At 29.4% G+C, this 72,089-nt stretch overlaps 1 protein-coding gene across 3 annotated transcripts; it reads left to right on the top strand.

Moving 5' to 3' along the window:
* Nucleotides 1-2,485: 2,485 nt before the first annotated feature.
* LOC132739021 (homeobox protein Hox-A5-like) lies at nucleotides 2,486-58,164 on the top strand. Of its 3 annotated transcripts, none has more exons than XM_060726660.1 (5): nucleotides 2,486-2,596; nucleotides 29,862-29,900; nucleotides 30,251-30,997; nucleotides 49,405-49,449; nucleotides 54,353-58,164. In XM_060726660.1, the coding sequence occupies exons 3-5, from the start codon at nucleotides 30,451-30,453 to the stop codon at nucleotides 54,673-54,675; spliced, it is 915 nt and encodes a 304-aa protein (XP_060582643.1). In that variant the 5' UTR covers nucleotides 2,486-2,596; nucleotides 29,862-29,900; nucleotides 30,251-30,450; the 3' UTR covers nucleotides 54,676-58,164. The 3 variants fall into 3 exon arrangements, with proteins under 3 accessions (XP_060582643.1, XP_060582644.1, XP_060582645.1); XM_060726661.1 differs by lacking the exon at nucleotides 2,486-2,596 and adding an exon at nucleotides 2,666-2,777; XM_060726662.1 differs by lacking the exon at nucleotides 2,486-2,596 and adding an exon at nucleotides 19,947-20,087.
* Nucleotides 58,165-72,089: the final 13,925 nt, after the last annotated feature.

Raw genomic sequence — 72,089 nt, forward strand, 5'->3', positions numbered from 1 at the left:
GGATATAGACGGACTGGCAATCTCAGAGAAGTTTGGAAAATAAATGGGTTGTGTTTAGGAACTGATTGTCGTACAATGCATTTGCAAACACTTTGAAATTTTAAACAAATATACTTTATAAAGTATTATTAAAATTCTTATCCCCAAGAGGTATAAAAAAGGAAGATTTTGTCTAATCGATCTATCATCTGCAAATAGAAATCCATGATAATCAGCGATCGTGTATCGGATGGGAATTGAAGAAGAAAGGCAAAGAAAAATGCCGAAAAAAAAGGGGAAAAAATACATTTTGGTTTTGAACTAGATTCAATTGTGAGACAATGAAAATAAGATATATTTCAAAACAATTTGTTTATTTACCATGCATTTATGCATAAATATATATAAATATAATATATATATAAACATATCATAGTTATTTATTGTTTTAATAATATTGTTTTTTTATTCTTTTTGGTAACTATTCAATCCAAACGAATAAACACTTTCTAAACTTGCGGGTTTATAAATTAACAATTGAAATTAAGTTTTTTGAAGTTATTCTTGCAAATCCTATGTAAATCCATCCTAGATTATATATATTTTTTTTCTTTTAAGGGTATATTCAAATTTCTTTTTGTTTCTAATGAAACCTGATCTACATATTAAAGGGTGTGTAGCATTTAATTAATATACAAATTAATCTGAATCTGTCCAATTAAGCAGTTACTTTGTATTTCATGGATCAGCCCCGTGTGAAGTTATTCCAGATATATGGAAAAAAATACTTTACAAAGTGCAGTATTCGTACAGATACGATCGGTGAATCAAATGATTTCAACATCAAAGCTGGATAACAGTTGGGATATGGTAAAATGGGAAAAAATGAAACATGAAAATAATGATGAAATCTCTGAAAGATGCCAACTTATAAGTCCCTTGATGTACGATTGTTTTGTAAACACTAGAGTTAAGGCTAATTATTTGTATGAATAAATGAATGATTTATTTGAAGTAGAATTTAATTAGAAAGCTTTTACTTAATGTTAAATGACATTCAAAAATAAATGACATGAGTAAAAATGATTTATTTTCTGTTTTTTGTTTTGTTTTTTTCTTACATATTGCTCGAAGTAAGTATTTTGCAAGAATTGCAGAAAAGTGCAAATAAAAATAAATAAATAAATAACCACAAAAACACACAAAAACAGAGACAAAAATAGTTTTTATTTTTTATAATTGTTGTACAAGAAATTGTATCAACATCAGGAAAGGTGTTGTCATATCAATATACATGTAGTATCCACAATCGATCTTTTGTGACGTATCTGTTCATCTTTTCACCTGTACATCCCTCATAATCTGAAAAATAAAAATAAATGAAAAAATACAGGTTTTTCATGAAACGAAAACAGTCAAACAAAACTCCTAAAAGAAGAATAAATCATACTCTGCAAACTGGTTGAGTGATATAGTTATGAAATGAAAACTTGAATCTATAGTATAAATATTTCTGCAATATATTTTCTTATATTTCTTGTGTGCCTATGCTTTTATAACAATTAATGAAAAAAAAATGCCTGAAAGATGTTGGATATCAAATGTTTTAGAATGACATCTTTTACAGAGAACATTCCAGCTGTAAAAAACACGAAGAAAAAACGCAAAATAAAAATATAATTATATATATATATTATAATGTGCAAACTCTTATTTTATTTAAATGTTCGTGTAAATATATTTAATAGTTCTTTGCTAATTGTTTAAACTAATTTTTCTGTCTTTTAAATATTTTTTCATCTCTTAAATTCGCTGTTTCATAACCATGTTGTATCATACGCAATTTTTTTTTTTGGACGGCAATGTTCAAAACTCCCCAAAAATAACAATGAATATAGAATAAGTTAAAATATGATATTACAAATAAGAAGAATAGTTTATTATAAAGTGGCTTGATGAAAAAGCATACAATAAAGCTTTAAGAAACGCTAAATTAAAATAAAATGAAACAAAAACAATGTCGACATGCATTGACATTAAACAAAGTGTTGCTGTGTTATTGATGGATATTTTCAGACAAAAAGGAGAGTATCTAATAATGAGAAATAGAAGAAAGTAAAACTAAACAAAACCTAGGGAACAACACTTTTTTGTGTGTATAGCGTTGATTCATTTCACCACTGTTAGCGCCATTCTGAAAGAAAAATAATTAGAATAACTTAAAACCAAGTAAAATAAATCCATGAAACAAAATTGATGTAGTTAATAATTTGTTTAACGGATTTTAATTTAAAAGTAGCGTAAATGCGAACAAAATTATACATTACTATTTGCTTGCAGTAGAAATCCGTTCAAATAATAAGAAATTATCTAACTTTAGTCTAAAGGCGGATCTCTATTTTGTTAAACTCGCCTATTTTCGATATAACGACATCGGTACTACCACGGTGTATAGCGAAAACAGCGCGCCTATTGGTTATAATACTGACGCTTACTGCGTTTTGATTGGACGTTACAAAGTGTTTGAATGATCTAGCTTTTCTCAGGTTAAAGTCAAGCAATATCGCTCCACTCTACAAAATCCAAATATCTTGCAAAGATTTACTGCGGCAATAAGGTAAGATAATCGTTTTCTATTGCTTTCTGAAATTCCAGTTTATTATAAATATAATACAACCTCGTAAAGCACAAACTTGAAAGGGATTAAACTAGTGTTTGTCGGATCACATGTGGTCATTAATTATAGAAGATGAGAAGCCAGTGTGTTTGATCACAAGTTTTACAGAGAAGTTCTTGTGGTAAGTGGAAATGGATAAAAGTATTTAAAAAATATGAATAAATTACGACACGGTCAGCTTTTAGAAAATAATATATTGGATATGTTAACATGCAATCTTTTACATTAGACAATATAAATTTGCTTCCTACAGCGATTGTTATTGTGTCTGAATTATTTTATATTATTATTAATAGCCTGATTTTATTTTAGTTGTTTGTATGTTTTGTATATGTATGATACAATAACCAAGGTATATATATATGTAGGTATAAAAAACATTTGTTATGTAAATATATATATTAATCACAATGTAAGTAATATCATACTATATCATCGGAGATTTTGTAAATAATGCTTTGCTCTTGACTTTTGAATGCTTTGTGATAACACAGTGTACAGGGGGAAAAACGAAAAGAAAAATGAACTTTAAATGAGGTTGACATAGAATCTACGTTGCACACCTGTCCAACTGTGTAAAGTTATATAACTTATCACATTATGGATGCTGAGTCATTACTTTGTATGTACGCTATAGTAAACTAAATGTTTAGATTTCAGACAAATATGTATATGGTATACAAAATAGTATAGTTCATTTTTATTATCTACATATCATTTTTCGTCTGTTTAATGTTTGAGCCAATTTCCTTCAATGAAGTGTGATATAGATCAGACATTAAAACAGCAACAAGCACTTCAAGCTATTTTTTTAAAAAAGAAAAAAAATCACATTTTCTTTTGATTACTACTGGAATATAATAAATTCTTTCACAAACCACGTCATATCGGATGATCAAACAGAAAAGACGAAGCTATAAATCATAAATATAGGAAATATTTCATTGGTAAACTTGAAATCCAATTTATTTTTCTTTACAACCGTTGACTCTTTAGCTGAATCAAAAACTGTCACGGATTTATTTAAAGAGATAGATGACGGATAGGCCTGCAGAACTTTTATTGTTCTATGCTTTTTACATGTTCCAAATGACGTTTTACACTGCAGAGCTGTTATAACTGATGCATGAGAGACACAAAACGCTATAAAACACGCAAACATCGTTTATTTAAAACTAATGAAGATCGATTGAGTGCCAAGGCACACTAGCGCACTATTTTCTGTTTACATAGCAAATATAGTAATTCATTGAACGTAAAAGACTCTTGGCGTAGGGATATCATCGTGTATTTATCTTAATGCTGACGTCTTCTTTTACAATGAAATACTAATATGTGCATTTTTACCATGTATGAATTAAATATCTGAAAATAATGCTCTTCAAAATAATGTGTTGTAGATTTTAAGTAAATGACACTGCATAGTAATACAGTCTTTAATAGTCAAATAAGAACTATGAATCGGGCTGGTAGAAGTTAATAAATATTAACTGGGCTATTTGATCTTGAAAGGAAAATTTTCTATTGGTACTTATTTTATGTTTGCTTTTGAAAGTCTTAATGGTTCTTACGTTGTTTAGTATGTAATTACTTATAAAATCTTCTTTTTATTGACCAGCTCACAAATGCAATAATAAAAATAGTAAATATATCGAATGTTATGGTATTGCCGTTACTTTTCATAGATTACTTTTTTATTTTTATTTCATTACAATTCCAGTACAATGATCAATCTCCTTGACTTAATTCTTATTAATTTTATGTGTGTACATACAAATGATATAATTATATTGTATCTTTGATATGTGCTGCTGTTTAATGAAAATATTACTTCCATCGCAAACATTTATATCTGTTAATATCTTTTCTAAACATTTTGGTAACCTTTTACATACAATTCTCATTGAATTGTTTTTCATGTGTAAATTCTTATTGCGTGGCGAATTACACTATAAATTTTGGCGTTCATTGGGCACCCGTTAAGATTATGAAAATGTTTTTAATGCGCAACATTATTTGGACGTCCCATAGTTTTATGTTCTTTACAGTAAATCACAACGAAAATAGTTGTTATGTTTTTAATAAACATACACAGTGAACATGTTTTAACCGTCTGTTTCAAATATGATGAAAATAAACACATGAACGGAAAATAATCATGTCTTAAATATACGGATATCTGAAGACTTAAGGGTGAATACACTCTGGAAAAAAATAGCTCGGATATTACGAACCTATCAGAACATTGCCAGTGACGGGGTGGTTTTGTTTTTCAAAATGAATAGTACGATTGTTTTCGAATTGTAACATTTATTCATTTGTCCGAATGAATAGTGCCCTTGTATGCCGGTCTGAAATATATAAATCAATGTTAAGTTAAATTGAAGGCCAATTTCATGGAGAAATACATTAAATTTTACGGTCAAAACTGAAGAATAAGTGTCATTTTATTCGAGCGTTCACACCATAGTGTCTAACATTGACCTTGTAATAAAAGGAAGCGATCTTGTGTAACCGGATCATTTAAAATAACGTAATCTTTCCATTCAAACATCATTCACGTGTAAGACATAGTCGTCCGTCTTTGTGATTTATTTCAGATTATGTCTTTTAACAGCATTTAGTTCCATGTAATTGATTTTTTGATATACAGTACCGTCGAACCGAATAAAAATGTATTTATCATCTTTTTCTAATTTTTTACATTATTTTTAGATTTTTTTTAACTTTTTTGTTGGATCATTAATCGATAGACGACCAATAAGCCTGGATCCTTAAAATGACATGGAAAGGAAATTTGTAGTTGATATCTTAATTATATAATGCTTTGTTTTAATAAAGAGACGGTTAAATAGACATATATCTTATTTCATAATATAAAGTACTGTTGATTATTTATTCTTTTAATTTATTTTTTTATTATAAGATATAATCAAATTTGAATTATACATATAAACTATTTCTTATTTATATATTTAAAGTTAATGATCATGCTTGAATTATTCTGTTTAATATCCATAAAAGTAAAAAGTTTATGCGAACTGGTATAAAATCAGTTGCTGCAAAATGTTTTGCTTAGAACTAGTTTACTTCTTTTCTTTTTACGCATTATTTAAATATCTCGGAATTACGATGAGATATTTAGATTAATTTACAAATTTTGTGCGTTACATTTATTCTGAGGCAACAATTATTGTATTTGTTCATTTATTTTTTCTTAAGATCAATTATATATTTAGAATTCTAATTGTAAGAAATTAATTTTATTCCATATTTATTTTTTATTGTTTGAAATAGGTCCTAAAAACAAGTTTAAATAATATATTTCTTCACTTATTTTTAAGCAAGTTCATACATGTAAAAGCAAAAACACCAAAAAATATTCGCGAATCTAGATTTGTTTTAAAAAAAATCTTATGAATCAAGATATTTGTAAATTATTTATCTACAATTCGCACTTTATTCACATTATACACTTTGTTCAAGACATTAACTGATAAAGTATATATCCAAGCACAAACGCGAATTCAAGAATTAAATATAGTACATGGATATATAAAACTAACTTAGGGCTAAACTATGTACAAAGTGGTTTCAATGTCTGCATACAATTTTTTGATTTTAGAAAATTACATATTCAAAGATTTCTGTTTTGCACAAATCGACACAAAAAAGAACAAAAAAGAAAAGAAAGGAAATATGCTGAGATTGACATTACATGAACAATTTAAGAATGGAAACAGTAATTTTAAACAGTGTATCGGCAAATTTGAGGATTTGAAATTAGCTAAGTTTCAGAGTTTTACTAAAGTGTTTCGCCAATATGAAATGATTAAGGCAACATTGAAACTCGTATATGTGCACGTTCATATTATGAAGAATCTATGTTGGACTTTTTTCCGTTTTGATCATTGCTTTTTAAAGTTCTTTATATTCCAACAAAACTTAATTAGAAACAAAGTACATTGCACTATTATAGAATTCATTTATTCTGTTTTCTCCGTCAAGACAACTAATATTAAATATCATATTGCAGTTATAAAATTATGTATTTATTCTTCATAACTGTATAATTCTATTTTGCATATGTAAAAATGCTAAAATATATTTGTTGAGGAAATAAATACAATTTATTTTAATTTGCAATATGTATGACGTGATGAATCAGTTAAAGTGACATTATGCTCATTTTTCTCTCTTTTTAGTATTTCTATATTTCAAAATATTAATTTTTATATTGGTGGTTGACCAAACATTTATAATGGTGATTGATCAATAACTTGTAATAAAAATGTTAAGGACTACCTTTATTTTAAATTGACTTCCCCACTCTTTTTAACAATTGAACGCTTCTGATACACCGAAACGATATTTATAGGAATGTCCGTTGGTCTCGTGGATTATATTATTATTATTATTATTATTATTATTATTATTATTATATTATCTTGACTTTTACCTGTACACTCACCATTTACAATTGTATATGCAAACTCTTACGTACCAACTTTAAATCTTTAATGATCGATTGATACGACAAATATTTAAAAAAAAAACCCATTTTATTAATCTAGAACATTAAAATCGTGTTTTTTTTTATAATCATATATACATAATATTATATTGTTTATATATACCTGAACAAGTATGTCCAATAATTCTAAGAGTTTTCAAGAGCCTTGAATATTACTAAAGGTTTTTATTTTAAGCTTTTCATTAAGTATAGTTACCAACTTATGTTGATCTTAACATCTTTTATTATTCATGCTGATGCTCATACAAAAATATTCACCGTTTTTTTGTTGTTGTTTTGTTGTTGTTTTTTTTGTTGTTGATTTTCCTTTTGAAAATTTTTAACACGGTCCTGAGAAACCTTTTTTTTATCTGATACAGATTCATTTTCTACAGTGTTACTTTTCTTAAGAAAAGTCAACCCAAATTTATTATTTGTTTAACCCGCAAGTTGAGTTCGTATTCGACCGTTTCCAGGAATCCCCATTCATCACATGAAAAACATGTTACCCAACTAATACATCAACAAAACTGTTGCAGTTGAAATGATCTACGTTATGACACGCGAGTACATCATTGCCATAGTAACAAGGCGATGAAGAGCTGTCAGGGATTATATACAGTCGGAGTGATCCTAGATTCCTGTCCGTCGGCAACTGAATTAAAAACAGACTTTTTTGAGAATGTTTTTACAATTTGAAAAAGAAAAAAAACGGTGAATATTTTTTTAGTTTTGTACGTACAACTTCCTCAAAGTTTTGACAGCTTTGCACATGAACTATCAAAAATGCTGCATATGAACTATTACAAATGCTGCACATATTTCAATGGTTCATTTTATAACTAACTTTTTTTAATTTCTTGTGTTATTTTCACTCATTTATAGATAGTTTGAAATGGTCCAAGGAACAGAATGTGATGGTAAAGAAACTGTGTATATTTAGAATAAAACCATTGTTGTTTCTATTTTACTAAAGATTTTTTTATATAAATGGTAAAATACAATAAACCCACTCTAGAAAATAATTATGGAATTTGTAATATATTATTTATTAAAAGCTTATGGTATCTTTTTGCACGTTTGAAATAATACATGTATTTGAATTAGGAAAGAAGTAACTTCTATAAACAAATTATGAAAATTTTATAAACAACTAAGATGGAGAAAAAGTCTAACTTTATAATAAATATTTGCAAAAGAGCAAATGTTTACTTCTTCTTTTTTTCATCATATTACATGTTTATACATTTTTATTTAACTTTAAAAATGATATATGCATATTTTGTAATACATTTTCATATGGCAAATGTACTACAAGACAAAGTACGAATTGTCCAATTCATATAATGAGAATTATCTTAAACATCTGTTTTTTAAACATTTTCCTGTGTTTTCATTTTGGAACAAAAATGTTAACTGAAACAGCGATACATAAACCTGCTCAAGAAATAGATCCTTTTAGCATACTTGGCGTTTTGGTGAACATAAATTATCCAAAGCTGTCAAACGGACGTAGAATTACACTTCGTCCAGCAGTCTTGGCCATAAATTATCAGAACAAGACTTCTATTCTCACACACGCCGCCGGATTCACTGGCAAACGCCCAAAACCATAAAGGTCAGAGTAGAAAAATCAAGACACCATAAAACAATCAGATACAGGGCCCAGCCTACAAGAAATGGCTATTAAGATAATACTTTAGGTCGTCGATATGACCTTACATGATATATTTTACCACCATGAGACACGGGGTCATATTTGTATATAGAATACCATACTATCTCCCTCGCTCACCGCGAACTATGAGGTCGTTGATAATAATGGTCACTCTCTATTATTTGACAAGTGACCATCTAAGCCTTTGACCTTTCGAAAATATTTCAAAGACAACATTGGCCAGTATTGTTCATGTACTGATAACAACCGGAAATACCAAATTAGCTGCATACTACGAACAAAATGTGAACCATGTTAAGATTTATATATGTAATTCTAGCGGATGCTTGTCGAGTTAGTAGGGCCTATGTATATGAACATGTTCTATGGAAACAATATTGTTACAAGAACAGTTTTCATTGGAAATACACTTTGGTGTGTCTTATGTTCATGTACTGAACGACAATGATCATTATAAAACATTGACGAAAAAGTAACATATGTTGTTTGTTTAACCATTTCATGGACGAAAATGTTTACGTTCTCATTTTTAATTGTAATATGTAAACGTGACAATCTTTGATAAATATATGGCAAAAATTATCTAAAACGGGTAGATATATAAGAACATTTGTTCACATATGGTGTCCTTTATATTGTTATATTGATTTATTTGTAAAGGTAAGAAAATATCGTGTATACGGTGTGACGAATTTAGGAAGGAAATTAGTGAGTATTTGAGAGTTGCTTATGAAAGTCCTCTTAAAAACTTTTCAGTCTGGCTATTTAGGTTTAGTTCAATCTATATGACGTGAAATGATATAAAATCTATATAGTTTTAACTGAGTAAACTAAACCTGCATGAATGAATTTCACGCGCGAATTCGATATATAGAAGACAATGAATCATAGTTTAAGAATTGCTGCAAGTTTTGTGCGCCTAACTTTTCCATGCAAACATTGTCTTAAAAGTTGTTTCAAGCCTGTCGTTTTATCTCGTCTAGGGTATCGATTTAGACGTTACCAAATATTCATGTTCTCTCCAAGACCTGAAGAAAATTACACATTCTCTACTTTAAGGACTATCATGTTATACAATTAAGGATCCTTTCAGACGAAGAACTGGGATTAAGTTAAACCGACTACGGCGAACAATTCAACCAGAAGTACTTGATAGATATTTTCTGTCTGAAGTTCCATCTATTTTGTTGTCAATTAAAGATTCCTTCTTTGTCCAAAATTGTAGGATGAACCCTAGTTTGATTTCTTCTCAAGAAAACAGATTTTTCATTCGGGCTTTTATTCAGGCTGAATTCTTTGAGTTTTCAAAATCCCGTAGAGAACACGAACAATTGGAGCACTAAACAATTACAATTATTTGCAAGAGTATGATAGATGTATATTTTAGTCAAAACCAATTTACGATGTCTTTTATCGTCACGTGGCCCTGGTCGGATGTTTTGCATGAGAATAGCTGAAGAGAAAGTTGGAAGAAAATAGAGATAAAAACCGTGCATGAAAATGTTAAAACAGTTGGGCTTTTTGGATTGTAATCATTCATGTGAATAAACAAGAACACCAGTACGTCTGGTGATCCTAAGCGCAATGTATCAGCAGAACGTTAAAACATAACACAATAGAAAATAATGAGGTCAACAACAAAGTGACTGATAATGTTTTGCTGAAATAAACAGTGATTAGAAAAAAAAATATATTTAGGGTAAAAGTTTGAAAAAGTCTTAAAATTATACTGTGTGCTTATCGTTATAAGAATTTTGAGGAGTGGGATTTCTATTGATACAGTCAAGTAATAAACTTACGGCTTATAATTAAATAAAAATAAAAATAAAAATTTAGACTCATTTACATTTACGCAATTCATAGTAAATGATAGCGAATGCAAAATCACAGTGTTGTTAAAGTGAATAGAATTAATATGAAAATTAAAACATGCCTTGAAGAATGTGCTGTGATATTAAGACGAGAAATTCGTATTAATATAACTTGCAACTGCCTTAAGATGAAAACAGTAAGATCTAAACAGTATATTTTTGGAATGCAAATTATTTAATCGGAAACTGACATTGCTCTAAGTTTGAAATCCGTTAGATAACTAGATAACTCTTGTATGATTTACGACCAGAAGGAACTATTGCCCCTCGTAAAACCTTTGACCTTTACGACAAAGGAAAAATGGCGTCGCTCAAATTCTATAGCGTAATTTTGTATATTCTTTAAATCTATGTGCAAAGTACATGCAAGACTGGAACTTAAAACAAAGTACATATTGATTTGCATCGTGCAAATGACTATGGCATAAACTTCTTTTGGACCTATTATCCTTAGTCTTGAAAACATCCTTGCTAACAGAAAGAAAGATTATAATGGTTAAGTTAAATATTGGTAAGTATTTTGTAAAATGAGATTTTAAGGGATTTCAGGTTAAAATAATGTAGTCTGGACATTATATATGGATTTACCAGTAGTTTGTATTTACATAAATACATTTATGCCTGTTTTGCTTATTCAAACACTTGTCAATTTTATACTCAGAACAATTCATTTACTAAATGATAAATATATGAATAAATGAACAATTTACACTAAACGGAACCCGTTATACCAACACTATTGAATAGATAACTTTTAAACAAAGAAATCCGAATAAGCTGAAACTAAAAATAGTAATGTTAATTATGATGTTTTATAAATTATCAATTGATATGCAATCGTTCATACCACTGATTATCATTTATTTTCGAATAAACTTATTCTGCATGTTTTCTTCCGTGACTAACAGCAGTTAATTACATCACAGAATCGATCCGATTCGCATATTAAAATGTAAACCGGAAGTGATGCGATTTATTGTTTTTCCCGCATGGAATAAACGCCGTTTATCAAACGATGCGAAAGAATACATTTCGAAACGAGTTTCTACATGAGGGTATAAGTCATTAAATTGGTTTACGACGTTTATGATAAGATTGTTTATTAAACAAATCATGCATTAGATCTATTAGGATGTTGAACGACGTCTTGTAAACATTGGTCAGGACTCACGACGCGCCATGATAAATGCCAAGAAGAAATGGTGCTCTTTATGTTTGTATGTACACCGAGGAGGCGTAAAGGTCTGCTATATTTTGAAATTAGTTGATATTTCCTTTGTTCAACATTTTACTAAAAGTCTTGCTCATAGAAACAGTGTATCTATGAAGAATGTATTTCATATGTATGTAATAGGGGTTAAATGTATATTGTATCTCTTCCATCGTGACCTATTGCTTCAAAATATTATTATTTGAATGAATGGCACAAAGTGTATATCAAGACATACTAACGGGAATTCCAGTCATATTGTAAATTATGTTAAAAGTAGCAATGTCTTTAAGAGTTTAATATCTATTAAAATTTTGTTGAATTACTATGTTTGTTCTATGAACCAGTTTGGCCTAAATAAAATGTCAATATCAGGTCATCTTGGTTAAATGTATGTTCAATTTTAACCTGTCATACATTACCTAACAGTCAATTTTAAAATGTATTTAATTTTTGATATAACGGACAATATAAAATTGTAATCTTACAGAAACATTGTTTCAATTTTGTCCAGAGATTTTGATAAAGATGTATAAAATTGAAAAAAAGAATGCATTCAGAAAGTAAGAATCTTAAATACAAATTTTTAAGTTAGCCCTTTTTTTAATACCTTTATGGAAAATACTTTAAAACATCGTGTGAACAATAAATATGTAACTGGAAACTGATGATAATAAATTGTCTCAGTGGTCTATTTGTTCTTCTACAAGTATCTGTATTGTATTTAATGCAAATATAGATAGAATATACTGTATGTAATCTTCCCCTATAGATCCTTTATGTGAATGTATGTAAAACTTCCTAAAAAGTGGCTGTGCATATTTGATAATATGTGTAGAGTATTTTAATAATGTGATATCATTTTAAAAAAACAAACATATTTAAGGCAAAGTATTTTATGATATTATTATAATGATAATATATCTATTACTGACAAAGTGGACATTTCATAACAGTCAAATAAATTCAAAGCATGAACAGTACATGTATGATATCTTTATTGCATGACATATAATGATATATATTTTCAGGTGTGGAAGTCATGATATACATAAGTGCATTTAAAGATATAAACCTTGATTTGATATTTCATGATATACATAAGTGCATTTAAAGATATAAACCTTGATTTGATATTTTTCTCTTTTTTTCTTCTTGGTTTTGCGTTAAAAAAATGGTGGTCTTCTATTTCTTTAAAGATATAACCATTTTGACAATGTAAATCCTTTTATGTAACAATTATATTACAAAAACAAGGTTCTATTTATTTGAATAAATATTAAAATACCCCTTTATGACACAATAAATGTTGGTAATAAAGAATGTAAAAATGCACTTGCAAATATGTCAAATAGAACAGGAATTTTGCTTAGAAAATGTGTAACGTTTATGTAACCATTACTGTTTTGTATGGTTGTAATATCTCAGCACATTTTGATTTGATGTAAATAATTGTAACATAATGCACTGTTTACAACAGTGATCATCAAATCATTTTTCTTGCATTGAAGTTATATAGAATAGATGAAGTTCTTTGTCGAAAGTTTTTAACAATGTTGCATATGCAACTTCCTTTCCGCCAGCCATTGTATTGCATGTATATATAACTTGAAATACAAATGAGCTAATTAAGATAATGCATGTGGCATAAGATGTATAATTATAACTATTAATAGCTTGATAAAATGAAAGATGGATTTAAAAACAATGATAAATTCGTGAACAGGATAATACGAGAACGGGCTTCTTTATTCATTGTTTAATTTCAGTTTTAAACTTATTTATCATGTAAAATTGAATCAAATTTGATTACCTTAGCACTATTCTGAAATGATATATTATTACAGAATCCCAGTTGTTTAGTGAGTAGTTCCTTTAGTATTTATAAATTAAAGTCGATATTTATAATTGAAAATGGAGTGAGATATAATTACTTATTATCGAAAATGAAAGTTTACTACACTAAATCATGACAAATGGATATTTATAGCATTGTATGCTATGCACCTTTGATAACGGAAATAAGAATATATGTGTTATCTTGGATAGCAATTTAGTGTCTTATTAAAACTTAAATGGTAGCTAATCAGAAGGAATTGTTTATGACAAATGAATGATATATTCAAACCTAACTTGTATATGATAAATGAACAATATCATAAACCTTTACAATATCATAAACCTTTGTAATTGGCATGGTAAACCACTTAGCGAATAAACTGTCGAGGCAAATGTGTACTATTCTGATCGTCCATCGTCCGTCCGACTGTCCGTCTGGACATTTTTAATTTAACAAAAACACTGTATTATTGCTTAAACCTTATGGAACATAGTTCTTAACGTTATTCCTTTTAAAATCATTTAAACATTTCTACATGCTGAACTATGTGTACCTTTGTAAAATAAAATGTTTACAATTCCTCCTATGAGGATCACTTGGTTAGAAATAACAATGAGACCATCAACCGAAATTGCTTGATAGCTTTAATCATCTAAGAACAGTACAAAAAAGGGGTTGTTTACAGACAAAATTGCAAATCCTGGTTTGTAGCACTAGACTAATATTTTGTTTGTGTGAACATCTCATCAGGAAAAGAAAATCGTATATATTGATATACCTTTAAGTAGCTCTAATAGATGTATTTCTACCAAATATTTTACAAAATATCACTGCGTTGGTTCTTCTGTAAGGATCACTGGACATATGGATAACTTGAATAAGATCTAGGAACTCAATTTTGTCAACGAATGTAGCCTGTTTGTGAATTTTGCACAGCCATAATAAACATCTTGTTCTAATTCTTTAAATGTCTTAAAAGATTTGGGTCATCATGATGAATGTCTGGCAACTAAACCTCGATCCATTGTTATTACAGCGCCTTTGAAAAGCAATCTAAAGCAATGAGAACGAATTTTGCGTTCAGAAATGATTGTGAAAATATAGAAATAAACTTATTTGCATCGTTCAACTAAATATTATGATTGTTCAATGTTCTTTTCTTATGTTCTTGTGCTGCTTTTACGTCTAGACCATCTTGTTTATACATTATCTTAATAACAAATTTATTAGGAAACCATATTTCATCTGTCTGTTGCATGTATAGCCATATTCTTCAATAATCTAAGAATTTGCATAAAGACATTATTTACATTCAGACATATAAAGTATATTTTTCTATCACGAATGTTTTCTAGTAATGTATTCATGTCTCTGTTGCTTTTTCCGTTTTTAAATCGTTAGAAAAAATGTGATTTGATTTGAATTTAAATTATTCTCAAAGGTTTCATGGACAGTTAGAAAGAAATATGTCCTTCTATTAGGGTATTTTTGCAAGCTTGCAAGGTATAAATTTGTTTGTGAACGAAATTTAGATATATGAATTTATGATAGAAGTATATCGAATTCTAGGAAAACAGAATATTGAGCTTATTACGATTTGATAAATGAAGAAAATTGGCCAGTTGTTTCATGGCGTTGTGATAATTATTTGGGAAATATGAAAATATAACATGCTCAGTCAATATTTCATATTCTAAGCCTCATCCTTTTACAGACATTGAAAAACATTTTGTTTCCTTGAATTGATAATATCTATTGAAACCGCAGTTTGTATATAATAAAACTTGAGAAAATATCAATTTTGTGGCGCTTGCAGGAATATATATCATGGATTCAATAAGATTATGCCTATTCTGTTTAGATGTATACTTTTGATTATTATATTATGTAATTCACCTGTCTGTCAATTTCACCTTTGTATGATAAAGATAGAAAACTTTCAGCAGCAGATTTTGTTTTGATGCCGTGTATACTTCTTCTCTCTTTTGATACAGCCTGAAATTATACCCCAGAGATAGCTTGAAATGTGTTGACGCTGGTTTGCTTCAGGGTAAAACTCTGCATCCTTGAACGTTGCAAATTTCAAGCAATGCTTCACGGTTGAGCCCTGAAGAAATCTACAAAATTGGAAAAAGAATGAATGAATGGGATACGTAATACTCATACAATTGCATCAGACGATTGTATTAAAAGAGCATCTCTTGAGAGAAGAATAAATTAATTATTGTCCTACAGCCTTTAGGAACAATTAAGAAATTCTGAGGTAATGATCTGAATTTAAAACGAGTTTAAAACTTTAGATATTAAACATTTAAATAAACAAAACATCGACAGATTAAACTAAGTAAGATAAGTCTCGTTTTTTTATAACTATTCGTTACCATCAGCTCTATATCTGCTTTAACTTGACACGTTTAAAACGTTTTTTTTCCCAAGGAGATAGCAAATATATGCAAAGACACGTATAATCCGACATTAACAATGCTGATTACATAGTATTTAATTTAAATGACACATCTGAATTCCTATCATGATAAATAAACAAAGTGAAAGTGTCATTTGAGGTAGTTACCATTTGCTTTTTTTAAATATAAAACAGAAATCAGGTTTGGTTTCCAGTGATTCTTTCTTTCTTCTTCAATTTTATTCCCACAGACTGAATCTTTATATATTATTTGCATGTCATGTTACTGCAGTTAAAATTTTGTTTGCTCACCAATTGCAATAGCTCCTTTTGAAATCAGATTTCTTTGAAATTTGAAAAATAAATAGAAAGTAATGTGATACGAAAGAGTAAATTTTAAAGATATCATTTTATAGATAATTTTTCTGTGATTTACATGTATTTACATGTAACAAAGGTTTTCAATATATTACATGTACTGCATTATTATAAACTATAAAATGTTTATTATGGTACTTTTGTGGTCTATTCATGGGCTTGCCGCAAATAGGGAAAATATAATAACTAAGTAATATGTTTATGGAAAGAGAAACTTCGAGTTAAATAAGTTCAGACTAAAAAAGCAATTTCGTAGACCAAAAAGAAAGCGGATCATTTTAAATAAGTCTGTATATGAAATTGATAACGTTCTTTCACTTATAAGACAATTTATATTATTTAAATCAAATTTCTTCATTTTCCTGGAAAACTTGTCTCGGCACTATTTTAACGTTTTCTTTAAAGATATTTTGAAAATCAGATTCTTACTTATGAATCATTTTACGGATTTAAGTAAAAGCAAAATGTATGTGTGTCAGAAACAAAAGTACTGCATGTTGTAAATACATAAATTAAGGCCGTCAGCAATCAGTTGGAATGTAAATATAAATAAATAACAAACCTTAATGGGACAAAACGTCAAAACATAAGCTAGGTCGTGTCTTACGTGAAAACCATTTACAACACCCTGTACTAAGGCTAAAGTCTGGCCGAATATAATAGATTCTATCACGGCAGGAACACATAAATATTCCCGTGTAAGAACGCTTAGATTGTTTAGTGAAGTGATTTTAGACTCAACGTTTTTCAGTAACATTGAACTGTGTAAATTGTTCGCCGTCTAAATGTTTCAATTATTCATATAACTGCTTTTAAATGTATTTTGAATAAGATGAACGACAAATTGTTGTTCTGTTTGTCAACCACTAATAGTCCACGGGAAAGCAACTTCGCATTCTTTTAAAAAAGAATAGAAATGAAAGAGTAAACCCATGTTAAAAAGCTATTACCAAATGCACTGTGAAACTGGTTTAAGTAAATTAGTCAGAAAATGGTTCAAATGAGACAAAATTTGTTCGATTTTTTTAATGATTAAGATAAAATAGTAATGAATGCAAAGTTAATCACTGAATAGATAAGATCTTGACATAATTGTTCTATTTCATTGGTAAAAGTGTAAATGGTATTAATACCACAATGGAATCGTACACATGTATAAGTGAACAGCGTATAATAAATAGAATTTGATACTTTATTTCATTCAATACATGTATATAGCTCAGGTCCAGGGTATTTTATCAAATATTCTGATGCTATATTGTATCATTTCACACAGATAAACTTTCAAATATTTAATTTCTAATCTACTCACTTTTGCTTATTCTTTTTAGGAACCTTTGTGATATTTTTGTATTTACTTTTAATCTATAATGAAACATTTATATTTTGAATAATAAAATAATCTACTTCAAGATATTATATTTATATGGCTATTTTGATTAACCTTTCTTGTTATTTAAGAGGTCAGAAAATGATTTTAGCGAACAAGAATATAGAGAAATAGTATCAAATTTATTACGATTGTAGCTCATACAAACGTTTAACAATTCTGGACGCGTATGTTGGCAACTTTGGAGGATATTTAAACATGAGGACCATTATTGAAATACTTTTGTATTACATTGGTTTTTTGGGGTTGTTTTATTGTTTTTATTGGATTTTTTTTCTGTCAAAAATATATACCGTTTTGAAGCGTTTTCTTTCCTTTCTTTTTAATTGTTAGATAATATACTTCTGAACAAATTACATCATATGCAAATAATCTCAAAACATACATTGTAGAGTCATGTTTATTTAAAGGGAAAGTAAGGTATGATATTTTCTCTTTTATTATCACTTGAAAAAAAAGCATAGAAATTTTTAGTTGATAAGTACTACCTATCAGTGTGAAATAAATTATCATAAGCATGACAAATGTTTGATCTGTATGCAGCTGAACTATTAACAATGCATGAAAATGCAAAACACATGTCAATATTATGTTTTCTTGTAAACCTTTCAAATACATAAATATACTTCATTAAATTATTAAGCAATGGTGTTAAGAAATAACCATTTCCTTTAATCTATCATATCTTAGCTAAAACAATTTTTCTTGACGGCTTTGTAATTATGCTCATAAAGTTTAGTCTAAGAGTAATGCTACTTCTATTTTATGACCAAATAATTCGTTCCCCGCGTCGTTATTGCACATTTAACCACAAGGAATAAATTCCTACCAAATGCGATATGCCGATATTCGTAAAAGATTTTTTAAAGAACGCATGAGTGTTTCTGCTTGTGAACGGTTGAAGTCTATCTTATGACGATGCCGACACTACATGAATTTAAGGCTAACCAGGCTCCAGGATCGTAAATTAGTAGAACCTCTTGGTTCTGATAAAAGTGTAATGTTTTATATCCCTGACAATCATGATAATGGGTATAAGTATGCAGTTATCTATCTCTAACAGATAGGCTTGGTAAAAGCGGGGTAGAGATGGAGACCGGGTTTCGTTACAGTCAACACCTTTCTAAATTTAGAAATTGAGTGGGAGCAAGAACACAATGTTCTGCAACAAAACGCTGTTGCCGTAATTAAATGGTTGCTACTTAGTGCGTTAAAGCCACAGCGTTTTATAAATTAGCTACTTTTCAATCAATTTGTAACAATTATATGCTGTAAAAAACGCAATATTTCAAACATTAGCATTTTAAAACTTTTTAATCAATCAGGCAGTCAATTTAATAAATAAAAAATGTTATTTAATAACTTTAAATAACCTGTATTACTTCATTGAAAACTTATTCAATATTCAATTCCAAATTAAAAACAAATGGAAAGAAAACTTTTCATTATAATTATAGGGTGAATGTAAGTTTTTCAAAAATGAAAAATTGTTCTCTCATTTTTTTTTAACTGAATATGAATACTGAAAAAGTATATGACATTTAATACGTTGGAAAAAGCATGATATTTTGCGCAACAAAAAGTTAATAAACAGATATCTGTAATCTTAAACAGAGATCATTTTTCATCATTTCATTGGTTGAGAATATCTTCAGTTTTCAAGTAATCAGTTTTAAGAGCAGACTTTTTATTATGTTTTAACAAGTATTAGAATGTTCCGTCATAAATTACATATCATTCATTCACATTTCGTATGCAAATTTTTTGACAAAATGAGTGTCATTACTCATGTATAAAATAAATCTTGATGTATTTTCCCCGTTCAACCCTATTTACACCCGAATCTTGTCCCCTTGACGTTTTTATGTTCATGTTAAATTTATGTACTCTAATTATGGCTACTTGCGTTCAACATTATGTGTAGATCATTGGCGGTTTGTCCAATTTGAAAACGGCTCCATTCTTCGGATGAAGTGAGTTAGAAAATAAGGGGACATAAATCGAGGGATGTACACACGGATAAACGTCTTTAAAATGTTATAAAATTGCCGTGATTGAAAATGTTAGTAATCAATTAGACATTTATGAATTAGAATACCAATGCCTGGGACAGGAGGAATTTTATTAACCTATGACGTAATAATCTGGTAAAGAATTTAGCATTATTTTAGATTTTTTTGGTAACTATAGTAATATACAAACAGATGACGAATCAGTATATTATGAATGTTAAATGTATTACATCTATTTAGAAATGTCCTAAACAAAATATGATGGCAAGAGTATACTTTTAGTATTTAATGGAAAATTTAAATAAATTCACGAAAAACACATATTTACATTGGTTTTTACCTTGTTTAGTGGAGTTTACTTTCTCAAATAATTATACTGTATAAACAAAAATTGTATACTTTTTGCCAGTGCACTGCATACGTTCAATAAATTGTTAAAAAAACAGAAAGATAATATTTATGCGGTTCCGTATATTTCATAACGACACGTCAGTCAACATTTTGAATGACAAGTATTTTATAACGAAACACCATAATAGTGTGTCATTCGTTATTGTATATTTTCTTCTATGCTTCACTTATGAACTATCCTAAACAAAATTGTAATATATGTACGTATTATCACTTGCACAAATTTGCTAATTTCGTTATTTTGATTTGAAACAAAAACAATTTGAGACAAAGTACAATTTTTTTAAAATCGATTTTCAGGGTTCAACAAAAATCTTATCTGGGCATGGATTCTAAAATAGTTATTTATTCGGAAGCCTTTTGTTTACTCTTAAAGAGAAAGAAGAACTATTTTAATTTTACAGGTTAACTTTGGTGTGAAACTGATTTTTATTTATACTTAGTGTACATATTAAAAAATTAAAAGATGTTTTCTTAACGTTTTTGAATAGTTTCAAATGTAAAATAGATTTTGATATGAATAAATTATAATCATAGACATCAGCAACCACTGATGTTATGTATGTTTTCTAATATGAAACATGAAGATTGTAAATTATGTTTATATATAGCAATTTGCATATACAGTATGAAAGGTATTCTTTTCCTATTGTGTAACATTTATATTGATAAACTATAAAAAGGTCCAATTCATATAATGGTAATGATATATAAGAATGTTTGTTTTTGAAGAAATCAAGAATCCATGGTGCAAGGTAAATTGCTGCTACCAAAAGCTTTGAACTTAACAAAGAATAATATTTTTTTAACGAAAACTTTTTAAAAATCTCGACCGTTTTCTTTTACAATGTGCTGTATCGTTTTTCGCCTGCTCGAATTTGTCTCTGAAATAAATATCACCAAAACCATTTATTAATCTGGTTTAAAGCAATTTGGAGTGCTCTCAAATCCCGAGGCTTTGTGAAACAGTTAAGAACTACATTTCATCAATGTCAAAGTGTATTATTTGCTTAAGTTTTCCTGTTCCAAAGTAAAAAGCCCCAAGCGGTTCAGGCATTTAAATTTCAAAGCCATGTTTTTGGTTAGGCGACTTTGGAATGAAATCGTTGAATTTAAAACACATTTTTCACTGATAGAAAATTGGAAGGATGCTAAAAGCAGGCGAATATCTTTAGAAAAATCAGGCTAGCAAATTGTAAGGGAGGATGATTCAAATGTATTTTTTATACAGTATCTGTTCTGGCAAAGGCAAAATTCGGCAACAAAGAAATAAAAAATGTTTCTGCCTTCTGTTGATCTGAATTTCGTTACCCTCCTTGTACTGATTTTATAAAACAAATTTCAGAGTAGAACAAAAAAAGCATAAAATGTATCTCAAAATTTATGAAAACTGAAGTAAAACTATTCCTTAAAACATTTTAGAACATTTACTATGCTATTGGGAAAATGTTGCTTTATAAAATTGTCTGCAAATTGTCAGGTATTTTGATTTAATACATTAGTAAAGAAATTTTTGAACTGGTATTGAAGAAAAAACAACAGGGTCTCAAAATATAATAAGAATACATTTGAAGGAATGCTTGTTACAATAAAAAATATTATTAAACAGAACTAACAGATTCTATCAGAATAATTTAACTATTATATTATAATTAATTTGTATGTTGAAACAATCATAGATAAAGTTGAAACTTTATTTAGAAAAGACAAAATTTGTATAAAAAGATGGGACATGAAAATAAAGGAAATGACACTTTTCTATTGTTATTGAATTAAAACTTTAACTAAAGGATTGAAAAGGAATACTAAAACTTACAATTTTAAAACAGTTACAGTACAACAAAAATTATCTTCGACATTTCTCAAACATTCTTTATTTCCCCTTTTCTTATGAACTTGAGAACTCTTAATATTTTTCACAATTTATAAAGAAATCAATTATAATAATTTACACATAATGATTAACAAGCGTTTTTGTTTATGTTTTGTATGCCTCCCTTAATTTTTTTTACAAGCTTGACAATGGTTTTGCTGAACTTGACATCTCATAGAAATTCAACTTTATTATGAATTTAAACTTTATAGTCATTATAAATAAATTTGATTCAATAATATCTGAATTTGTACTTTCGATTTTACGAAAAGGTTCTTACAAATTGGATGCTAAAGTAGCTTTATAAAAATTGACCAATTTCGCTCTATTTTTTTTTCTTTTATAAAGTCAAATGTTATGATGATGACAATGCTTAACAAGATGTTACCCTTATCAGATCGATGGATTTAAGCGAACTTAAATGAAGAATTTTCTTAATTCTGTTTACACCTTTATTATGGACACAATGGTGTTTGCACACACTCTTATCAATACTACTAGAATTACTTCTATTGATTGACCCTCGTCTTTGTGGTCAAGCCAAAGAAGACAATCATATTGCTGTTTAAATTCCGCAGACACATCATAAATTACAGTGAGAACAAATATCCTATTTTATCGAAAACTTGAATGAATTGGTCAGCCAAGTCCGAACGATTAGACGCCCTTTACAAATGATCGCCTTCCTGATCAAATACCAAGGGCCAGAAACTAATATGTTCACGGACAAGTTTTCAATTAAAGGGCAAACTTATCCAAATACATCGGGCGCAGCCATATATCATTGTCGTTTTACGTTCTTCAGTAGATGAAATGAGAAAGTTTCTGTCTTAGAATATTCGACTAATACAATCTTCTTGAGAACGAGCACCTGTTTGTCTGTATTTTCTCTAGACCTTTCGGAAAAAAAGAAAACTGCATGTGTGTATTGACGGCGTGGACGTGGACTAGGGGGCTAGGGGGCGTGGACGGTAACTTGCACTTTCCAGTACCGTCCATGAACAGGCTCAATCAAACCGAGCCTGCAACATTTTCAATTTTGCCGTGTTGGGCTTTCTTTAGGGATTCTGTATTTATCTATTTTGAGTCAATATCATAAATCACTTATGGAAAGACTAAATATGCCTTAGGTTTTTAAATAATTTTATATCAAAACTTACTCTAAAAATGAAAAAGAAACTTAACAGAAGTTGATCTATAACGAATAAAGTAGGAAATGGAACAACTTCATCAGTTGCAAGTTACTTTGTGTTATCTTTACCTTTATACTTTAAAGGTTTGTATTTTGATTTTTACACTTGTAATATGTCTGATAATCCTGCATTTCTGTAAAATCTTTATAAAATATAAATACCACGAAACTTAATTAGAGCGTCTTTGAGTGACACAGAAATACGATCATTTTAGAATGTTTAAAGACGTTTCAGTCATGCTCTTGTCATCTATGGCGTCATGATTTATGTAAGATATTGAAAGATTGTTGTAACGCCGATGCTTTGATCAGCAGTTCTTACGAACTATCACGTTTCATATTGATTTTATATCATGCAACTCTTGCACAGCATCGAATTTAATGTGCGACTGACAATCTTCAACAAACGCATCGATTCTTTGATATAAAACACAATCGTACATTGTTGTTTCTTGTTGTTTTTAATATGGGACGATATTCTGCCGGTATATTTCTCTTTTGATCATATGATATTTATTTAGAATGTTTGTGGCTGGCTTCTTTAATTCCAAAAGATATATATAGATCACAATAAGGTATATATGGTATATCATCATAGATTTCTCTTTTACAATTCTCAAAATTGTCACAGATTCTTCTACCAGATTTAGGTATAATATTTCTTGTTATTCGGTGAATTCACTACTGTTCTAAATCTAAAGACTAGATTCTTCTTATTTCGTTGTCTGGCTGAAGTGGCTGTGCTTTTCCTATAAGGATTACAAATACAAACCTGTACTTTATCCTTTTATTTATCTGTGGATATCGCCCATCTCAAAATTCATTAACGAGTATATTTGCTATACTTTTAGCTCATCTTTAATTCCTAAAACTGAATAATGCTTAAGTCTTTGCTAGGGAAAATAGACTTTTGTATGTTATTTAAAAGCATATAACATATAGATTCTACTAAGTTAGTCTACAATGTTCCTCCTTTTTATCTGTACTAATCACAATATGGTTTTTACGGTTATTATCAAACTATCAAAAATGATGTTCCATCGACATTTTACATCTCTTACTTTCTCTTTGATACCACCAATATAAAACATTGTCAAATCTACATAAAATCGTAATATTTAATTATCTTACAGAATATTGTTATTTAATCTTTACTGGATATGTGTCAATAGTTCCATGTAGTGCAAATACATTATCTATAGCCAAAACTTGTATTTAAAATGCAATAAGAGCTAATGTTTTATCAAAGGTTGTAACTTTAAAAATTATTAATGTAACTTATATAGACTCCATCATTTGTCATAGGTCTCAACAATTGGTGATAATTACATGAGAGTTCTACTGCGTGTTGTCGCCACGGGGTCTGAATTAAGTCAGCATGCACATAGAAAAATGATTTATGTTCATTTAAATTCATGTTTAAGAAACAGTATACTGTGCATTTAAAGGCGGGAAGAATAATAGATTCAAATTGTACTTTATTTAAATGTCAAATGTGCAATTTCTTTTCAATAATTTTTGTTGAAAAATACATAAGTTTTTTATTTTGCAATTCAAAACTGTTTTGAATTCCCGTTAAATATTAAACAAATGTCAAGTAGTTTAGTAATGTGGCTCCCATGCACCGCTTTGTATAACTTTCTTTTAACCTAACTGTTGTTATATGCAAATTATCTGATTTTATTGAGTTTAATAGGAATATTTTAAACATCTTACTAGTTATTTAGGTAAATTTATACTTTATTCACTAAAGTAATGGATTGATGGATTGATTTGAATTCAAAACAATTTTATACTCATACTATCAGTTGTGAATAATTATAAATAACAAGAATTAAGTTTCTTAAGGTTCGACCGTTTCAATTCAACACAACTCCTTTAATCGTAGCTGAAAATAAAACATTTTTTCAAAGTTAATGTTTCAACAGTCAAAATTGTCAATATACAGCTACTTAAATAGAAATTCGAAAAAGAAGTAAGCATAAACGACAAAAAACGTGTTTTACTTAAAGCTATGTTTGATTGTTATCAAGTGTTAGATATAACACTGTTAGATATTTGTAGACGTGCAGCACTTTCCAAAAGAAAACTTCCTTTTTTAAGCTAACTCCTCATTTCTTGATTACACGTTAACAATCGCTACAATAGCATAAAATAAATATCTAAATTTATTACCTACGGGGATAAACATAAACATAATATTTCTATAACAGCTCCGAATTTACCTGGCATTTTGATTTACAATCTAGGTTAATGAAAAGTGATCTCATAAACATGAACATGAGTCATACTCCCAAATATTTTCTATTATTTCTGAATATTTATATATCGAATTAGTGTTGGCTGTGAAACAAGCTATAGAGTAAGCCTTAATGTGCCTTGAACGACATTTGACGGATTAGCTTAACTAGTTGCCATATTGTTAGACAATAATTGTTATAGTACAAAAAAGACGCATAACGAATATTGTTTAAGCGTGCATATGTTCCTAATTTCAACAATGCATTGATGTTGAAAACAATGCAATATATGTTCACAATGATTTATATATCAATAAAACGAACGATTGAAATGAAGTATAAATTGAATACTGGCAGAAAACGAAAACGATGAAACAAATGTATAAATGCATAATTGTGAAAATTCTAACTAAAAGATAAATATCTTACATCTATTATTAAATGTTATGTAAATAGATTTCAGTTAATACGACGATTTGTTGACGAAGTCTAGTACATGGATTATGTTTTTAAGAAAGAAAAAACATTTTAAACACTTTACATTGTATGAAAATTAATGCAAAATTAGGAGAAAATAGAATATAAAAAACAACTTATACCGGATCTCAACTTTAATAACAATCATTCCATCGCCTTGGCGTTTTGGAGTTACTACAAAATTTTCTTACTACACTCTCATACAATATTCCCTAAATTATTCAGCATGGCAAATTCGAATGGAAAATCGATTATGTTTTCGGATTATTTTCATTACAAATGAGGCCTGGCTGTCGCGTGCTAAAGAAACGCCGTTATCGCCGCCTGGGATCCCTGTGATCGTCGTTGCTCAACTGTATCTATTTACTTACGGAATAAACAATCTACAACACCGTCTAGAGAGGGCACAAGTAATCTAAATCACGAAGCCGTTATTCATAATTTGATATCAGTTTTAAGGGAAGACTTTAGTGAATTTTTTGTTATCAGTGACATATATCTTGACCTTTTTGAGAGAGTTAATGAGGCTAACGTTTGGTCGTAACTTGGTCAAAGGCACGTCTGAAAGAAATATAATTAACTGTCAATAAAGCCTTCTATTCTTACAAATTGATTTTTCATACATGTAGTAAAATATTCCATTCATAAATATGAAAATGAAATTTTCAATTGTTTAAAGTTTAACTGTCAAACTTTTCTATTCCAAGTGGCATGGTCAATCTTATTACATTGTTTTCGGAGGTTTTTTTTGTATCTATTTCTTTGTTTATTTCATAGGCATCATTTGAAATATGAATTGGATTGTGTTTTTTTTGTGTTATTTTGCAACACAAAAGCTTGCCAGTTGTCTTACTATATCAACGTATAATCATAGTTGCGGGTTAATTGGCCTGGTCTTATCTATATTTTACAAGCTGGCATGACTTATGCGCACCTTTCCCCTTGTCTATCTTTGTTCTTGTCAGCGACACACAGCCTGACTTTCCTGTTACGCTTGACTTGATCATCTGAATATTTTTCTTTTGCCAGAGGATTGTGCGTCTCCAAATTCTGACAAGTTGCTTCATCAGAATCACTTGTGACACCGTGACACATTTTTGTTTTCAATTTATGTGACCCCGGTGTTACTATTTACGGTGTGCTTATTTACCTGCCATATTTATGCGTGTATAAACGTAAGCATGATAATTTATATGGTCATAAAATTAATCTCTTATTCTTCTTTCGGCAATGGTTATTTTATATTGGCTACAAAACAAATCGCATTATTTCATATCGGCGTTATATTACCAAGACTAGTTCCTTATCCTTAAATATCTGTTTTGCAGCATCAGCCCTTACGTGCTTAAATCAAACATGTATATTAAACCCATCCTTGTTATACATATACGGAGATTATATTGCTACGGAATGATGCAAAATTTATTTAATCAGTTAATGAAAAGGCAGTCCATCTGTCAACATTACTTAACGTTGAGGACATTTTTTACTATTTTACGAAAAACGTTTGATTTATCCATGTTTCTTTACGCTTGTTAAAAAGAGATGTTATATTGAATCGATTGGAAATATGACATTTAAACCGTCCAGTTTATATTGATATATCTAATGTAGAAAAATTGGGTTTGTGATTATTTTTGTCTTTGATTCAATAATGCACAAGGAACATTTAACAAGTTTTTATAAATATGTATACATCCTTTTATTTTATTCATACATATAATAAACACAACGATTCTTTTAAGTTAAAGATCTTCATATACTTTTGTAAATCCATCGGTTAAAGCCACGATTATAATTATTTAATTTGATCATACGTGTAGACTATGCAGTGATAACAAATTTGCCTTCTTTATGTTCATTGACATACCTTTAAAAATTGTAAAAAAATCCGTGTTGAATTGTTTTACTACGTTATAAAAATATTCACGTAGCTTTTTAAGTCCAAATATTTGTTCCTTTTAAAATACGAATTGAAAAATGACAAATTAATACAGAGGCCATGTTTGGACTTGAAAATTAAATTTAAAACAATTTATACCATTTTAAATTACAGAGGGTGGTTTTAAAAGCTTAAATTTAGTCGTTAACTGTTATATGTATATTTATACAAATATTTTATTTTAATGTAAAGTGACTTAAAAATTGTCCCATCTTTTTTACATCTTTTTAAGTGATGCATACCACTAAATTTGTTTCAGGTTATGCGCCATATTTTTGTTTATATTTTGTATCTAAAATATATTATCAACATAGCGAACACAATGCAGTTGTTTCAAAACATTCAATAATTCTAAAATGTTGAATTTTTCCCTGGCCGGTGCTAGGGAGGCATGGATTACACTTTCCGCCGTTATCGTTGTTGTCCACGAACAGGTTCATTCTAATCAAACTTGTTTCATTTTTACTTAGGCTATTTTAGGCGATCGTTTATGTTCCCGTTACATTATGTTTTATTTTAATGCGAATGTTAAACCCTAACTCGTGCACATTTAATTGCTTTCAATACAATTGTCTGTACTGTTCGATATCAGGTCAGTCATTTTTTCTGAATATATTATGATATCTTTTTGAAAGATAATAAATTTAGTTATATATTATTTTACAATAACAATGTAATTTTTTAAAAAAAAGTATGTTCTCAATTTGAAAAGCAATTAGGAACATGTCGTTATATGGATTAAAACGGACATGTATCTCATTTTCTTAAATTTTTAATCATGATACTTCAGCCGTTTTCTTCATATAATTATGATGCTTAGATGAATAAATTATATTATAAAACGACATGTCAAGCTATAAATAATCTCATATCCATATAATCTAAGTATTATCTAAACTAATGACCATATTTCAATATAAAAACGTGTGCTTAATATACTTCAAAAGTTGTCTCGTGAATATGAAAAAGTTGAATATTAAAAACCAACATTTAAGCAATTTTTCATTCACTAGAATGTGTTATTTAAGCGTAACTTTGTAAATGTCGCAAACTTAGTTTATATTTTAACTTAAATATTTAATATTTACACATGAAATGTGGCTTATATCTAGAAATAGAATAAATAAAGGCAATATTTAATTCATAACCCATGTTTGTAAACATTAAGCTCATTTTTAACTCAATAGGGAATTCAAAAAATACAGAATTACTATCCGAACAAGCATGTATAAAATACCGACAAAACTAACGCGAGAGATGGCGTGTTTTAATAAATCCGTAAAAAAATAACCTACGAAATTCAATGCTCCTTCAGCTCGGTAGGAGAATGAAAAATTAATAGTTTCATTCCGGTAAACAATAAAGTAGTTTAAACGTCTAAATGTTATACAGTCGCACGTGTTAATATATTTTGATATATTATAGTAATTTCTTTCGGAATGCGAGGCTGCTCTAAGCTAAGCCAGCGAGTTCAAGTTTCCTTCAGAATATTAATAATTGTGATTATGTCGCTTCTTTTGCGTTTTTGTGCGCCGTGTACAAGCCGCAAGTAGTGTGTAATGAAAGGGTTGTTAAAATAAATGGATGTAAATCAAGATGAAAAAATATATATCTTTTTTTATAGATATACTTTAACGTTAGTGCTCATTTTGTGAAAATTATATACAGTGTTACTTGGAGTTTACGTGATATATAATTTGATATGTGAAAAAAGGGAAATGGATTTTCGTCACAAAAATATAGTATGAAAACTATATTCTTTGTTTATTTTCAGGGTTGACGCAGAGGACTTCAATTGGATGCTATTAAAAAGGTATGAATGTGTATTATTTTCAATTTATATAAATAATTATTTAGAAAACAAAATTTCATCACAAATATTAAAATATGAATCAAAACTTAAACAAAACGACACATTGGATGAAAATGGATCAAATACAAGTTTATTATCAATTTATCAAATGATATACGCTTGATATATTTACTCAAATTATCAGCCAAAAGCATTACTCGATCAAACGAAAAACAGCCGATAGTATTCGAATATTTACGACTAAGATATATTTCTTACTATCTCAGTATAAGTGGGTAGATCTTATATATTTATACTCCACTTACTAAAAATCAGACTGTAAATACAAACCTTTTATATTCAAATTTCAGCGTCTACTGTTACATTGAACCACCGCTAGACGCTACGCTATTGGCTCACACGAGCACGTGTTTTATATTGAATGTTTTAAGTGGTTGAATCTATTTGCCCGTATGAAAACAGTGGAGTCATCAACATCAACATAATTCATTCTAGCTCGCCGAACCTTGACAGCCGGACAGCTTTATAGTGGCAATTATTCAATAAACAGATGAGCTCATATTTTGTGAATTCTCTCTCAACGTGTTACGGTCAAACAGCCGGTTTGGATAACTGTGCCGATGGAAACTTTTACAGGAATGTAAATTATCCGCCATCGGGAGCGGTTTACCCGGCATTCGCCGGTGCGCGTTACCCGTATGTGTCAAAACAAGAAAGATTAGATGAACAAAATGGCGACTACTATGGAACTTCAAGATTAAGCCATTTACCGCCAAACAGTCCGTGTTCATCACCTCAAAACTTACACACCGGATCTCATACGCCGCAAAATGTGCATCCTATACATGGCGTGGATAGATCAAGCTGTAGTGTTCGAACAAATTCAAATTCTGGAAATGCGTTCTTTGCGAACGGTCAAATGCGCAGTGCTGGAGGTGGGGGAGTTGAGGAAAATCGGACATCACCGCAGCAACACACTCCTCCAACTCCTACACATACTCAAGCACATGGGCAACAACAGAATTCCCCGGGGGAACAACAAAACTATCCCCCACCACATATATATCCATGGATGAGGAGAATGCAATATAGCCAGGGTGAGTTTTCTAGATTGAGACACATTTTTTATCATGATGTGTTTAAAAATTTGTTATGGGATATATTTTTGCCATTAGTAGCGGCGTATAGTGTACGGCTCATTAGCTATCCACTTGGCTGTCCTATATTATTTGTATAAAATTTTGTAAACATGTACTAGCAGTGGTAAAGTTTTTTTAGTGAAAACTTCTGTTCTTTGTTTGTATTTTGGTTAGTTTGGCACTCCATACTGATTCGAGTAATGTTTTGTTAAATTGCTTAAAATGTTAGTGTCCTGCATGAGTAAAAGGCAACAAACTCCGTAATTAAAAGCTCCGATGGGTACAGTGACGTTTTTATGCTTGTTCAATTCTAAAAGTATTTAATCTCACGTTTCACTTTAATTATATACTTTAGCTGAAGGTTACAATATTAGCGCCTGTAACTGTTAAAAGTCATGAAACCAACATTTTCCTGTTCATAATAAAGAAACTTTTTACTTAATTCGGTTGATTTCAATAATTGTTGTGTTTTTTTTTAAAGTTATCAAAAAAAACAACAAGTTTTAAATAATACCAGTTTCCTTTTAGAAACTTGATTCAACCTCATTAGATAGGGACAGACAAAATGATATATTAACTTATGAATTATTTATGAATGAATATCAATCAATCGATGCAGCTCAAATGGATATCTGGGAGAACTTAAGACTATAAATTTATGAAATTCTCTTGAATAAAGACAGATCTGTAAATAAATATATCATACCGTTATTCAAAACAGAACAATTTCATAAGTAGAAGTAAACAAACATGCATATAAAAAATAAAAACTGTAGACCAGTTACTGTAAAAGCAAAATATATTTCAGTCAGTGTTAAATAAAAGGATATTGAATCACTTAAAAATGAAATTAAATTCAGATGTTTATTCCAAGAACACATAAAAATGCCTTTAGGAATTAATTTGCCATGCCAAGAAAAATCTTGGTAATTTATTATTACACTGAAACTTGAGTAGAAAATGAATTAGATATTTACAAAATGACACTGTAAAAATTACTATTTTTCTTAATATCAAAACTTGGACAATTACACTAAACATAGTCTTTCCTTTCTTTATTATGTACATAAAAACATACCATGACATGGCAGAAAGACGTTTAACAAAATCTTTACACAAATTTATCAAAATGCGAAACAAACATTAACACGGAGTAGCTATTTTAATGTATATGCGATTTCAAACTAATGGCGTATAAACCCTATCTTGTACAGGCGTATAGCTGACGCCATTTCATTCATAACATGGTAATGAGCATAGCCACATGGTGTAACTGTTTTGTTGTAAAATAGATGGGTAAATCAACATAAAGAGAATGTTAAATACATTTTTTTCTTTGCTTTATATAGTTGACCAATAATGATTTTACAGTGATATATAAATGTAATTGTAATCTATGGTGTAATGAAATACAAACAACAACACAATTTTTTAAAAAAAATTAATTTACACTGATATTCTTTTAAATGAAACGGGTAAAAAAATATGATTCATTATGTATAAAGGTAAATGTTTTATAATTTTGTTCATAACATTATATATATAGCAATGAACATACTTTATATGTGATGCTCAAAACTTTAAAATGTGAATTTATGAGACAAACACAATAAACAAATATACATTTTATTGTAAGGGTTAAAATGTGTTTCCTATTTATATGTGCATGGAATATTAAAGTATTTTTTTTAAACCTTTCAAGATAAAGCGGTTTGGATTTTTTATACGAAAAACAAATAAAATGGATAAATAAAGTGTAAAATAGGCTATACAAAAATACAGTTTTAAAATAAAACACACCGCAAAACAGTGCTTTAATTTGTCACAGTATAATTGATTAATATAACAATTGACATTTCAACTTTGTATTACAATTAAACTGTTGTTTTTTTGTGTGTGTGAATCAAAATATAAAATAAAACTTGCAAAAGAGACGGAAATTTAATACAAGAATATTTGATTGACATATCCAAGGCTTTCCTATAAAACTTTTTATTCTGTATTAAAACAGAATGAAGATATTTTTCAATTCAAAGTATTTTAAGTACAATCTTTATGATATCATAACAATTTCAGTCCAACTAATAAGAATGATTTAATGCTAAAAACAACTAGAGTTTCTTTTTAATGTCTCGCGTATTGCTGTTTAATGTTTTTACTGTTATTTTAGTAAGATTTGGTTACATTCAATCTAGCTTTTAAAACAAATACAAAATATAGTGTTTGGAACATATCGTGTTAAAAATAAAAGCTTCAAAATATTATTTTTGCATGCAATTTAGTTAGTTTTAAAAAATAAATATCTAGGCCAATCACAATTAGTTGTTAGCATTTTTGCAAGGAATCTTGATAATTCTAGAAATATTCCATCGTCCATTTTGTAAAAATAACAAAAATCTCATCTTATATACATAATAATGAACTATTTTAGGTTCTGTAATCCAACATTTGTAATTAAAACCAACCCGCCAGTGAAATACATTGTTTGGAACATACCAAATAAAAAAGAAAGCTTCAAAATTTCATTTTTGCTTGCCGTTTAAGTCAATTGCATTGTGTATGTTAGTTTTAAAAGAAATACAAATAATAGTTAGGTCAATCAATTAGTTGAAGAGATGTTAGCCTTTTTTTAAGAATCTTAGTAATTCTAGAAATATTTAATCAAAACCAAACATTTATTTGTTATGTTTATAATGATGAACTATTCTAGTTTCTGTAACCCAGCATTTGTAGTCATCTAAATAAAAATTGAATATATTGTTTGGAACATATCAACTTAAAAAGAGAGCTCCAAAAAATACCATTTTTGCATGCATTTAAAATAAATTGCTTTTGAATGTTAACATAGCCTTTAACTTTTATTCAACAACATGTTTAAAGTAAATACAAATAGTTTACTTTTGTTACAAATTTCACCCAAATTTAAAAAAAAGAAAACAATCCAGACAGATTCTTTATTTCTTATTTCTACAAGGGTCAACCTTATTTAAATGCCCTTTGTACCTTTACCTAGTTCTTATTTCAATGATTCAGCGGCTGTAAAAGTACCCATGAATTAGGAATTGTTTTGAAATTAACTGTACATCCAATATTGTCTTCCTGTCTCGCGTTATATTACACAATAATGTACATAAAACAATATATTATCATTATGATTGAAATCTTTAACCGTTTGACGTCCATCAACATTGAGCCTGAATACACACGCACACTTTTGAGAGCCGCTAAAAAGCAATTAGAATTCATCGTGTAGTAAATCAAATCTTGTCATATTTAAATTACGTTGCGACAAAAGTTGATATATATGGTGACAACGTTCTTAAATCTATTCTCTTAAGGGGCTTAAGTAAAAGTCTTTTATCTGCTATTTTATATACGTTGTAAAATAAGCTTTAAACATGAAACTTTGATATATCCCACAGAACAAAACAAATGCAATTCAATCTAAATGCTATTTTATTTTTTATATAAATATTTAATTACTTCATTTCAAATCTTTTGGTACTTACTCATTATAGCTAATAAATCAGACGATAATTGTGCCAAAAACAAATGAAATTTGCTGCTATAATTTTGACTAACAGGAAAGTTATCTTCTGTTTTTGTATTGTTGTTAATTCTTTTCGATTTTGTTGTCGAGAAATATAATAAATCCAATTTATATTTTGCATTGTTATATGCTTTACACGATTTAAACTGACCATAATTTAGGAATGATAATTCAAAAAAAGCTCACTATTAATTTTGCAATAACAAAATACAATTCTTAAAGGCACATTAAACATTTTTTTCTTTTTCTTCAGTTTAAATGGCAATGGCAAACATAATTTTGTAACATTTGAATAATTGTTTTAGACATGTTTGATGCTCATTACCTGAAGAAAGTAGCGCTGCATGCGAAATAATATGTCATAAAAGTAGCGAAATACAAACAAAGTAGTATCTTCACTTCAATAGAAAATACTAAACCACTGTAACTGTATTTATTGCTAAAAAAACAACAGAAACAAAATATAGCCAGCGAGTACTTTTTAAATAAAGGGCACTCAAAATATAAAAAAAAACTTTTAAGAAATAAAATAAAACATATCTGGTCCATAATTGGCCTTCAACAGAAATATATATTGGTGATTCTCTATTCTAAAATATCATTTAACTGGGTGAAATATAGAAAAAACTTTGTCTTACTTTCAAACATTTTATTACATGCTATCAATGCTTATATAAACTCGAAAATGATAAATATTTGATTATAAATTATACTTAATTATTTGCATAAATCGTACATAAATATTATTTGTTTCATTCATGATTAAGCACAAAACAAAATTTTCATAATACGGTCCTATTTCTTTGATGTTAAGCGAAAATTACACCGTAATAAATTTATATCTACTATATATTATACTTCTATTTTTAGATGCAATTACATATTTTCCAAAAAGACGGACCAATCAAAAATAAAGAAAATCGAATGAGTTTAATGATATACAAAACTAGCAAAGGTGATAAATATGAAAATTCATATTCACATGTAGTAATAATTTTGATTTAATACATTTAAAAGATTGGTGTGTTGACATAGTTTTCCTTTCGGTACAAAATCATACCTGCATCTAATTACAATAAATTCTTGTGAAGTGAAAATAAGTGCTGAAATATGAATTATGAAATTGTTTTCTTTGTTTTTATTTCATTATAATAGAACGTTTTGCAAGAAAAATAAAACGTAATCTTATTTATTTTTTATTATTATTAAAAACGCAAGTTATTTATAAATATAAAAACTATTTTGAATCTCGGTTTTATATAAGAACAGACTAGACATCAATATTGAAAAAAAAAGATATTTCTTAACAATGTTATTGTTAAAGCTGTAAAACACCACACTTTCATACTATACGGAAGCTCGGGTTCTTAAATATTGGACATTATATAAGTTGATAAATAAAATGTACACATCATTCATATTATAAATTTACTTTCAAATCTAACGAATATTTTACTTAAATTTTAAAGGTTAGAACAAATTCAATTATTTTTAATCCACTGAAACTCTAATAGATTTTATACAATAGAAATATACTCATTGAAATATTTGTTTATTACGTTTATTTTTACATCATTTTGCAAAATAATACGTAAAACAAGTATATAATTTTGCTGTGAATGCTTCGTCGGTATTGTTTTAATCAGAAATATGGAATATTCATGATAATTATATTAAATCTTTGACTTTTGAAAATATTATACTGAAAATTTTTGACTTTTTATAATTAAAAAATGCCCGTTTATCCGGGAAATGTCTTACTTTTACATATATAACTAAACGTCTGCTTTTATATAGTTATATACAATAACATGTAGTTTTATAACATTTACGTTTTAACGACGTCACCATATGTTTATTTAAATTCAAAATTAAATATATATTTCCCATTGTTTTAATAATCAGGAGACCCAGCTTTTCCACCTATTTATTATGAACATAACATTTGTTGTTCTTTTTCAACTAATGACTTTAAATGAAAATCAATTTTACATCCAGTGGGCATTCTCCATAATAAAAATCAATATATTGATTAGCAAGTGCCTTTAAGCAAGGAGCAGTTTTTACACCAACTTTATTGAATATACGGTTCAATAATCGCAAGAAATAACAAACTTTTCATACTCTCGATTATAATTTACTATACATGCACACTAATATCTTTTGATGAATGAATCGAAAATTTTGCTCGGAAAAAAATATATCTGAAAAATGTCTTAATACTATTAAACGATAAAATAATAAAATTATGCAAAGGGCTTTTTTTTTATTTTGAGCGATAAAATGCTTATAGCGGTGCATTGGGCGTTTGCTTCATTACAACTAATAACGCGTTCTGTGTTTTCCCTTATTTCTTTCCAGGGATTTCCTATTTTTTGGAATAAATAACATAAAAAATACATTCTGGAAGATTCAACTGCTAATCTTTTTTAGGGTATTTCCCCTATTACTCATTAAAATGCAGCATAATTATGTTTTATAATAATGTTACAATTCCCTTTGCCTTTGTCTCTGACTAAATGTTTGTAAGAATGCTTGTACTTTCTGACATCAAACGCTTTAAATTTGAGCATATAGTTTTAATAATTTTACATGTCTTGTCTGGAATAGCTAAACACAACAAATGCATAAACAATATACAGAAAATAGTTATCAAAAAGCCAGTATCTATTATGATTACACATTGAGATAACATTTATTGCATCTGACATATAAAGTCTAAATATAAATGGAAGACAGGAATTAAAACTGACAATGCATGTTTCGTCTATCAGTAATTTATAAACATTCGAACCAGAAAAGAGTTGTTTTTTAAAGAATATATTGTATTAATACAGAATAACTGATATAATAGGCATAATATCGGAAATTCTATGCCTAGGTTTTAAGACCATTTATGCTATATTCTGTGATGTTATGCTATGTTTAATATAAATTAAAGAAAAGATAAACCAGCATATAAAGACAAAATATCTCAGTCATAAAATAATCAACAATTTGCATATCTGATTTTCATAAAATGAAAGTATACACGTAAAGTATAACTATGTAGCCAATGTATTATTATATGCTATATCTCAACTGCTATCACATATCAACAGAAATGTCTACCATAATTATACCCCGTCTGTCAGTGATATCTTCCAACTGAAAATCGAGGCCAAAAATATAACAGTACATATACAACATAAAGAATATATCAGGTTCTTAAGAAATAATTATATATAACTTAAAACGACCTATACTGTTTGTCTGTTCGTTTGTTTCTTTATTTCTTTTTCTTTTATCAGTTGACTTGTTTTACTACTTCTATTGATGATGGTACACATTCTAAGTCGAGGAAGACGATTATTGAACTCCAAACAAGAGCTTCAAATCCCCAAACTAAATACACTCACTAAAAAACAACTATTCATTGTTAACACGTGACTGCCCTCATTTTTAGAACGTCGATTTACTAATTATGTGATTTTGCTGGTTTTTCCCCCTAGAATTAATTTGAACATTGTCACATACGATTATGATAAGCAAATGATCACAATTTCTTGTATTACCAATATACTACATCCCTCATGTTTTGACAAAATAGTGCTAATACTATGTAAATAAGCTCGGTAATTTATTGCTTTCGATATATTGTTCGGCAGAAAGTGAAATGTTCTTTAAAGTCTTCATACAAGATTAACATTTCCTGACAATCAATGTGAATGTTTTGCAGAAAAAGGGGGGACACTAAGAAAAGGTACTATTTCATTAATGTGTAATTTGACTGGATAGTTATCTTGTTGCTTAATGAAGATATGATATAAATCAATTGTTCAATTGAAGAAGGTCGTAGACCTTACCACTCAAAGAGGTAGATACGACACTTAAGAAATGATGCATCTATGCAGCTGAGTACACAATGGGTTATTACAAACAATATAATTATAATGATTCCACTCTATACCATGTATACATTTTAAATCCAAAATGACAATGCCATGCATATGAAATATGAATCAAACCAACCCTAAGAGTACTTTTTAAATATGATACTTTGAGTTCAAAAGAAGTTTTCTACTTTCTTAAGTGGCTAAAATGTTCTTACCAGTATTTATTTATCACTCAATGTTTGCATTCCACGTTATGCCAATATTTCATATTTGGAACAAATTCAAATTTGATAAGGATTTAATCTATATGAATATACTTTTTGTTATGAAAATATTTCACATTAAGATATGCATAATGCTTGATCAATGAGATACAATAATACAACAAATACGAATTATGGTGTTGTGATGGAAGAACTTTTCTTAGTTGGTGGCAATAGTTTTTAATTATGATATAATTCTGTTATACGTTATCTAGGTTACAACAAGGCGTAATTGCGATATTGACGTCAATGTTGCCATTTCTTATGCTTATATTAATAATCATATGTGATGATGTGGTAGGGGCTAAAATGTACTCTCGATCCTTGGAGAAAAGTAATTTTAGTCATATACAGATTTTAAGTTATTGTGTCTTGTTTCAACTGTATATTATCAACCCCTAAACTGCTGGAATAAAAAATGACTTGACTTTTGCAACAGGCTAAGAGCCAGACCAGCCTGCACATATGTGCTGTCCGACCTGGTTCTTAGCTGTTGGTAGCTCAATCATTGTATGTTGTAATTGAAATCCCTTAAAAAATGAATGAATTCTTCTAAATTCAAAACCAGGCAAAACCATTACAATGTAGAAGGTAAATTGCATTTAAAAAGTGATTATGCTTGATATAAACATTCCTGAATTAATCTTCTGCAGGAAATTTTGTACAGATAATGACTGTCTGCATAGTATTGCGTAGGACGAAATGTTCTATCTGTAAAACATTTCATCATTTAAGTATTTAAAACATCATTTTTATATTTAGCTGTAGTCAAAACAGCATTAATACTTTACTTTTTTTCTTTGTAAGAAGGACGGTTTGATCCTATAAAGATAGTAAAAAGTGTGTTGATGTCGTTTGAGTCGATAACTGTTCCATAATGTCGTTTGTGTAAATGGCTTTTTTTCTAAAGTAGAGTTTGCGTTATGTTTTGACAAACAAATGTCGGGAGATATCAAGCTTTTTTGCCAATGAATCGGATAAATAATATATATGCTTCTTTGAAAAGGTCAATTTAAACGTATAAAAGAATGCAATAAAGCAAATAATTAAAAATTTAAATTGTCGCAGAATTTCATTTCATTACAGACAATGGTATAACCTTTGGTGTAAATTGTTAATTGAATATATAACAATTCAAACTGTGACAAAGGAATGGTATGACATTTATTAGAATTATTAATAACATATTTTTGTGCAAAATGAATGTGTATGAAACAAATGTGAAAGGAATCCTCCATTTGTAAATGCATGTTTTTATTGTTATCTTTTATGAATCGATTGGTAACTTCATGGCACATATTGAAGAACCCATTTAAGATATGTCAGGATTTCTAATAATAAAAGAGCACTTAGTCAATTCACAATTACACACCTTTAATGACACGGATTTGTGACAAAAATAAACATTATATATAATTAACTGTGTAAATGTAGGACGTTTATGTCTACATCTGTTCTCTAACCTAAATAAAGGGGTTTATTCATTTCTTCATTAGCGGATCGAAAGGAAAGGGAAGGGACTCTAAGTATGAATTATAAAACAGAACCTGTTCAAACGATATATCAAACAATATGAAAGTGACAAGCAAAAAATAAAAAATCTATAGAATGTCGAGACAGAATTTCACGGATTAATAACATAATCTAACGTAATTTAAACTTAAATCTGCTTCAGTGCATTTACTGCAAATCGTAACGGCACCTTCGTTTCCGGTTTTATTGACCTTCACTGAAAGTTTATAATTCAGTCCTAAATAACATTATATGCCTTTCAAAATGACTAATCGTTTGAAACATTTATGCTCTATAACACAATACAGTTTCTAAACGATTTGAGAAAACAACCAAAAGCTATTGAAATTGCATTTTTCATAAAGTCTCTGAAAATCAGATTGGCATTGATCAAACTAAAATGCTTGGCTTGAAGCAAAGTGCTACAATATTAATGAAAAATAGCTATTACAAATAGAAATCGTTGCTTTATTACTTTATTACAAAGCATCAAACAGGTTTTTCTCAATCAAACATCACTTAAGTGAAATAATCATCCGCTTATGAATAAAAACATACCTGATAAAAGAAAACAAAAGTTACTCATTGTATAACATGTACAAGGAAAAAGGTCTGTAATATATTTATTTATATTTTGGCGTTTTGTGTGTCTTTTAATGGCTTCACTTTAGTGTTGTTATAGTTTTCTGGTCCTTCGGGATCATAGATTCCAGCATTTGTAGTGTGGTGGTCCTGTGTTGCTGGGTCGTGTGGGGGGTTGCGTTCATTTAACGCCGCCCTTCCTTGTTGATCTTGTTTTTCATATTTGAAAATTGTGTACAGATCAAGCCGGTGCTAGAGGGGACGTGAGGAATGTTAAACTTTTTCATTATCCCTTATGTACAGATTCAATCAAACCGAGTCTTCAATTTTCATGTAATTGTGTTGTGATTAATGCTTCCGAAGGTTCACCTTTCTCCAGATTTTTATTAACTGAAATCAAGATGTCCATGCTATTATTATCGAAATCTTACTGTTGTTATTTAGACTCTTGTTATTTCGAAAACATTTGCGACCCAAATAAATCTATATTTCTCTAAATTTATTAGAGAACATAACATGTAAAATATTTGATTTTTGTATGGTACCTTTATATATATGTGTTCAATATTGAAAATTGTATGCAAGAACATGTCTTGGTGGGTAAGGTTTGTCATGCTCCTTTGTAAGTGAGAAACAGCAAGGAACAAATAAAACAAGTTTTGTGGCTAAACTTTATTTTGAATTTATGGAATAATCTTAAATAATAGAGATGGTAAGCATATTTACATTCTCGTACATTCAACATGATGAGATTTCCCAAAATGAAAGTGAACTGAATAGGTTTTTCTAAAGCATATTTCGCTTTGCTGGTTCATTGATTTAAATTCTAGGAAACGTAGGTGCCTCTAGAGCAGTGAGAAAAAACAGTTGAAAATCACTCTGTAATGTACTGTGTGGTCATGTCGAAGGCCCCCTAGCACCGGCTTTATGTCAATATTTGACCTTATCATATATTAAAATAACACATGAACTCAAATAATTATATTATTTTGTTATGTGCGTATCATATGTAATAAAATAGTGCAAAACAATGTTGTAAAATAAATAATTTTGAGAGTAAATAAGCAACACTGATAACAAACCTCAAATACAAGTTCTCTGAAAATTGAAATTCTTTATCATTAGGAACTGAAGTGTAAACAACAAAACTTGTTTAGGGTGAATAGACCGGTGCATACCAGTGGTAAATTTTAACACAAATGGTCAGGAAGTGATTAACAACCGAATGTAAATAAGATAATTGACAGTCAAAGATAAATATAGTTTATATCCAATGATTATATTTGCAATGCATATTAAACAATTATTCAATGCAATTTAAAATCAACGTACAAAACAGTTAAGGAAATTTAGAATAATCGTTATATGTAAGTTACTCAGGCAAAGTGTTGTCTTTTTTACTGTGACCAATTAAGATGATGGTACATAAGAAATCACAAATATGTAAATGCTGGCGTAGAAATTCTGCTACTAAGCATTGTGTTGGTAAACAATTACATTTCGTACCCACAAGAAATTAGGAAACTCTTTGATGTAAATGTGTGTAATGTTTGCATTACTTCACTGTAGGCATACTTTGATTATTATAATAATATTTCTCAGCATCTGTTCAGAAAATATTTTTTGTGCATGCATTCTGCTGGAAAATTAATCACATCTTGTCAATTTACATATGAACATAAATTGATAAACCAATGGGACATTAACCGACCCGTCGAATTATATGTTTCGTCTAGGTTAAGATGACATGGAAACATTAAAACAAAACTTTGACCTTATCAGACAAGTAAGAGGAAGACAATAACAAAGCAAATTAAAGTTCATAAGAATGCATGATCCAGCAACATTGCAAGGTGAATACTACACTTTAAAGTATTTTTATGAAGCTTAGAGCATATTGAAATAATGAAATAAGTCATTGGCACTTACCAAAAACAGGTCTCGATGTTATAAAACTATTTTCATAGTTCTGTCTCAAATCTAAAAATTTGAATTGGACAGTGTACATTCTGTTGGGGTTTCTGACCAATCAAATAACTGAGATCTAAGTTGGAGCTAGGAGAATTTTTTTATAACCTCGAACTCCGGTATCTTAGATGCAGAGAATCTAACAACGTGTTGTTTGTTTTATGTGTGTGTGTTTTTCTATTTGTACAATATGCAAATTTAACATTTATGAATCGGGAATGACCGCTTAGTTTAAAAATCGATAATGATGTTATAATGTGGTGGCGGCCGTATAAAGTCTCACCCTAGGTTATTTTCCTACTAAAATTAGCTTCTTTTGACCAAAATGAAATTACCAACAATTTATAGAATGTCATATTTTGATTAAACATATTCTACTTTGATAGTAAAATTTTGGGTTTTTTTATCCTCAACCATAGACTCACGCCAAGTAATTTCACGCATACAATTTTGAAGGTATTCAAATTCAAAGTCTTGCGCTGTTAAGGTAAATAAACTAAAATCAGGTAAATATCCTAGATCTTTAAGTAAGAATAAACCAGCCCATTTTAAAAGTCAGCAGGCCTCAGACTTCATTGTACATAATATGTATATTTTCTTTCCACCGTGGATAAATAACACCACGGGGCACAACATTTAAGGTCACAAGAATGGTGATTTATGAAGACAGACTTCTGAAATGATTTAATTAGATATTTTCTTCCCATGCAAAATTTTTACAAATAATTTTGTCAGTATGGTATACAAAATTTGGATCAATTTTTTAATAAATATTTGTATTTTTCAAATTTACAAATTTAGAGACATAAGTTTGTAAGACTTTTTTTTCTAAAACTTTATGATATGAAGCCAATATTTTTTCCCCTAATAAAAGAAACAGTCCTATCATAAGGGATATTCTTATTTTAATTTAAGTTAAAGCCTGCCTCCCGATTCATGTTCAGTTTTATGAAAGTTTTGTAAAAGTATTTTAAAGTCAAATAATGTAAAGTGATTACAAACGCCACTTACAATTAACTTTAATTACCAAAAACAATAGGTCAAAATATGCAAAAATAGCTCTCACAGCGTTAATCACGCAAGTTTGTTTTTTTTTAGAAATATAACGGCTCATCTACAGGCATGAAGCTTTGAAGAATATGAGCGGCATTTGTCCAGCTAAACTCATGCTTAGATACTATCATTTTATCGTCGTTCTTGTACATTTTAAATGTGCTCTTGTTAGGCCTAATTTCTATATATAATGGTTATATTCCAGAGGTTAACCAGTAAGAACAATAAAGAATGTCATATTATATGTTACACAATATAGTGTGTGATAATAGCACACCAATCACCATCATACACGACAATTATTTTCATAATGATTCACGCAGACGACAAATTTTCTGCATAATGCTTCCTGCATTTTATAATAAAAGCCAGGGTACTTAAAATCAAAACACTCTTGTATAATAATGTTACGTGTAAATTGTCTCGGTAACGAATTTTAAGAGCATTAAAATGTAATTTGCGTTGCATAAATTATGAACCATGTTCTGTATGCTCGTGTACAATCATCTAATTGCAGCAGACGACATTACGGAGATAATGTTACACAAAATGCCAGTTTGAATTTGACTAGTTCTCTCTTTAGAAATAAAAACATATTTAAATATACACCTATTCAAATTTTGAATGTTCATATTACATCGGTTCCAAAACGGTATAGTATCTGCATTTATCAGAAGCTTTCTGAATGTTATTGAAAGGTCTTTCTAAACAATGTATTGATAAAGACACAATGACAACAACAACAAAAACAACAACAGCAACAACAATGTGATTAACTGACACATCATATTTTATTGCATCGATTTATTCAAGGTGATAAAACGTACATTATCTTTCACATAGACTAACAATTATAGAATTGATTTATTATTCCCACAAGAATGATCTGTTAACAGCAACGACTGCAAATGAAACAAAAACTGAAAGATACTCTGAAATAATTACAATTGACAATAAACCCAATGCCTAACATAATGTTATGAAGATCTGTATTAATAAATTTACAGCATATTGGCATATATGCCATTTTCTAAATGCGTTTTAGCAGACCACACATTTATTCGAACATAATGTTACTTATTTTCAACTTGAATAAACTGAGTTGACATTAAAAAACTAATGTATAACATAATTATATTTTGGTCTTGGGAGTAAATATGCTTAAAATAACCAACCATTTAAGTGGTAAAGTAACCATTCTCTATTCTAATTACGTATAAACATACATGCATGGTACATTTGTCTCTATAAACACGTCTACACAAACATATGTGTAGGGGGTGTTTATACAGGTACAGTGACATATGTGTAGACGTGTTTGAAGAGATACACATTCATATATAAACAGCAAAGTGTATGTTTATCGAAAGCAAACATCCACCTGGAAATGATCATATTTTTGATCATTATACACTAATTTAAATGTTATTTTCAACATTAATGGTAGGGAAAATATCATAAAAAACCTCACCACGGACAGCAATTGTATTAATTAGTCCTGTGTAGTAGTTTTGTTTGTTTTTGTTTGTTTTGTATGTTGGTTTGTGTTTGTTTGTTATTGTTTTTTTTTTTCAAAGACTAAACTCTACTCGTCTTCAGAAGTACACTAGAAATATTGCATTCTTTTTATTTCCTTTTCTTCTACTACTTCAAGCATTTTATTTTGTTTGGACACTTAACATCATATAATATTTGTATCATAAAACAAATTGGAATGAGATAATGATGCTCAACTGTCAACTAGATTCTGATTAAAACTCTATTGAGTTGTAACAAAAATAACCATAAATTCAATTAAACCAATGGTTACTCATTTAAACTCTTAAATTTATCGCAAAGGCTACGAAATTTTTATGGCACTTTTACGATGTTTAAAACGATTATAAGAGATTGTTCGACAAAAATGAGGGAAGACAGATATTAAGGATAAGTGAAAAATGAACTATGTATGAACATTTCACACTACTCCCGTTTTTGCTTTTTTGGCGCCTTTGCGTCAATAAATCATTTTTATGGGGCATATCGCTATACGAAAGGCATAGGCAAATGTTAAACTTGACGTTTTTATTACCTTAGGTCCAATATACACCGTCAGAGTTGAAATAAAAATTCTATCTTAATTTTCTCTGCCTTAAAAGACCTTTTTTTCAATTAATAATGTAAAATTTGGGGATAAATGAATCAAAGAGATTATAACTGCAGTAGAATGTAAATACATTAAAAATTACATTCACAAACGGTACAGCCGGAGAACACTGAAGTTAGGAAACCACAGTTGCAGTCTTTAAAGTTTCAGACGTGATATCTATAGATATCGGATAATTTTATGGGGAATAACAGAACATTAATAGTGAAAAATGTCTTATTATCTCATTTCGTATGCATATCGATTTTTCAGAAACTCGATATAAACGTAATGCGGCAAACTTCAAAGGGAGTGCATGAACCAATCAAAAAGCGATATACTAATGGTAGTGATCGTAAAAGTGATATAAATGTCGGATAATACTTATCAGTCATCGTGTTTCCATTGTTTACACTTCTACACGATTAAATAAATGGTCCTATAAAACAAGATATGGTATCGTATAACAGAATCTTAAACGGTGCACTGAAAAGATACCATGATATTGTATTTACATAAGTTTTTTTTTTTTTTTTTTTACAAAAAAAATCTACAATTAAGATCAGTTAAGCTCTGTCTTTATCAGGGTATTCGCTCTTTTTTCTTTTTGTTTCAAATGACATAAAAATGACAATATAAAAATGACTGTCAGACACAAGAAAGTTTTAACTGAAATGATATAACGAAGTAATGGTCACAAGATTGACCAAAAAGGTAGTGTTTATCAACTATTCTTTTTAATTATTTCTGGGTTTCATGCTGGCACGCTCTAAATATAGATTTCAGAAGAAATATTTTGTTTATCAAATTGATTAAGTTGTTTTTCTGATTTCTTTTTTATCTTAAAGATTCCATGTACCTTTGTAGATAAACATGTAAAACTGGACTTTGTCGGGAAACTGAGCTCAAATCTTTGAACACAACAATTTTTTTTCAGCAAAGCATTTTGTTTCCATTATAATTCTCACTCTGCTACTAATAGGTTCCATATAAATTTCAACATTTCACATTTGTGGTTTCACTAAGTAGGTTCGAATCATTAAAAGACGGTTTAAATACATGCGGTTATATTAGATTTACATTTTATAGCTAACCCACGCCTCTACTGTACTTTTGAAATAGAGCGATTTCATTCTTTAGATTCAACTTTGTATAGTCTTCTAAAAGTGCATATACATTTGAGAAAGAAAGAATACTCGTATTCATTTAAAAGTGCATCACGTCTTTGAATTTACTATAACTTTTCTAAGATTATGAGTTATTGGCTTCTCAGTGTTGAACACAATCATTTTTAAATGACAAAGACACAAATGATTAAGATATAGTTAAATGATATTGTTTGGGAAAAGAATAGTACTCTTATAGCTTCATTTTGGCTTACATTTAAAACAAGGATAAACTTTCAAAATAGCACTTTTTTTTGTACAGTACGGTCAACGATAGAAATAGATGCCATTGACAAAATATTTAGATCATCACCTGTTCATGTGCATTAATAAAATAACTAATTCAAATATTTATTATTCAGAATATTTACTTTATTCAGATTACATGCCTGTTTAAAAATAGGGAAAAAAACGTCATTTTATGTTTATTTTTATCAATTTATATACACATGTTAAGCATATTTCTGAAAAAATAGTAATATTTTAGTACACAAAGACTAAAAATTGGTAAAATATCGATTTTTCATACATAATGCCAAATTTTGATTAATAACTTGTTGAAAAATAAGAAAGACTTCAAAAGAAAAAACGTTTCACGTCCCTTTTATTAAATGGGCAAATTATCAATGGCAAAAGAGATTTTTATCACATGACCTGTCACGATTTAGCATTGTCGTCTGCTCTTAATATAAATTATATTATACATTATACAAAGGATTTTCCACATACTTACGCTTCAGATGTCGTAAAAGTATAAATAACTGGACTTCAAAAACTTGAAAAGTACAGAGTAGATATAAATTACTTACTTAAAATACTACAGATCAAAACATTTGATTAGTGGGCATTGTAAGAATTTACAAGCGTTTGAATACGTTCGAGGTGCAATGAATTATATTTGCCAGAGAAAAGGATAATAAATAATAAATTTAGAAGCATTCAAATGCTGTTCTTCCTCGAGAGAGTGGAAATAAATGATGTTCTTATGGTGTTAAATTCAATGGATATTAGATCATACTTTTATTTTTAATATGAATTAAAATGATTGAATGATGTTGCAAATGTAATCATGTTGTTGTCATGTGTTTATTCTTAATATATCCTTAATATTAAATTTAAATAATATAAGAAATGGCAAAAAAAGTTATTTTAATTTTTTCTATAACAAAATTGTTTACTCATTAACTGAAACATTTAAAATCAATATATTGATTTATGACACAGCATCGATTTTAGAATGATTTGTGAGTTAAAAACTGACGAAGATGTGTATACCATTTCAATACAGAAAATGTTTTTTTTTATGAATTGCTTAAAATTCCAAGCAAATGTATATTTTTCCAATATTCGCTTTATTTTCTTAAAGCAAAGTTAATCTAAATGTTTCAGATGATTTATTCTGTCAAAAAAATCATCACCTGAAATATATTGACACAATTTGACAGTATTGTTGGGTAATTAAATGACATCGCCTTATTATTTGATTTATCATCAACAATAGATCAAATAAATACATTGTAAATGATAAATTGCATTAATGTAACGAATCAAAAACCACCTGAATAAAAAGAGTCCACTTAAATAGATCATTCACCGTTTTTATTTCTATGAAATAAAATAGTTTACCTAATTTGGATTAAAATTGATGATTTGATATATTTATAGTGCATTAAATTGTCTATCAACCCAGAAGGAGCTTTTGTTACAAAAAGTTGCTACTACGACTGCGTATGAAATGATTTATGTCAAAAAATGAATAATTTGATTATTTATTCATAATGACATAATTTGACAACACAATTGTATTTTAATCCTTGTATTACAATTGCAAATTCCTTAAAGCGTCTTTTTATACATCTCCAAAATTTCAAAGACTAAAGAGTTACTTGCGCAATCGCTATAAACAATAATAAACAACAACAAGAAAAAACAACAAGAAACAACAGCAATTGCATAGCAAAGAGATATTCTCGTTTAATATTGATTTTGGAATAATAAACTAACTGGTAAAGAAATCGCAAAAGAGAAAACAAATGACTGACAACACCTTTAGGTATCCCTTTTGGATAAAATAACATGATCAATTCTTTTTTAGATTATTTTGTTGTCAAATTATTTCATGCAAATGAAAGCTTTGTGGTCATCCAAATAGGCAAACAATCAATAATTTATTGTTGCTCTTCATATTTATTTCATATGATTTTGTTCTGCTTGCATGTCGAAATGTTCCTTATTGTACAGTAGCAAAATTATTTTTATTCCTTTATACAGGCAAAAAGGCTGAGAGTTTCACAAGAGGAATGGACAATGATGAGGGTAAATATTGCATATTTGTGTTCACTTTAATTCTTCAAAGTGTACTATTTGTATTTGTAAATGTTCTTCTAAATTGTTAGCTATTTATTTTCCCATCCTAACTTCTTCGAAAAAAGAGCAACCTAATACCCAAAGTGTATATATAATGTATATTTCTGTTTCATTCTTATCATAGATTGTTTATCCAGAGAATAAAACTGCCTGTTGTGTTTGACAACACTTTCATCCGCCATTTTCTTTGAATTATAATCCATTAAATTTATTATAACAAGAAAATGACACAAAAGGTTTTAATGATGCATTAAAGTGTCTTTTAATCAAGATGTGTCCTGAGATTAATAAGATATTTCACATTTAAATATTATCTTTTAATTCCGAACTGAATATCTTAAAAGGTTTTGTCATCACAACGTTTTGTTTCAAGCGTTTCTTTTACTTTATTCAACAATTTTTCATTTTGACTAGCATATAATTGATATTTTAATATTCCAACATCTTAACATATGACAACTAGAATTGTAATGAAATGCTAGATTTACATAGTTTATGGTGGATATATGATTTACAGGCTGTTGCATCTAGTTTGATTTATCTATATAACCTTTGTTTGTATAGAATAAAAAGTGATACTTTATACAGTAAATGGTGTAAAAATCCCCTGTTACTTTGTATAAGTGTAATAATTATGTTACGTGAAGATCAACAGTCCATAATAAAATATTTGCATGTAGTTTATGTTATTTTATTTTTCCAGTTTTAAAGATGTTCTTTTTAAGTGCAAGGGGATATATCCTTTAAATCAAAATTATTGCATATCAAATTGTAACACTTTGCTAAAAGACAAACAAAAACGATAAAGACTGAAATATCAATTGTTGGAATAAATTATGGTTCAGTTATATAAACTTTGATTTGCCTGTGTATTCATTGAATTGCGGGGTTTCTTTCTAAAAATATTGATTTTGTAAATATACCATTTTTAGAATAATTACGTCTGCACCATGCAGATATGCAGAACAGCATATGACTTTGACGTCTGCTTATTTGGTTGAAGTTGACAAAGTCGCATTTCAGAAGCATTTTATTTAGGGAAAGCATAACGTAAACAATAGGAATAGAACATCCATTTTTAACACGTAGTTTTCTTTTAGAATTCTAGAAGTTCTTATTAAAAATAAAGTGTTTTTGAGAATGCCATAGCTTCGATGAATTATAAAATATAATTTTCAGTTTTTTTAAATATGATTCTGACCAATTTCGTCCAATATTTGGACCAAAATGCTTCTTAAGATTTCAAATCATGTCAGGCACGGAAAAATCTTGCCGACATACGGTAGACCTAACAAAATACACTGATGTCTTCCTCCACTTGTAAAGCTGGAAAAATTGCTATATGGTCTTTACCGTGTTGGTGGGACTTACAATATATATACGTATATTTAAAAATTGCCAAACAAATAGTTTCTTGCCCTAGTTAATGATTACAAATGGTCAACATTGTACCATTAAAAAATAACCTTTTCCCATTTTTTCTTTATGATTTGTTTGAACACATGTTATATAAAACACATTTTACTCTATAAATCATGATTATTAGAAGCTTGATGTTGTGTAACGGCATTTTTATCTCATTACATTTCCCTCTTACAGTTTTAAAGCACATCTAAATGTTATCCATTTATTTACTGAAGGTTTTTTCCTCGATTGAATTAATAACATTACAGTGGGGATAAATTTATGATTTCCCATAGGATCAATTAAGAATAACACATTAATCCGTGATATAACAATTTTCAAACAAATATTATCTACAATATTTGTAATCTTGCCTTAAGCCCAGCAATTTAACCGTCACAAAATATCTGTTTTATTAATAAGAACAATAATCCATATTTACCGAAATAATGTTACATATATTTGTTAATGATAAACATTTCATTATAAGATTAACAACGTTTAATATCACATGGGAAAAATAAAGTCTACATGTTTTAGCATGTTCTATTCATTTTATATTTTCACAATTTGTTAATGTCATTTTCTTGAAAACACTGTCCGCAGGTTTTCTTAAACATTTTTTTATTATCTGGCACGTTCTCTATGATGTCACTCAGCATATTGAAATAATATCTTTTTAGAAAAAAGTGTTTATTTTAACTTTTACCTGTCTAAATATTTTTGACTCGTACAGTGCATATGTGTGATGGATCTGTTCGCAAACACGTTGATTTATAATTAGAATATGAATTCGCAAACTTGTTTTACATGACATGAAAACATATTCAAGAATGTTGTCCTCAATCAAAATTCCTTTTTCTGGTAAAAACTGCTTAGGAAAATAACCAACACATTTCTAAAAGAACTACTATTTTAAAAAATCTGTAGAATATATATTATGTAGAACTATTTTATTGCAGTAGATAACAGTTTACATGTGTATACATACACTGAAACCTGTCAACTGTTATAATTTGTGAAAGACATTAAACACTTTTGTCATTAACTGCGTTTTAATGACTCGCGGGCGTCGCTAAAACAATATAATGTCATCTGGACTGTCTAATATACTCATCGTCAGATAATTTATTGCTTGTATGATTTAACTATGACATACAGACTACATATTTTAAAACATCAGGCTTTCAGATTGTTGCATCGGTCGTTTTGGCAATAGCAATTTGGAAGGAATGTTAAATTCACAATTGGAATAATCCTTTGCCGTGTGTACTATTCCACGCAAAGAAGACAACAATATTTATAGTCCGGCGGTATTAGATATAATATACCTCAACATATTTTTAACAAAATGTACAAAGTTAATGTCCGTCAGAGAAAAATCCGTTATCAAAGTCGCCTAGCACAAACAAAGCTATTTCCTTTTTCAGTTAGGAGCTTAAAAAAGTAACGAACATTATATAAGATATTAATTGATTTAATAGGGCTTACATGATTTTTTCATTTCTCTTTTTTTTATTTATCTTAACAGTTGCTTACTGCTTACACTGCATCCTACCACTAGTGTTCAATAACAGAAATAATTCGTTCAAGATATTCTAGGGCAAAAATATTTCATGTAATATGTGCATGCTTTCTTAAAGTAAACCAAAAGGCTATTTCTTATTTCTTTTATTTCTATTTACCTTTAATAATTAATAATAAGCCTTTATACACAAGAACAAAAACAATATTATAAACAAAATACAGTAAGCTTCAGGATCAATTTGTTGAAACAATCTGGTATCTCGAAGAGAGACTGGTCACGCAAGATCATATTTTTTTCTTGAAACGTCAACAAAACTCTAAAACAAAACAAAACAAAAACGTATTCTTTGTTGATATCCTTGTATTTGATAACGGATTATTTACTAAAATGATCTATTGCACAATACCTTGACTGAATAAATTTTTCATTTACTTAATCCATTTTTCAGATGCGTTGTCCGTAATTTTCTCTCTACCAAAGTTTTAACAAAATTAACACCGAATAAATAAGGTGTAAATATGTTTTAGAATGTTGACATACATAAATAGATGCATTTTTCTCCCGTTTTCATGGGGTAACGTAAGTTGACACGCAATATTTTAGCTAAGTGTCAGACCCAGCGGTGTATTTGTAATCACATACTCTAAGCGGAGAATATATTTTTTCATGTCAACAGTTTTTTTATTAATTAAATATAATATATCTTATGTCATGAAAGATTATAAGGTTATTTTGTGCAATATATCTTCATCTTAGGTTGTTTGTGGTATTTTTATTTGCTTGGCCCACTGTTTTTGAACGTTTCATGTTCTAGTTAGCATATCAAAACAGAAACGTCTATATATAATGATAATATAAAGTAAATGTTAGAAAAATATAATTACTGTTTTCAAAAATATGTGTCTTGCACAGTTAAAGATTTTGATAAAGAATTTGACAAACCTTTTTATAAGTTAGTTGTATTACGTATTTTACATATATAACAAAGCTTTCCTTTAGAAGGCATATTTATCTTAAAATGTTGTGCAAGTTGCGCAATGGTCTTCGTGACTAACTATTTATTCTTCTTGAATTGAGACATTTTAAACGAAGCGGATATTAAATGATATAATATTGTGTTCTTCATACAAACATTTCAGTAAGAATATTTATGTAAAACTAAATGTTAATCAGCTGTTGGTATCATATCTTTATGGAAAATGATCAAGATTGACAATTTGGAAAAAACACACAATTGATGTACATTTTTACAATTTTCCAAAACACTTTATGTTGCTAAAATATGTCTTAAGAACGTATCGAACATATACATTTTCCTCTTACAGTTATACATTATAACATTATACTGAATGAAATCGATAAAAATATTGTTTCTTATCATCTTTATCAGTATGGGATCATTTTAATGTTTAAGGCAACAGTCTGCGTTTGTTTAACATCTAACTGTTTAATTGAACCTTACAAATTGATCACAAGTGTACATAAGTGAACATGAAAGAACGTAATGCTGTAGTGTCATTCATCGGTATTTGTTAGAAGTACATTATCATGCTTTGACCGATATTTTCAGTGATGACATATTCATGAATGTCATTCGAAGCCTTCACTGAACCTCTGAATATTATATAAGTACAATAAATACTGGTTTAGGTAAAAAATATTCACAAATGTAATTTTTCAATCAATAACTCTTTGATTGTTTCTCTTCATTTCAGATGTTTATTTACTTTTTTGTCAAAAAAACCATGTGTTGAAAATATTGACGATATCTAAAGAATTGTAAATAACTATGCATATAAATGAAGTGTTAATGAAATTCTAATTACCAGAACTTTAATAATATATGAATTTTTAGTACATGTGTTATCTTTCAATAAATAATGTGTATAATATAGATGGGAAATTATTGGTCTATTTCAGAAAGTAATGATGGAGAGTCAAAACGATCCCGCACCTCATATACAAGACATCAAACCCTGGAACTAGAAAAAGAATTTCATTTTAACAAATACCTTACAAGGAGAAGAAGAATAGAAATCGCGCATGCGCTAAACTTGACTGAACGACAAATCAAAATATGGTTTCAAAATAGGCGCATGAAATGGAAGAAAGAGCACAAACTTCCACATATAGCCAAAAACATGAACATATGTAATGCTCTAGAGAAAGCAGCACAGGAACGCGCAAAGGAGGCTGCAGCTGCACATGCGGCCGCAGCGGCTGCCTCAGCACAACATATGTGATCCGAGTGCAATCTATTCTATTTGTGTTTAATTTCATGCATCTATCCAGTCACTATATGTGTACACATTGAAGTTAGTTACAGACAGCATAAGTTAACCGATATATAACTTATGCGAGATCGTGGTGTCCTTCGGTAACTGCTTTTGATTTTTGAAAGCAAAGATGTGTTCACTATCATTTTTTTATTGAACGTGTGAAGTTTGCAGATCTTAGCACAACGGCAAGAAACATGTGACGTGTTTCTTCAAGGTCTTTGATGTCATTTGTTTATCTTTATTTCCGGGACAAGATAACATTGATACTTAATATTTATTTCCAGCGATCATTATTTGCAGATTATATACTATATCTGCCGATTTGACCAATTAATGTGGTATTTTTATACTTATAAAGGGTACGTGTTATCCAGTAGAACAAAGGTTGTTACCGACATGTTTTCCTCTTCAAAATCCATATCTACTATGTCTTAGATGACTAAGAGCTTCAGGTTCATGATGAACTATATCAGTGATGTCAATTAAATCAATATAGTTCACTTGATTGGTATGTTAAATAAATTTAAGATTTTTGTAAAACTTTCATTTTAAATAATGTAGATTGTTTTGCAGTCAATGTATGCTAGCAATAAATTAAACAATATATAACTCCGGTTCTAGCTTTACATGATGTAAACATATAGGCCGACAGAAACAATAGAATCGGAATATATTTTGAAAACATCCCTGAAAATCTTGATTTTATCATTCAGATACTACTTAATAAGCTAAGAATATGTAGGAACAAAGGAGTTTTATCTATTGTACTGTTGTATATAAATACGTCACTAAAGATAGACACGCTAATCACGTGATCTGGAGAGTTGGTTAAAAACCTAAACCACGTGATCTGAAGAGATAGTAAATACTTAATAAGCTGAACCTCCACTACATGCATATTTGTCTGTTTAAAGTTATATATAGAAACAAAATTAGAATCTATATATAAATATAATTAGCCGTTTTACATAATAATCATATTGCCATTCAATTCTACTTGCACCATGTCGACAACATTACAATGTTGGCATTAGTTAAGGATGCTATGTGTGTCTATATCAACCAGAAAAATTCATCAGATTCTTATGCCAGCCAAAGTCAAAAAGAAAAACAAAGGCAAAAAACAAAGTAAGGCCATACCTTTACTTGCTTTTTCGAGTATTCAAATTTTGAATGTTTAACTTTTTAAATAAGATCTGTCACTGAGTTGTTAGTTATTTTTCTTTCATTATTCTTTATGAAAAATGAGTTTCTAAATAATGGTTTCTGGACACAAATATTATTGTTAAAGAACGTAAGAAGATTGATTTCATTTAGAAATTTTAGATAATGCTTAGACCGGGAGAACACGAACAGAGAACATTTCCCAATATTATGATAGTGTCAAGAAAATATACATGTTGTATAATATAATGACTAAATGCCAATAATTATAATATTATTTTCTAAATTACGTGTCATTTATGTGACATAACTGACACCGTTATGTTACATATGTCATACGGTTGAAAACTAGCTTAGAAAAACATTTGCTGTTTGAAGGTATCCCCAAATCTGAGATAAAATCAAGCAAATGTAAGCTCGTACCAATCAATCTGAAGACATGATTAGACTGTACAAGAGCAGCCTGTCAAGTGTGAGACCATTTTTGCCGTGCCAAATGTGAAACTTTATTTTCATGCCAGTTATGCATTACGCGTGATCACACAGTCTCGGTTTCAAATCAGGGTAATTTGAAACACATTATTGATTCACTTGAAATTTGTATATCCGTTACGGCAAAGAATATTATTTTTGCGTGTTGTGAGTAATTAAATAGCAACCAATTTTACTTAACTGCTAACAGCAATAATTTATCAAGGTATATGGCACGGACACCATACCTGAAACAAAATGATACTTTTTGGCATAACGGATACAAAACTGTGTTTATTCTGAAAGGGTAAATTGTCTGCCATGTTGTCAGTTAATATGTGATGTGATATTTCGTTTTTCTTTTTTTTAAATTTCATGTAAATGTTAGTTTATTTAGTTTTCATAGTTTGTATCCATAAAAGTGATTCTTACTTTACATAAAACTATGTAACAGTAACAAATTATGTTAACGGACTTGCTTAACTTATCGTTATATTTGTGCCATACGTTTTGTAAGAAAAAAATGTTCAAATTAAAAGTAATCCATTTGAGAAAATAGGAAAAAACAAATCTTTATTTATTTCAAAACAGAACTCTATGTTACAGAGCATAAATACACAAGATATCAGCCAAAAATTTTCTTTGGCAAAAGAGTAAAGATCCAAAGATTGTCCAAACTAATTTAATAATTTTTTAACTTCATGATTCAATTTCGCGCACAAGTTAACTAGATAATTTATTTACAAAAAAATGTTTCCTATATAACTAAAGAGAAACAGCATGTACACTATTGCTAATGTTCAGCCTTTGTTTTGTTTTTCAATTAGCATAGTTCAAGATATATCCTGATATAGGTATATTTTAATCGGGATATAAATTCACAAAATACATTAGCAAGTGCAAAGTAATTTAACACAGCCTTTAGGGAACGAGTATGTCTTCAAACACTGCCTTTATTGTAATGTTTCCTCTACCTGTTCAATATAGTTTCATATCGTTATAGTTGTGCCATTTAACATTTATTTCCCTCTTCTCGTAAATGGTCATTTTTCATATATTTCATGTTATCATTGTATACATGGACCTCATACGAATTCACTTTTACATGAAATTGTACCAATTGCACTTCTTTAAAACAATAACATAAACGTATCCAAAGGAATGTTGAATATTTAATTATTTTGGAAGTATTAATGTAAATTGGTCTATAATGGAAGGTATGTAATACACTAAATACTTACACTGATAGTGTTTAGTATCAGACATAACACAAAACCATGAAAGAATTGAGTATGGATGTTGCTGGCAAGTGTGAGATTTATGATCTGAAAGTACATATATTAATATAGTAGATGATAAAATGTTTCAGAGCAAAATATGATTGTTCATCATATAAATGTTCATTCTAAAACGCTTTGTCATCAACTTTTTTTTCAAGCAATATTTAAATGAAAAATATCTGATACATTTCTATTGTTTTAATATTTAAATTACTCCATTGTAGACCTATCAACTTTAATATATGTATATCGATTATTTTATTCAAATGCTTTAAAAGATATTAAATAATTTTAGAAATGTACTACTATTAAATTGAAAAAAGAATTTGTTAATCGGTAAATCAGCACATTTCTGTAAGAGTGAATTTTATGAAAAGTCCAAAGGTCCTTTTATCCAGTCACTTTACATTGTGAACATTGTTCTATGTCAAAGTTCATAATATTTGTTTTGAATATTTTAATGAATGAGTTATTGTTCCAAATGAAATTGGGTAAACCATCATTTATATAGTAAATAAATCCAAAGCAATACGAGTGTTTATGTTGTTTGTTGTTTCTGTATAGTAACTGAGCTCACGAATAAGGTCAGCACAAAAAGCTGAAGAGGTAATAGTTTGTTTGTTTGGTTTGATTTTATGGCACACCAACACAATTAAGGTCATATGGCACCGAAACAGGAACGATGGTTTTGGCTAACCTCGGGAATTACAAACATAAAGAAACACCAGGGATGAAAGCCTAGACTCCAGTAATTTGAACCATTTAGTCGCTTCTTACGATCACGCAGGGATGAACGGTGGTTGCAATTATGATGCCTCTACCCTTAAACGTAATCCCTCAGCTGCAAATGGTACAATGTATCAGTGTTTGGCCTTTTTGCACAAAATGATTGTATAGTGCATACACTATTTTTTCCGTTATTAGTTAGTTATTATTAAGCCGAGAAGTTGAGTTTAAAAATGGGCTTCTGTCTTTTGTATCCTGCAGTTCAAAGGACACCAAACTTTTAAAAAAGCTATCTTTTAATTGATAAACAAATATTAACAACAAAACATTTTTTTATTTTGCATATAAACAAACAATGCTGATTCAATTGTAAGTACATAACAATGCCTGAAGGTCCGTTCAATTTTGCATTTCAAGAGGCCATTCAGTTTTGCTCTGCAGCATGTAAGCCTAGGAAGGCAATACTTAATGTACGCGCCTATCATCAGTTTTCATATCTGAGCCAGTTTCGAAAGCAAGATACTTAAGTTTGGAACATTTTCGTATTTAGAAATGTTGAAACTCTACCAGTAAGGTCTGCTGAATTGGAATCGCATCGCATTTATCCCAGATTTTTATTCTTCACAACAGCAGGTGTCAAGTGCCGTGTGACAGCCCGTACTTCACTTCAGTGAAGGGGCTGTGAGAGATGCTGCATTATAAATAAATATGTATATGAAACTCGGTTTGATTGAGTCTGTACATGAAGAATAATTATATATATATAATTATTCTTCATGTACAGACTCAATTAAACCGAGTCTTCGATTTTCTTGTAATTGTGCTGTGATTTATGCTTCTGAGGGATCACCTATTTCCAGATTTTTATATTACATCAAGTTGAATGATGGTTCAAGAGTTATGAAGATATAACTTAAAGTTACCTATGGTTCGACAAATCGTAAAATTGTGGAAAAGGAAGATATCTTAGTATAATAATTACGATCAATAGCTAAAAAAACAGTAAATTCCCGGGAATGGCTTTAATACGGCAGTTCATGTAAGGCATTCAAAAGTGCAACATAGTTTACTACTACTATCTCACTAGTACTAACTTAAATGGTAGACATTCAATCCACCTCACATTCAAAGATATTTGCCTAGATTCCGAGATATTTTTTAAAAAAAAGTAAAAATAACACTGATAAGTAAATTCTTTGAATGTAACTTTCGTTTCACATCCAAATATAGGCAACTAAGTGTTTGACCCAGCCCTCGTTGATTTCAATCTTGATCAAGATACAAATCTAGAAACAAATTAATGGGTATCTTATATCAGTGTACGATCACAAGCTTCACTCGCTACTTTTATTGCTTTAACGACAGAGTTAGCAGATATATTTCTTATCAAAGCTTTCTTGGTTTATAGTAAAGATTAGTTGATACCAATAGATTTGCACTTATCTTAAACAGTATTTTGGCTTCTTGTTTTTTTTCTTCCATGATACCAATGCTGATATGGCTCTTCTTGATAAAAGTAGGAAACTATTTGGTAATTTGTGAGATTTTTCCCAGCTGAACATGTTGAGACATCAAATATTCCATGATATAAGTTTTGTTATAATTTAGTTCATCAGTTTGAGTATACTGAAGTCAACAGCCATCTGTAAAATGTAGCCGAATAGAAGGTGTATGACATTGCTAGATTTGAGGGTTACGGAAGCGAAGAAGAGATGCAAATATAGATTGCTTGTCATAACTTCATCATTTAAATAACTAGATTATCAAATACATATGCTTGATATGATAGATTTTATTTTAAAAAGTTTTAAATTTTGTAATATAACAAGGAAAAAACTTCTTCAAGAGTCATATACAGGTTACTATAACTGCAACAGAAGAAAAAAAATCAAACTTTAAATATTACGACAACAAACAAACTTATTTGATCACATACTTGCCCTTTCCGAAATTTTCTTAAGTATTATCTTTGATTAGCAAACAAGAAGCTACGACTTTAAATTGCAATTTTTCAAAAAGGTGTTACATTTGAGCTTTTAAAAATATGTAACTATATGGTATGTTCATACCAATTTTCGATATTTTCAAATGAAATTTTTGAGACAGTTAATAATTTTTTTGTAGAATATACTAATTGCAAGCGGCTTTAAAATATATTTATATCTTAGTTTAAATAAATATGTCTTGATAAATACACACGCCTTAATACATCAAACTTGTCATCATATATGCATATCAAAATAAATAATTCAGATATATAACTTGAGTGGGCTTACAATTATCTATCTTATTTTGTCAAATTTGTTCGTATAATTTTGAAAAGTATTTTCAAAAGACTATACCGATAACACATGTGTTTGCATTTTTTTTTCATAATAAAAACAATTTTCTTGTAAAATTCAATTAAAGTTTTAGTGTTACTCGTCCTTTAAACCCAGGTTTAGCACTAACAATTTGAGTTTGAAAGAAGCACAACATTTTAAATAGGACTGAAAATAAACTTCTTTTAGGAAAAGAAGATCTTGCCAGATTATGTTTCAATCGGAGTTCTTTGCCTTTTAATTGGCTGTTAATATGTTTAAGTTCAAAGATACTATGAGCTCGTCTGAGTGGTCAAGGATATGGATGATGTAACAATATTGATAGTCTTAAGCCTTCAGAATGACTGATAAGAATTTGCTCTCAATGATATAGATATGGTACTGTGATCATAAAAACATTAAATGAAAATTGATACATTTTATAAACATATTTGTCACTGAATTTTTTTTTTGTCATTTTAACCAAGTATTTTTTTATGTTTCAACGTCATCCTTTTCTCATAGTATCATCATTGTCTAAGCTCTATCAGTTTTAATTGTAAGATAACTGCACACTCTTTTTGACATTTAACTCAGAAATGAATTAAACGTAGTGTAAATATTAAGCAATTAGCTGTCGAAAGTCTTCGACATACATAGCTAATTTCACATCATTTAAGTGAACAATCACTGTCGACAAAATCTACATACATGCTGTCGTTTAATTGCCTGCATTGAATAACCAACGTGACAGTTGAAGGTCTTCAGTCGCAGACCTCGCCATATAATTGTCACTTCCCGTGTTACATTACCACTTTTGCATGTCTGGTGACATAAATGCCATCGCGATGCAGTCTGATGGGGCATTTATTTCATTTGCTCTATTCACGTTGTCTTGATCGGTACATCTTACCTTATTCCAAAAATATTTCGTTACACTAAAACGCCCCTATTCTATTTCGCGAACAAGCAGTGCAAAATAATTTGTATGGATTTAAATTATATTAAAGTTTACTGATATATCAAGATAGTCTTTAAGGCTGATAATATTCAGATTTTTCGATCAATTGAACACGAAAGAGAAAAGGGTTAAAACAAATTCATTAACACTACATTATTTAGCCATGTAATCTAAACTGTCATAATTTTAAGTCGCGATCTTTGAACCTTTGGAGTATAATTATTATATATTTCCTTGGCCGATTTATTTTTAATTGTTGTTCAGAAAAATTAATATCCAGTAACGGCAGTAAGCCGTATATGGTTTACAATTAACAATTGTAACATTGTTTTCAAATCATAAGAGTATATAAATTATGTTTTGACAATTACAATTGTGTTATTCTGACGTATATATACATCAAACTTATTTGCCTTTTCAAGGCTATATCACAGGCACTTGTATTATAGAACAGAATCGAATTATTACTTATATAAATATTTCACCATCGTTGGCACAGTATCATAATTTCAAATCAACAATTTCAGCAGACACAGATGTAAAAAAATCTGGCAACAAAGTGATCCCTCGGAAACATTAATCACAACAAAATTACATAAGAATTGCAGACTCGGTTAGATTGAGTCTGTACATGAGGGATAATGAAAATAAGTGCAACATCCCTCACGCCCCATAGCACCGGCTTGAGCGGTACTCAATTCTCAACACTTACTAGTGCTGGCATCAATGATCCGTAAGCCGTAAGTGACAGACATTTTGATTTTTTTTTTTGATACGTAAAAATATTTTGTTTTGTTTTCGAAAACAAAAGTTTTCTTTCTCGTGTTAAATGCATTTTGAGTACATACAAAATAAGAATAACAACCAATTGCGCTTTCATCTTTATTAGACATAATAGCTGTTTGAAATTTCAGCATGAAAAAAACAACATATTATACAACAGCACTTGTCAAGCAACACAATGTATACAATATATAACAATATTTTATACATGTATTAACTTGGAGCAATATCTATTAACATTTTTTTACAAATACACTTACATATAGAATTTACAAGAAATGTATATAGTTCAAGAAACATTCATTTAACAAAGTCTTTTCTTTCATATAAGAATCTCTATATTTACAGAAGCTATATTGTTTAATTGTTTTAAGCTGACATCGAATGTTCAAATATTACAACCAATTAATGCATTCCTTACTTGTAAACAACCCAAATACTATAATTTATTTATTGTTTACAATAACGGTCTGTTTTAATGTTTTTAGGCGATTCACAGTAAAACATTTTTATAGTCACCCCTTTATATCTGCGTAGGTTGCTTCTTCATGTGAAAATATGTGTATATAAAAAAAAACTTTTTAAATGTTTTTTTTTCCTGTGTAAGTACGTATATCTTTCTATCTATTATAATACTTTGTCATCAGACAGACAAAAACTGTATTTAAACACCTGCGTTTGTATATACGCTATCAAAAGTATTATTGACTCACACTATGCTAGCTGTATTTGAAGTGAAACCTAAAGACCTGGTAACAGGGCGGCGGCGAAGTCAGAATTTGTGTAATATTGTGTAATACAACCCAATAAAAGGATCATTATTTGCAGCGATATTGTTCAGATTCCACTAATGAAAGGCTGGTCGTGAATAATTAGGAAAATATGCGGTTTTATGAAATATATCGTTGTGAAGAACAAAACCTAAATAGTTTCGTGTTCGGCTGTCCGTGTACGCTAAGGGAATGATACGCATGTGAAACTTATAACGTGCAGTATGCATGAACGTTTCTCGTCTCAATTTCAATAATCAGGTATAGTTTTTTCAATCACAACATGATATGAAACTTAATTGATTATTCTCATGAACAAGTTGACGTAGATTTAATGTATTGATACGTTGTTTTGTAATTGAATGTCGGCCGAAAAAGGAATGCAAGTACAATAACTATACTTCATCTAACAATTGAAGAAATTTCTAATCTAGTTTAAGAATTATATGAATATCACGGTTACTTTATTGAGACATTTTAGCGACTTATAGTGATAGTAAAGATCAAGGAGATGGTCATCATACAGACGCATAGTGTGATGCTATAGTAGCAATGATTGTCATATAATTGAATACTCATGTACCACTTGATGGTGTGTGTAAATATGCAAAGACAATTCTTATAAAGTAAGCACAGTCAAGCTGAATCATCGGAAAGTAAAGTTGCGTTTTTTCATATGAAACGTTGCTACATTGACAATATAAACTGACATTATGATCATTGTTTTATTGTCATGTTGAATTGACTATATATTTCAAAAGATTGACTGATGTCATGGTAAATGACCAACAGTTAATACTGGAAAAATGTTGCGAAAAATATTAATCTGATTAAAATATAAAAAAGACTGCCCCACTCTTTTTATAAGTTCCGATATTTTCAGAAATTTGATTGGGATATGTGAGTTTTTTTACCGTTCAAGCCATATAAGTAATAAAATTGAAAGGAATAATGGCAAAATGTAACCTTATTTTGACTTTCATCTGTTCACTCACTATATACCCTTGGACAGGCATAATGTCACTTTAATTATGTTATTTAATAAAACCTTCTTAAAGAGGAAATGACAAAATATATTGATAGTGAAGGAGTGGGGGAGGGAGATCTTACAAATGGTTTGATAATAAAACAACATAAATTGAAATGTAAATACAGAGATAGCTATCTGATGTCCATTTTCATTTTTCGTTTTCTTCATCTAACAGTTTCGTCTGTAGGTCTCCAGTTTTCTTATCTGCAACAAACTTGGCTTTCTGATGAATCGCTTCTCGTTTTCTTCCTGGGGTAATTATTTAAACGGGCTTCAAATACAAGAAAGAAGACATTTCTCAAGAAATGTCTCTAATACATCAATGGACTGTGTATACAAGAATGTTTTGTGTTATTTTCTTTTACAGTTATTTTCTACTTTACCTCTGCAGTTGTTTCGTTGGTCCGAAAACATGGAAGCATTTCATTTATAGTCTATTTAATCAATCAATCAATAAACAAATTAAGTGCATAATTCGTTTTAATGCACAATCGGGTATGAACTTTCTATGACGCATTATCAAAATAAAATCCTTGCGCAACTAAATTTCATTACAAAATAAACCCTCAAATCCGCTCTCAAAAATGATTAAAATCATAACACACACCTATGGAAAAAAACTACTTTCGAAGCAAAGGAATTAATACTGTTATATTCCTGAAATTATCAGGAATCTTATAATGTGTCTATACAGTAATTATATACGAACAAGAAATATCGCTCCCAACACGTGACCTTACTTTTAGTATTTAACACCATTTGCGCCGCTGAACCCATAGGGCCTTGCAACTCAGACCTAGACATTACAAAAATACATTATCATTACTGAAAACAGCTGCTGGTAATGAGCCGTCCACAAATATCCGTCAAAGATTATATCTTAAGGGAGAGTATTTTTTCCTACGTTGAAAATTGAATTATTCTATACAATATATTGACCGTTACTTAGGTGACTGGAGATATGGCCCAAGACGCCGTGCTCTGTTGAAATAAGATTACTTGATGGCAACAAAGTCCCTATAGAGCAATAAAATTTATTTTGAATTAGATTATTTTTGTCTTACTATTATATTAGATGTTACTTTACATTAACACATTTATAAACTTAATATTATGTTTTATTGTATGAACTATCTTGTTCAGAAAAACAACACGTTCTACCTTTGACCTTGGTAAAGAAAGATCAAATAAAATATATTTATCAATAGAAATATTCATGAATAGAGCAATAGAAAAGAACAAAGTCAATATTAAAGTATGTTTACTATCCGTGTCTATGATACGAGAGATGTTTCCCTTCAAATGACTATACCCATGTATAAAAACAAACCAATTATAACGCATAAAACAAACTCCGACTTCCCTTCGCGGCGTGCACATCGCTCGAAGTGCATAGGTCACACCAGATGGGTTAACTAGTTAGGTCACTTAGCTTGTGTCATCTAACCAACGGCAAAGGGTGTGGCGCTTCAAAGTGCTGCTGTCTCCAGGAAAAGGTGCCTTTTCTTCTATTGTCTTCTGCGAAGAGTTAAGTCCTAGGGAAGATCTCTACGACGAAAGATGGCTTGAGAGGACCTCCGTTGCGGCTCTATGATCAGCGACGTTGACGGCGATTTAACTTAGTCCTCCGTGGCAGGCTGTATTACCAGCGACGTAACAGAGGCCGATAGTCTTAAACATATGGCATAGCTGGCGCCCAGTATAAATAAAACTAAAATCATCATCGTATAAAACAAAATTTTCAAAAGATTCTACTATTATCTTCTATATGTCATACATGTATTATCTTTTATATGTCATACATGTATTTGAACCTTGCAATTGATTGTATAAAGATTGCATTTGTTGCTTCATCTTCAGAATCAAGATAACTATTTTTTTCTATATTAGAATAATATTCAAGTGAGCCGTTTAAATGTTATTGTTTCAAAGTTTTTTTTATATAAATGAATGTATCATGCAGAAGATCAACGCCTGTTCGGGACTGTTTTGACAAATATTGTTTTGAACCCTTTTAAGCAGCTTTAAGAAGTGAATACATGTTAATTTATATTTTGAATACAGGAAATCAAATCCTATTGAAAAGTCCGATAAATACAACAAGATGAAGAACAAGGCTTTTTACTTTGCATAACCCGATATTCCAGTAAAATATATTGCAAAACAAACTATATAACACAGCAAAAGTAAGGAAGCAAACATTTTTTTTTTCAGGCTTTAAACGTTCTCTTGAAAAATCCATTAATTAACTTTTGCATTTTTTGATAATTTCTCGCGACGTACAATAATAACACGTAGCGATGGTTGCTTATATAAAACCATATTTAACTCTTCAAGTATAAAGTTGTTCAAAGGATTAAATGAATTGTGTTTATATCGTATTTACATATTCTGAATCACTTTTGACTTAACTTTAAAAGAAATCATAAACTATTTTCAACTGACTTTTTACACACAAAATTAACTCAAATAAACTCAAATTTGCTTTCAAATCAAATGCAATTAATATTAAAATTAATTTGTTTCATGAGCCTTGTCATCAATTAGAAAGGCAAAGTACAGTTAGATGTCAACCAGGTTGACATACCGTGCCACTTTTCCATTTAGCTAAATCTGTGGACAATACCATTATAAAGCAAGTGTAAATTGTTGCCATTGGTCACGGAATAACAACCAAGATGACAGCTATGGCATTTCCTTCAAACCGAGTTTTACCTTTCAAGGTCTACTTCATAGCCGAAATTGCAAGGATGTCGGCTGCTTTTTTATATTTTGGCAGCGTTTAATATAGGTAGCATCTCGTGTCAAATGTACATAAAAGATGAAGCACAAATAATCATGTGTTAAAACGGTTCTAATTTTATGCTTAGTTTCGTCCTTCTACAAAACCGCATTGGTTACTTCCGGCCAGTTGATTTTGAAGTTTGGGTGTTAGTTGAAACATTTTAGAAACTTTCATAAGATGTGAACGAAAAGTCATAATGTTTGGCCAAGTTGAGAGAAAACAGGAAAACATATAAGAATCGCCTGCGATATGTCAATGAATTAATGATCGCATACATAGTCAATTAAGAATACAAAACTTCCCATGAGCATGACTTATGCAATTTGTTCTGAGCAAATGAAGCTTTTAAGTGCTTATGAAGTATATAAAACACTGAAATAATGAAAATAAATGATAAATACATACAAAGGCATGGTAATGACAAACCGCCTTGCTTCAAACTATACCTTTACAATATTCTTATAGTTCATAATTTGGCCAATTTGATATATTTTATTCCATTTCCATTTCCTAGTGTGGACAAAGATGCATTTACCATATCAAGTCATGCAAAAAAATATCATTCAAATATACCTCAATTTGATAAAATTTACTCGAGCTATTTCTTTGAGATTTATCTTTTACAATTACTTTATATATAACAACTGTTTTCATGCTGAAAAAGTCATTTGTTGCACTAATTTCGTGCATCCTTTTACATTTAATTGATACCCGATTTCCTTGGTAACAGAGGATGCGTTACCTAAATAAAAGTCAGAGTATTTTTCTACTCTTGAAACTTGATCTTCGTTTAGCTTTAACTTTTCATTTGGTATCGCCCTCTTTTGTTATCTTATCGGCATTCCTTCTGACCGATTACAACGTACAATGAGAAGAACAATTATCAACGCAATTTGCGCGAAAAGTATTATTCCTTATGGTAAAGATATGACAAAATGACACCGTTCAACAAGTGCAACATATTGTTAGAACGACATCGATAAATCATACACCGTCGACTATGCCCTTTAATACAATAAAAAATGATCTTATCCCCACTTAGGTCATATGTTTTTTGCGCAATGAATGCCTTTATGAACTTTGATTTGACACAGTGCATTTACGCACGTTTTGTTAATAAAAAAATGTTAATGCTTTATTTGAACTAACTAAGCTTGATTCCTCGGTATCATATCATTTTACAGGCGAATAAAACAATGAAAAATATAGATTTAACATCTGTTTGCCACATATTGTTCATTTAATAAAATCTAATATTGTGTCAGTCCATTTGTATTTCATCTTATCTGTTGTTTGGTTAAATATTTTGCCAGGCATTCTGTTTTTCTCTATTTCATATGTAATAAATGAAGTGTGGTTTATTTGTACAATTGTGAATAAAATGTCATCAATATTGTAAATGATTGCTCGTATTCAGTTTTCCATTAACATCAATATTAATTGTTAACAACGTATTGCAAGACGGATACATGCTCCGCATGTTTGTGTAAAAGTTATAAACGAAGATCAACAGGCCTTAGCGCTGAGCCCTGACTAAATCCAGCAATACAGCCCTGACTACAGGACCACAGCAAAGGCACCAAGTATGGGACCGAACAAAGGCATAAGACTTCAAAAGAATATGATAAACAAGATCGACAAGGAAAGGCGGCATTCAATGAACGCAGCCCCCACCCGACCCAGCAACAAGCGCCAGCACATGGCGTAAAGTTACTTAGATGAGTTTGCTTAGATTGCTTACTTTTTATCAATTTTGAAATTTAATATTTTATCTAAATGACTCACTTAGCGGAAAAATATTTACCTTTTAGCTATAACACTCTTGGAAAATCAGTTAATTTACAATATATACTAATGAACTTGTAACAGTTCAACTAGTCAACAAGCAATATCTAATGTTTCCACGACATGATTTCAGGATAATCTTGGGGATTTACATAATAGCCATTCAGCTTTATTTAATCTGTAATATTTTTTATATCATAGAGAATAATTTGTCACAATATTCTTTTAACTTTCTACCTATTTATTTTTTATTGCACTTAAGGACATTCGGCTGTAACGTGATACCAACAAATAAATAGGTAGAAAATTGAGCTAAAATATCGCGTTCCAGGAGCATGAATGATTTGATACGTTCTCCAGTGACATAACTTGTAGTCATCGTAAAATGCTTTAGATGTGTCTTACACACGCACGACCACAATACGACTGTCCTTGTCAACGGTGTCTAAGGTTGTAAGGTTGGCCACCTTTTGTGCTATATTATACTAATTGCGTAACCTTACACCTCGAAATGTTTATGACACTTTAAAGGAGTTGTATCGATAGATGAACTTTGAGTAAAGAGTCGAAGAGCCGTGTTCAATCATTCTTCTGCAGAAAACGGAGCATTACCAAATGTGTGTAAATGATAGATGGGAATACATCAGGATGAGCTCAAGTCAATATCCATTATGTCAGAAAAATTGCGAGAGATCATTACTCATATGTAACCAGGTGTCTTCAAATGTAAACTTTGATTGTATTAAAAAGATTACTTTGCTAATTATAATATAATTGTAAATGGTTTCCTATGATATATCAAACAACCCCTGGAGATTAATATAACATATTTCAGAGTGGTATGGAAATCAGATGCAGTCAATGCAATAAGGACGTATTAGATATAACTTGTATAGATATATTTTAGTAGAAAAAAAGCATATTAAAAGAGTTCGCAATTCTAAGGGATTGTTGTGGTAATTACAAATAACACTAATGTTACAATTATTTGACTTGCATGTTACAAATCTTGCACGTGTAATGTCTTATCATTAATGTTCAACATAAAAAACAACTTTTAAGCCAGAAATTATGCTTAGTTCTGTTTCATGCTTGGAAGTAGGTATTATTTTATTATACTGTATGAATAGATGGTGCGACTTTTAATATATGTCGCTAGTGGTCTTTGCATATTTTTGTGCATAACATCATTGCTTTTCTATAAAAAAAAAAACATAAACTTAGTCAAATATTCAAATATTTTAATATTTGTCTATATATATCATGTTAACCAACTTTTTGGCCGTTTAATTCGACAACTAGTAGAATGATTTTGAGGATAACACCATGCAGACGTTTCCTATGGAATGTTATGCTAAAGTCTGATGCGTCAGGCATTGCCCTCGAATTGAAGAACGACCAACAAACTGTATATCAGTTAGGAGTTGTTTTTTTCGACAAACGGCAAAAGATAACAATCTGACATTATATTCGTTGCAGAAACTTTATACCCTTGCAAGCGATCGGTCTTTTCTAAATGAGGTGTCATCCTATAGAAATGATATGGCATGTCATGTCAAACACACATGACAGTAATCATTACTTTATATTGAAAAATTAAAGTTTTAGTTTTCAATTGAAGGGTGAAATAGGATATAATCAATTTGCAAAGATATGTATACACTTTTAAGAATAAATCCCGTAACAAGATATATGTATCTTTTCTCAAGATTATAGAATGACCAGACATGTGTTTTGAAAAAGAATAACGTATTTGTTGTTTAATATTCACTCATAGATCAGGTCTCTGAATTTTGATTGGTCGCATGCCATTCATATGTAATGTCTCCCTGCGATTGTGATTGTTAGGCAATAAAACAGCTCATTTCTCCTCTTTATTAAAATATTTCATTTGCCAAATAGTAACTTTCATATAGTTTATGTTACACTTATATCAGGCAAAGTTAGAACACAGTAATGCAATATATATTTACGAAAGAGTACAGTTTAATAATGTATCACTTCAAACATACAATATCAAAGGTGTGGAAATAACGTTCTCAATGCCTGCAATATTTAGATGATTTTTATGACCGATGGAATCAAAATTTGTAAGGTGCATATTAACGTACATTTTGCAATCTGCCGATTTATACTTCTACTATAATACAATTCATGTATTCTGTTTTGCAGATATTTGTCTAAAACTAACTTCTTCTTACATCTTATTTTGAATACAGATTTGTTTTGTTTTGCTTGATTGATATCAACAGTTACTTTCATGTTAGCGTGATAGGTAAAACAGTTGTTGATGTTTGCACCACAAGTCTTAGCATCAGCATATAAATTCAACCATCAAAGACAATGTATCAGTACTTAAAGTTTTTCCATGAATAATAAATATATTACAAATACCATATACAAACAATGTCCATAACGACTTGAAAACATCTGTACCAAATGGTTGCATTACATATGCATATATCTTTCTAATCAAGCCGGGATTTATTTAAAATATCAAGCGGATCAATTCGTTTATTACTGTGTTGATCTGTATCACGTACAAATTAAAAGGAATTTGCATATATAACATAAACACTTGTTTTATTCCGTTTGAAATTGTATTGTTTTTGCGGTGTGTTTAATTAATGACATTTTGATTATTCCTTCCCGCTAATTTACATGTCAATATAGCATATGTCATTTAATGTTTCTCGCCAAGTTTAGTGAGAAAAGAGTTAATAAATCAAAGTAGTAAAGTGGTAGAATTGTTGTTCGAAACACTTAGAGTGTTCACGTGCCCATATAACAAAGTATGTTTGTTTAAAATCAAACTTATCGGCATGAAGTAAATTATAATGAATTTAAACAATACAATGTCATGTAATAAATTTTCGGGAAAAAATCCTCTTGGCAACACATTGTTGGACAATATGAATTTTATTGATTGTTTAACAAAAAAATTTTAAATCAAAATGGTGCCTTTGTAATGCAAGATAATATTGCATATAGTGAATAGGATTATGTATTTTAAGGTTTTAACTGACTCAAACAGAGACAGTTATTATATAGGAAATAAAATTACTATTAGACTAAAACTAAAACAAAGTAGAGACAAAATATCCATCCCATTTGAAAATGTTATTTGTAGTATTTTGTTTCTAAAACTCAGACACAATGTAGAGCACATCATTGCAAAGTAATTAAATACATGATATTACTCTTTTAAAGAACACATACGCATAACAATTAAATCAAATCATTACAACATATTAACAAAGACTGTAGACGGCGTCGCAGAGCCTAAATACGATATGTTGGCTTATATGAGTACGTTTTTAAAC

Source organism: Ruditapes philippinarum, unplaced genomic scaffold (assembly GCF_026571515.1).
Source record: "Ruditapes philippinarum isolate M1 unplaced genomic scaffold, ASM2657151v2 ctg1_1_1_1_1, whole genome shotgun sequence".
Classification (NCBI taxonomy): domain Eukaryota; kingdom Metazoa; phylum Mollusca; class Bivalvia; order Venerida; family Veneridae; genus Ruditapes; species Ruditapes philippinarum.

Coding starts and splice junctions, on each gene's coding strand:
- LOC132739021 (XM_060726660.1), top strand. CDS start 30,451: ATGAGCTCATATTTTGTGAATTCTCTCTCAACGTGTTACGGTCAAACA. Junction 30,998..49,404: donor GAGAATGCAATATAGCCAGG/GTGAGTTTTCTA, acceptor TCCTTTATACAG/GCAAAAAGGCTGAGAGTTTC. Junction 49,450..54,352: donor AGGAATGGACAATGATGAGG/GTAAATATTGCA, acceptor GGTCTATTTCAG/AAAGTAATGATGGAGAGTCA.